General features: G+C 46.4%; 1 protein-coding gene across 13 annotated transcripts; it reads right to left on the reverse strand.

Annotated features, from left to right (window-relative positions):
• Nucleotides 1-10,890: 10,890 nt before the first annotated feature.
• Nucleotides 10,891-52,636, reverse strand: Tmem229b (transmembrane protein 229B). Of its 13 annotated transcripts, none has more exons than XM_047541534.1 (7): nucleotides 52,296-52,636; nucleotides 24,967-25,147; nucleotides 20,804-20,888; nucleotides 20,429-20,516; nucleotides 19,997-20,119; nucleotides 19,365-19,549; nucleotides 10,891-14,353 (listed from the first exon to the last, which is right to left on the reverse strand). In XM_047541534.1, exon 7 carries the CDS (start codon nucleotides 14,330-14,332, stop codon nucleotides 13,829-13,831), a length of 504 nt encoding a protein of 167 aa, XP_047397490.1. In that variant the 5' UTR covers nucleotides 14,333-14,353; nucleotides 19,365-19,549; nucleotides 19,997-20,119; nucleotides 20,429-20,516; nucleotides 20,804-20,888; nucleotides 24,967-25,147; nucleotides 52,296-52,636; the 3' UTR covers nucleotides 10,891-13,828. The 13 variants fall into 13 exon arrangements, with proteins under 13 accessions (XP_047397490.1, XP_047397491.1, XP_047397489.1 ...); XM_047541535.1 differs by having other exon boundaries at nucleotides 10,891-14,350; nucleotides 19,958-20,119; XM_047541533.1 differs by having other exon boundaries at nucleotides 19,958-20,119.
• Nucleotides 52,637-64,456: the final 11,820 nt, after the last annotated feature.

The raw sequence follows: 64,456 nt of genomic DNA on the forward strand, positions 1-64,456 counted from the left end.
GCACGGCATTAGGCCCTGGTGGTACATGAATGGTCAAGTTCTCTGCCTTCCGTGAGCTCACAAATGGAGAGGTAGAAAATGCAAAATGCCAGATCGTGAGGTAGAATTTAATGAGTTATATAAGGAAAGACTGGGGATGTAGCTCGGTGGTAGAGCACTTGCCTAGCATGCATGAGACCCTGGGTTCCACACACACGAAAAGAGTTACATGATGAGGGGAACCTTGGGTGCCATAGGATGACAAAGAAGAGGCCCTGATCTAGGCTGGGCACTAGGGCTAGTCTTCGTTCCAGAGGAGGCGACATTTCCCTGTTCAGGGTAGCCCTATTGAGCCCATTTGGATACTGCTGGCCCATCTGCGGCTGCTCTGGCCTAGACAAGGGGCCTGCCCAGGTCTGGCTGTGGCTTCTGACCATTCTCCTCCTCACTCTCCTCACTCCTCGGCTGCTCCTCAGCTTCTCCTGCCTCCAGTCTTTCCTATGTCAATCCTTCTGTCCATGGTATTCTCCACCCACACCCCTTTGGATTGTAGTTAATGACTCTCTTCTTTTAGATCTTGGTGCAATTGTGACTTCCTGGTAGCTTCACTGACCTCCGTGACTAGTTCACATCCCCCCATTACACTTGCTTCTGGAACTATGCATCCTTATTTCACAGTCATGATGAACACATTCCATGATTATCTAAATTTTGTTTCTCCTATAGACCAAAACAGGGTTGAATCAACAAATATTTAAGGCAGGATGATGTGTTCACTAATCCTGAGAGACTATGGAAATGACTGCTTCCTTTTAAAGTCATTTATAGTAATCACTTTTTATAATAATTATAATAACTGTCATGTATCATTCATCATAACATTGCACAAGGGTTCTTTTGTTTGTTCATTCACTCGTCCAACAAGTATTAGCTAAGCATTAGCTTTGGGTGAGGCATAATTCCCAGCTCTGAAGTGAGAAGGCAATGAAGTTAGACTCACTGCCCCCTGGAACTTATATTTGGGTGCGGAAGACAGAAAAAGAGGGACAAACACGTAAGGAGTCACACAAGGGTTGTCACAGACCCCAGGTGCTGCAGGGAACTTCAAAGCTTGTCACATCCTCTAGGAGCTCACAATGAGCAGGACCACACTGGCTCAAGAAAACAGGAAATCTGTTTGGAAAAGTCCCCCTAGTGGGCCAGGCTCTGGACACTTTGAAATGACTCCCCAGCACAGGGCGAGGAATCTCTTGTTGGTACCAAATGCCCAGAAGTGACAGACCGTCTGGGCTGAGAGACAACTGGACACCTGAGACCGTGGCTGGCAGTGGATAAGGGCATGGCTGCTGTCTGGAGCCCAAGTGTCCTTCTCAGCTGATCAGCACTGCCCTCGGCTGATGACCCCTGGGGTCTGACGTTCCTGCCTCAGCAGCAGGAGCGGGAAATGGAGGTGGAGCCAGTCCATCCGTTGTGGCAGTGATTCCTGTCGCCCTTGAAACCTGAGGAGATGAGCTGAGGACAGCTCTTGCCTCAGCTTCCCTGTCCTGGGGTGAACTTTTCGCTTCTGATCTTTGCTGCCCTGAATGAGGAACTTGTTACAGTGGATACAAGGTGACAGGGTCAGGGTGGGGACTGCCTGGAGAGGACAGGTTTGTTGGGGTGGAGCCAGACTGACTAAATGACGTGTGGTACCCTGTTTTTTATGAACTCATGATTACAATTGCCAACCCTGTGGTTCAGTCAATAAAGGTTTATGGAGCTCCTACTGTGTGCCAGACCCACCCCCTGTTGGGTACTCAGGATACATAATGAATGAGCTGTGGTCCCCAGCATCATATAGATCATTTGGGCACAGTGTGTTCTTTCTGAAGAAATTCTTAGGCTCTCCATTGGTACTCCTTACAACCCTGAGTCCCACAAAAGCGTTATTGTTTGCTAGAATTGGGAAATGGTTTGTCACCCAAAGATTCATGGGTTAGAAGCTAGGTCCTAGGGTGAAAATGTTGAGGTAGAGGATTCTTTATGAAAAGGTGCAACATAATTAGGTCAGGTGGGCTCCACCCACACAAATGGATTGATGCTAGTTTCGGGCATGGGTTGGGGGCTGGAGTGAACTATTTCTCAAAAAAAAAAAAAAAAGGTTATAAATCAAGGACCACAGCCAGTTCCCTTTTAACTTCTCCATCCTATTTTGACACAGCTGAAAACTCTGTCATTATGCTGTTTGGACCCTACAGTTACTAGAATTGTGAGGCAAATAAACCTCTATACTTTATAAATTACCCAGTGTTGGCTACTGTGTTATAATAACACCAAGTGAACTAAAGCACTGTTGTTCCCATTTGATGGATGGGCAAGCAAAGACAGAGAGGATGAATACTTTGCTTAAAGGGAAACTGGAAACTAGTAGGACTAACATCCTAGGTCCTGTTAGACCTTTCACTGACCTCCACCAAGGGGAGACAGGGTACTGGTGTTTTATATTCTTATTTATTTATTTGGGTAGTGGGGATTGAATATCACGATGGTTTTACCACTGAGCTACATCCCCACTACTTTTTATTTTTTATTTTGAAGCAGGTTCTTACTAAGTTGCTGTAGGCCTACCTAAGTTTCTGAGGCTGGTCTCCAACTTGTGATCCTCCTGCCTCAGCCTCCTGAGTTGCTGGGATTAGAGATATGTGGCGCTGCACCCAGTTTCAATTTTAATTTATTTTTTAAACTAATTCCCTTAGCTCTTGTGAGGATATTTCGTTGCATGAATAGCTTCTCAAATTGGTGCCTGTGAGGAGGTTACTAGAGGATCTTACTCAGTTGCCATCTTGCTCTGCCTCCCTGTGTTGATTGTGTATGTGTGGGGTGGGTCCTGGGGATTGAATCCCCTAGGCAAGTGCTTTACCTGTTTTGGGGTCGGGTCTTCCTGAGTTGCAGAATCTGGCTTTGAGCTTGTAATCCTCCTGCGTCAGCCTCCTGAGTAACTGGGATTATACCACTGCATCTGGCCTCCCTATATTGATTTTTAGTGGTTCACCTAACCATTAGAGTCTGATAGCAAGGCTTGATGTATTACAGAAAACTTCATAGAACCCGTAGGCTTATTTTCCCTATTTGCTCTTTCATTTTTAGTACCCTCTTGTTGAATGGAAACAGCACCCTTGACAGGCGAGGGAATAGATCAGAGGCCTATTTAAAGTTCCTGCTTTCACCACACATCACACCCTGAGGCCCATCCTGACAACCCTGCCTAGAAGGACTTACTGGCCAGATGCAAACACGGCTGGATGTGAGGTTGAAAGGCCTCCCTGGTTACATATAAGCTCCCTGGGGGTCAGATGCTGCCTATGCTTCTGTGTCTCCAAGCACCAAAGAGCATGCTGTTCTCCACTTAGACGCTCAATAAACCCTAATTGATTAGTTGATTGGGAACAACAACTATAAAGTCAAAGTGGCTGGGAAGACAATCTCCCAAAGGCTGCCAGCCAGTGGGGAGCTCAGGGGACAGGTGATTTCAAATCAATTTGCTTGCTCATCCCCTAGACGAAGTTTAAAGTGAAGGACTAAAGCATTATTTTAGAACAGTGCAGAATTGCAAACATGCAGACACCCAGCAATTGGGGAATAGCTAAGCTAATCAGGTTGTATTAAGATTCTGGGAGACTACAGTTAATTTAAAAGCAAGCATATTGTCTATTTCAATACAAAGAAATATATACCAGATAACAAAGTGGGAAAAGCAGAATCTGAAAAGAATGCTGAGATATAAATTTACCTAGAAAGACAAGAAGAAAACTTGACTGTGTAGTAAATTCTCCCCCCAACCTATCAAGTTCATTAGACAAAGGAAATGGTTATAACAGGTCCTGGTGTCATGGGAATTCCTGAGACAGACCACCAGAGGAACTAGGGATCCTAGTGCTGACAATTTTGGATCATGTGATCTTGAATAACCCACTCTCCTGACCCTAAGTTTGTTACCTACGAAATAGACATTAGACTACTTCCCCTGCCTGTGTCACCAGGTAAGAAGATAAGGCAATTCAATTTACCTTGATATTCACAGGTGCATGATATTCATAGGTGTATAAATAATGTTTTTGTGGCGTTCTGACTCACACCTAGTTCAGGAATTACAAAATATGCAGCCTATAAATGGTATTACTTTATTTGAATACAAAGAGTCTTGTAAAATCTGATGGCTGTTGTGTAAGGGATCACAGACCCGTATTAAGTGGATTAGACATATTATTTTTTTTTTCACTTAACCTTCACAATAATCCTATAGAGTAGGTTTCTCATTTCTATTTTACAGATAAAAAAACTTGTGTGTTAGAGGTTAAGCAATTTGCCTCCTGGTTAAAATAATAAGTGATCCAGGCCAGATCAGATGCATTCCAAAGCCCATGATCTTAGTCATCATGATCAAACCAGCCAGAAGCCAGAAATGCTCACTGGAGTGGCACCTGTTTGCATTTTACTTGTGAGACTAAGGAAGGAAAATATTTCTCCCAATATCTAACATTGATTGCATGCTGGGCACCTGACACTCTTTGTCTCAACTAATCTCCAACCTCTGGGAGTTCAAACTATTATTAGCCCTGTTTTCAGATGATGCTTGAGTTATGTAACATGCCCAAGTGAGTCAGGAACCTGGGATTCAAACTCAGGTCTAATCACTCCAAAACCTGGGTTATCAATTCTTTTGTTGGGCAACCAGGAAGTTCCCAGCAGTGTGTGGAGTTGCCACATTCCAGAATGGGGCTGTCTGCAAACAATCACGAATGTGAGGCAATCCAGCTCCTCCCGTTTCCTGATCCTTCCCTTCCCCTTCCCCTTCTCCCTATCTTACTGTCATCCTCTTCCCAGACAACAAAGTCACAAGGAGATGAAATATAAGCCAGGATTGGGTCAAGTGCCTTCAGCAGAGTCACAGGAAGGGAAAATACAGAAATAACTAGAAGGGATGCCCAGATATGTCAATCAGAAGAAGACAAGTTGTTTCTTAGGATGTTCAGGGCCCATGCAAAGGCAGAAACAATGAGCTATTCCTGAAAAAGGTGCCATCTGGTCCTGCTGGTCAGCAGGCCTGAGACCCTGGGGGACCAGATTGAGTGGAAGTCAGTAAAACAACACCTAATGTTATTTTGTTTTTATTTCTAAAGGGATCCAAAGAAAAGGCTTGGACCTTTGGTGTTGAAGAGGTCCAGACAGACTTTTACAGGTCAGACTGTTGCAGGAGCTGCCAATGGGAAGGTAGGAGGCCCTGGACATTAGCTGACCTTGGTCACCTGCCTCTGAAGTATTCCTGGGGACCCTACTGCAGAAAAGGACAACAATATTGGATCAATCCCAAATGCATCAGGTCTACATCCTGGGGTACCTATAGCATTTGAAAGATCTGGGCGCTTTACAATTTCTAAAGAAGGACCTAGTTTTGGCACTCCCACATTGAGGATTCCTCCAGCTTTTATCAGAGTCGACACAGGACTCAGGAATGGGTGAAGGAGTGCTGATCATAGACTGGAACAGGTGAGTTTCCTAGGGAAGCAGTTGGGATTAGAAAGGAGATACTTTAGCTTGAGGCATGAACAGCATCTCATGAAGCATAGAAAAGGAGAATTTGAGGACTGAAGACAACCAGAAAATAGGAGATGGTCAGATATTTTTTGAAAAGTGGAGTGTGTAGCAAGGATCTGAACTGTCAACATACAGAAGGTTTTCAGTGATGTACAGAGTGGAGAAGAGAGTTGATTACAAGCAGTAGAACCAACTAACATAAACCAAAAAGAAATTTATTGGAAAGCCATGAGGAGCACCTCACAGAGTCAAAGGAAAGACTGAAGAACAACCTGAGAAAACCACAGGAATGCAGACACCTCCAAGGATCCAAGTAGCAGAATTATTGGAAGCTGTTTTCTCTGGTTTGAGACATGAATCCATCCTTGACCTGCAGAGAGAACCCACCAAGACCATGTCCAATGAGAGGGGTTATTCTGCAAAGCAGGAACTAAGTTGCACTGTAAGGGTGTTTTAAGAGTCCCTAATTTATCCTGGTTGGCCTAGTTTGGGCACAAAAGTCCCATGTCCTAGAAAGCCTGTTATTCTTAGGCAAACTGAGAAGGTTGGTCACTCTCCAGCCAACAGGGAGGTAGACCAGAGTTGGCCATTGAAAAATCCCCCAAAGGCAATACCCACAATTTTTTTTTTTTTTTTTTTTTTTTTTTTTTTTTTTTGGTACTAGGAATTGAACTCAGGGGTGCTTACCACTGAGCCACATCCTAGCTCTTTTATATTTTTTATTTTCAGACAGGGTCTTGCTTATTTGCTTTGGGCCTTGCTAAATTGCTAAGGCTAGTCTCAAACTTGCAATCTTCCTGCCTCAGCCTCCCCAGCTGCTGGATTACTGATGTGCACCACTGGCCTGGCCCCCATAAGTCTTTTCACAACATAGATCTCTCTCCCTCTCTCTCTCTCTCTCTCTCTCTCTCTCTCTCTCTCTCTCTCTCTCTCTCTCTCTCTCTCTCTCTCTTTCTCTCTCTCTCTTTCAGTACCTGGGATTGAACCCAGGAGTGCTTAACTGCTGAGCGACATCTCTAGGTCTTTTTAATATTATTTAGAGACAGGGCCTTACTAAGTTGCTTAGGGTCTCTATAAGTTGTTAAGACTGGCTTTGAACTTGCAATCCTCCTGTCTAAGCCAATGTGTCTGGCCACAATATAGATATCTAATATTTCACTTTAAGATGTTTGCTGTGCAGTGCCAAACTGAGATCTAATGCCCCCTCTGGTTACTCTAAATCTTCTATGTAGTTACTTTTGCACTCAGCCTGGGGGAAGCTAGAATGTGTTCCGAAGGAATTAAACAAAACTGACTAAATTTGAACCAGATTTACTGAATGAAGTACCAGAGGGGCTCAGTGTCTTGTTAAATGTCAATCAGACACTAAGTGGCAGAGCCACACACTCCCACCATGATGTACTTTGTTGCCATGGGCCCAAAGCAACAGAGCCAATGTCATGAACTGAAACCTCCAACACTGTGGACTAAAATAGAACATTTCTCTTTCTAAGCTGATTATGTCAGGTATTTGTTATAGTGATGGAAAGCTGATGCCACTGGGCTCTCACATCCCCTCTCCCCACTCTCCTTGCCTCAAGCCTCCACAGCTCTACAGACTCTGACTTCTGCTGCTTCTCTCACCCGCACCCGTGCTCCTTCTCACCCCCTTTCTCACCAACTCCAGTCATACTGGCCTTTGATCTGTACCTCAGACCATCCAGGTTTATTGTACCAGCTGTTTGCTCTGCATGAAATCATCTTCCTCCCTCTCCCCTTACTGACCCTCATCATCATCCAGGTTTCAAACTAAACCTCATCAACGAAAGTTGCTGCCTTGACAGCACTGGAAATGCTGAGCTACTCTTGCTGGTGACTGTCCCATGAGAGTGTCCAGGGAGACAGCTTCCATCTTCAGGTTGCCTGAAGTAACCTCAGAGCTGGGCCTGGGAAGGCTCCCAGTCAGTAGGACCAATGTTTCTGGCTTTATGTGAGCTCATCAGTCTCCAGTTGGGCTAAGACAAAGAATGAGTGGCTCCAGGAAGAGGGAACACAGGGGCTGGAGGCCCAGAGCAGTGAGCTGGAGCGGGAGGGGCAACAAGTCAGTCTCCCTGATTTTGGAGGGCTGAGGGGAAGGGGAGAAATCAGAGCAGACCACAAAGTTTTGTAAGCCTTGCTAAGGTGGTGAGCTTGAGCCTAAGGGAACAGGAAATCATTAAAGAGTTTGAAGAAGGTAGTGATATGGTCAGACCTGCGTTGAAACAGAAAACCACAATAGGTATAAGATGCATCTTGGGATGCAGAGCTCTGTCCTAACCTAAATCCCACATCCTCTCCCAGATGATCTCACAGTGCACTTCTAGTTCTTGCTCTTAATGGAATTCCAAAGTGGGCGCAGGATAAAATCTCCTTGCTTACTCTTGCAGTGGGTTGACACCCCTACCACCAATAGATAGCCAGGCACAAATTCCCGAAACCTGTGAATGTTAACCTTATTTTGGAAAAGGTATGGATCTTGAAATGAGATCATCATGGATTGCCTGAATGGGTCCTAATCCAATGGTAGGTGCTATGGTTTGGATCTTGAATGTCCCCCAAAGGCCTGTATGTTGAAAGCTCGGTCCCCAGCCTGTGGCACTGTTGGGAGAGGGTAGAACCTTTAGGAGGCGGGGCCAGTGAAAGGAAGTTGGGTCATGGAGGGGTGTGTCCTTGCAGGAGATGTTGAGACCCTGGCCGCTCCTCTTCTGTTTTCTCTCTTTTCTTCCAAACTGCCAGGAGGTGAGCAGTTTCCCCCACCATGAGCTCCCACCATGCGGTACTGCCTCACCACAGGTCCAGGGTCTATGGCATGAAATCTACTGTTCTTTAGTTTTGTTTTTGTTTGTCTTGTAGTGGGAATTGAACTCAGTGCTTTGCACATGCCAGGTCAGGCAAATGCTCTACCCCTGAGCTACATCCCCAGCCCCCTCCCTTAAACAGATTATCCCAGGTTCTTGTTAGAGTAACAGAAAGCTAACTAATGCAGTGAGTGTCCTCATAAAAGACAGAAGAGGGAAAAAGAGAAGAGGAGACACAAAACAGAAAAGGAGGAGGCCGTGTGTGTGTGTGTGTGGAAGCAGAAATTGGAATGATGTAGCCCTAAGCCCAGGAGCCAGCCATCACCAACAGCCACCAGAAGCTGGAAGAGGCAAAGGACAATTCTCCCCTGGAGCCTCTGCAGGGACTGCAGCCCTGATGACACCTTGAGTACAGACTTCAGGCATCTGGAGGTGTGAGATATAAATTTCTGTTGTTTTAAGCCACTTGATTTGTGGTCATTTGTTACCACAGTCTTGGGAAACTAATGAAACCCCAATCTCTATCTAAGAAGCTTCAGCCTCAATGGGGACCTTTCACCATCTGGTGGATCCTTACAATTGAAATTTTTCAAATAGCATGTAAATTGGACTCTAAAGGCATCCAGAATTTCATCAAGTACAGAGGGGCATCTGACTGGTCACAAAGGCCCCCTGAAAGGTCTTCTGCTTATATTGAAACCAGAGAGATTTGCAAAACTGGGTGCAAGTGGCACATGCCAATGGTCCATACGTTTGGAAGCCTGAAGCAGGAGAATCCCAAGTTCAAGACCAGCCTGAGCAACATAGTGAGACCTCATCTCAAGGAAAGGAAAGGGTGATTTGCAGAGAAATGAGGTAAATTCAAGGTTTCAGACTGATTGCCAGCAGACCTCCTCTGTAAAACAGAGACATAATGGTTTTTATCTGAAATGGGAGAAAATGAGAGAATGCTTGTAGACCACTCAGCACAACACCTGGTCATAGTCACAGGACCTGTGGTCACAGTGCTAGCAGTGGAAAGGAGTCACAGTTAAAATAGGACCCAGCTACTCTAACCTTTGGTCAGTGACTTTTTTTTCCCTGTACCTGTTTCCCTGCCCACCAAACCAAAGCAGTCCACCAGTTCCATGGTTGCACCAGGATGCAGTATGGACAATGCACTCTTCTGAGATCACCACCCAGGAAGAAAAGCCAAGGTTCTGGTCATTTATTCACTGTTTGTTTTATTTTTGGAGATACTGGGGATTGAACCCAGGAGTGCTCCACCACTGAGCTATATCCCCAACCCCTTTTATTTTATCTTGAGATAATGTCTAAGTTGCTGAGGCTGGCCTCAAACTTATGATCCTCCTGCCTCCACTTCTGGGATCCCAAGTGTGCAATATCACACCTGGCTTATTCACAGTTATTAAGCATTTGGCTTTTGTGAAGACCAAGCAGATTGCAGAAGATTCAGATCCTTGACTGTCTTCCAGGGCATTTGGTCTGTGCAATGTCCTTAGAAGGTCCCTTTGGATTGGGTGAAGGAGGGACAGAGGGGGAAGAAAAAGCACTGAGAGATGAAGGCACCCGTTGAGCCAGCTAGTTAAGAAATTTGGGTCTGCTCAGTCAGTGCCCTGCCTCTTGCCTCTTCCAAAGCTCCGTAAAGTAAACTGCTTCATTGTTTGCCTTTCTTTCCATAAAATCCTACTCTAAGAAAAATAGATTTATGTATATTGACATGTAGATGACTTACGGGGGCTTTCTGTGATCTCATTTTTGTAACAGGAAAATCTTTCTAAGCAGCGAATACCTTCAAGTGAGTGGGTGCAAAACAAGGGCCTTCCCAGTAAATTATATCACATACTGTTGAGTATGGTAGGCGATAGTAGGGGGTCAGGCCATTTGGTTTAGCTGAGGGACTGAGCAGCTTCTGACCCCTCCATCCTCTTCCTGGATGTAGGAAAATGGGCAAGGGCACGGTGGGGGAGGAGCCAGAACTAAATATTGCAGAGGGGCATAAAGTGGGGGAGGATTTGCCACCCCTCATAAAGGCACTTCAGGGAAAGCAGAGTTGTCAGGGAGGAGTGCAGAACTGTTTCCGTCAAAGCGTGCCTTTCAATGTGATGCAAAGCAGCTACGGTCTTTTAGCTCTTTGGGACACCCTCGGCTTCCTCCTTCAGGCTCTCCCACACCATAGGACATTACAGGTCATGGCCAGTGTGTTCAAGAGAAGCTCGTCTCATGGGCAGGTGCAGCCAACCTGTAGACTTCCCAGTATTCTTCATCTGCCTCATGGTCTGGGACAAAAGACTGAACCAGAATTATGCTACACAGGAGGCAGGGTGCACCGGGGTGAAATCAGGTTACTAGACAGGGTCAGAGCAGAGCCAGTGAAAAGGACTGGCAGGGAGTGTCACCTACCTACCCTCATGGCAGCCCTCCTGGCTCAGGAGAGTGTGATGCCAGGGTTTGAAGGGCCAGGTCTTCCGTAACCCCTGGGAAAGGAGCTCCACTGTAGAAGAAAGGGATCAGAGCCAGCTTTGGAACACAAACACCAGTATATTTTATGTTTTTAGATATGAAAAGGAAAAGACAGAGACCAACAGAGACACAGCAGGCAATGGGCACACAAACCGGTCATGTTCTTTCTCAAAAGCTGCCCAATGGGAAGACAGTCCCAACACTTCAACAGCCCCTTTTTGCAGCTCCAAGGAGTCTGGGTGGCCTCGGGGTAGAAGGCATTCTCCCTGCCTTAGCCATAGCTAAAGAACTCAGCCTCTCTAGTCAGCCTGCCTCCCCTGGTGCAGAGCTGCCTAAGCACAGGCTCTCACATGAGCTGACCCACTCCGCAGCTGCCTCACCAGGAGACCCATGCAGAGCGAGGGACCAGGACAAAAGGGCTTCATGGGCACCCCCTAAATATTATTGCTGTGAATAAGCATAGGCCATTGTGACTCACTGGCACAGGAAACCTAGCAGACATTCAAAGCAGCTCAACTGTGCAAAGCAGAACATCTGCAATCTGTAACTCAAGAGATGCTGCCATGGTTTGGACTGGCCCAGGATACCAGAGGTTCCTAAAGAGCCAGCAGACTCTCCCCACCAGCACCCTCACTGCTTGGCAGGGCTAGGATAACCCCAAACTTTAAGGCCCTGAGCACTGAGGGATCGGACACCTGAAGATAACTGCCCCCAGCCCAAAGCAACAGTTCTTCAACTACTCCTGGTGAGATCTGAGCTTTGCAGATCCTGTGGTCAGGCCACGGATTGTAGCCTCCTCTTGTTGGGGGCTCTGTGCCCTATAAGAGGCCATAGGAGCAATGGGATACCTAGGCCCACAATGCAGAATGGTGCCAGGCAGGCATGCTCACTCCAGGAACTCCTGCATTTGATATTTATAGGACCAGGAGAGAAAGTGGGACCAGGGAATGCCCACAAGGCAACATCTGGAGAGGTGAGACCCGGCGGGCCATCTAAGGGCTTGCTCTAGCTGTCAAGTAGGGGGGTCTTGTGCTGGGAGACTTCAGCAAGCTGGCCACTGAATTCAGTTGTAGGAGGGGAATGTAAAGGTGGTGGCTGGAGGATTGTTAGGGTGCAAGAGAATGAGACACCACAGAATTGGGGGGACCGAAGAAACGATGCCCAGCAATAGGGAACCATCTGTTATGGACAGCAATACACCCCCCCTGGAGTCCGACTCCCTGTAACCCCCAAAATCCTAGAATTAGGGCCACAATAAAATCAAAGGCAGGGCTATCCCCCACAGGATGTAGTTCTCAATTTGAGAAGCTTGCACAGGAAATGGACAGGGAAACACCTTACATCCTGCTCTGGACAGGGCAAACTCAGAAAAATGCTGCCATAGGCCAAGTCTCCAAGACCTTCTCCCAGCCAAGGACATCCTTGCTGTCTGCAGGGTCCAAGGGGAGCAGCCACCAAGAGATTCTCTCCCAGGCGGTAGTCACTTTTTAATGATCTATAAGAAGGGGAAGACTAATTTCTACTTCAGTCCTAGTGGTCAAGATGAAACCATGTTCCATGGAATGGTTTGCTTTTTAATGGACCCCTCTCCTCAATATAGGCAGACAGAGCCAGAAGGCCTGGAGGGAGGATTTCACCTGTCCACTGCCGGCAATGGACCTGTCACAGGAGAAAAGAGAGATGATCAAGATGACATGCCCATGAGCATGGCAGGGTTAACACTGTTTGAGGAGCGAGTTCAAAGGGCAGCCTAGCTGGGGGTGGGGGGCAGCCCTGAGGTTCAGCTGCAGAGCTGGGGCCATGGTAGAACCAGAACTAGTCCTTCCACGCTCCTCTTTTCCTTCCTCATTCTCCATGGGTCTCCAATGCTGGATACCTGCTCCTCTGTCCCCTAGAAAGCTAGACACTGCCTGGAACATAAACCAGTCAGAGCCAATAGGATCTAGAGCTCTGCCTCCCCAACCCCCATCAGCTAATTTGCCTCTCGGTCCCAATGTGGATACACAAGGCCCCTCCTGGCCCAAGTGTGCACTGGGGGACACCATTCACTTTTAGTAGGGCCCCTGCAGGGAGGGGAACACTGTTCACCAGACTATGGCCAGAGAGGCAGAACTGGTGACTGGGCCTCCCCAGTCATCAGGCCAGTGACAGCCGTGGATGGAGGACCAGGAAAAGGCAGGTGGAGTCTATGTCAGGGTTCCACCTCTGGCTGCTGCTGTGTCGGCTAGGAAGTTGGGAGTGGGGCAGGTATGGTGGCTGACATGGATAAAAGGGGTCCTAGTGGTAAAGGCCTTGAAAAAAAGAGAAAAGGGGAAACGCCACCGAACACACAGGGATTGAAACCTCCCAAAGCCCAAGGTTGATGGGAATCCAGCACCACGGGGCCCCCAGAAGGCCAAGGGAGCAGCGCAGGGCCCTGGGGGAGGGGAGAGGAGCCAGGGGAAGGTTTCCCAGCCCTTGCAGACTAGCATGGCAGCCAAGCAGCCTCCTGGCTGCCCCATCTTTCTTAGGCTGCAGCTCAGCAGGCCCCCAGGGAGGTATTGGTTGCAAGCAAGCACCTGAATATTGCCTAATGGAACCAGCCAAAGCCCAGATAAATCCAGGCGAGTGGGAGGGAGGTGACCGCAGCAGCAGCCCAAAAGCCTCCTCAGAGCTTGCCTCCCACCTGCTGCCCCGTTCTCAACAACCCTTAGCCAGGATAGGTCCTGCTTCTTCCAACAGTCAACCGTTGCCCAGTCACAAGCCTTCTGCCACCAGTCCCTGGACTGGGGCCAAGATCCATGTACCCTTACCAATGTCCTTCTGTTGCCTAGACGCCCCACCCCTTAACACCATCCCACCTGGAGGGTATGGGGCTGCGTGTGCCATACTGGGTTAAGGCCCAGCTGGGGCAGGGCTTGTGCTGAACAGAAGGGGTAACCCTGCCAGCTTGGTCTCTTTGTCCATGGGTTCCATGAGAGACCTTCCCCAAGCCCTCCCGCGTGTTCCCCCCAGAATCAGTCAGTCTTGACGTGACCATTGGCCAGGGCCGGGGGTCCCCCCAGCTCCCCAGGCTCGGCGTCTTTGTCAAAGCGGAGGCGGAGGGTGTTTCGGATGATGAACTGCTCCATGATGAGGGCCCCACAGAACCAGGGCACGGCGTACTCCAGGGTGATGAGGCCCATGAAGTCAAAGTCGAACTGGGAGTAGTCCCAGGGGCAGGCGTTGAACTGGCGCAGGATGAAGCCCGTGGTGAACTCCCACAGGTAGGTCCAGAGCGTGTAGATGAGGCAGCGCACCAGCAGCGGGCAGCGGCCCCGCAGGCGCAGGTACATGCGCTCCACGATGAGGATGGAGGTGCCGTAGATGAAGAGGGCCCACACGCTCGTGACCCCCGGGAACTTCCAGTTAAAGTTCACCACGAACTCCCAGGCGGCTGTGAACATCACCTCGCAGAAGTAGCCGTGGATGGCGTACAGGTACCAGCGCGACAGCGCCGTCAGGGGCTCAGCAGAAGCCATGGTGCCGACTGGGGCCTGCTGCTGGGGACACAGAGAAGACGCATGAGGCAGGAAGCCCCAGGGGTGACCAGGGTGGAGGGGATTCATCATGCCTGCCTCTACCTTTCTCCCCTCCTCCTTGGCTACCTACTGTCTTCTCTCTCTCTCTCTTTTCCTTTCCCTTCCTTCCTTTCTTTCTTTCTTTTCTTTACATTTTTTGGTATCAGGGATTGAACCAAGGGCACTTAACCACCGAGCCATGTTCCCAACCCTCTTTATTTTTTAATTGGAAACAGAGTCTCACTAGGTTGCTTACAGCCTCACTAAGTGGCTAAGGCTGGCTTGGAACCTGGGACCTGCCTGCCTCAGCTTCCGGAGCCTGGGATTACAGGTGGACCCCGCGATGCCCCACACCTACTGTCTTCTTGACCTTACTCCATGTTCATTACTGTATTTTCTTTTCTTCCTTAGGCTGTGGGCATGAGCAATGACTGGAAAAGAACAACCCAACCCACTGGTTTCCTCTGAACAACTCTTTGCAACTATTTGGGGATGTCTGCTGCACTCAAACTTTTTATCATCATCATCATCATCATCATCATCATCATCATCTGTGGTCAGTTGAAGAGCTGTCCATCCCCTGGAATCCCATGTCTCTCCCCTCACTTCTCAAATAATTCCATATCACTCAAATTTCTGAAATCTAAGCACCCTATCACCTCTCTCTCTCTTTTTATGGTAACATGTACATAACACTCATCATTTTAACCAAGTGTACAGTTCAGTGGCATTAAGTCCATTCACACTGTTATGCAGCCATCCCCACGATCCATCTCCAGAACCTTTTCATCATCCCAAACAGAAACTCTGTTCCCATGGCACTTGCCATTCCTTCTTCCCTCAGCACTGTCTGTCTCTGTAAACTGGACTACTGAAGGGTACCTCCTGTAAGTGGAATCATACGTATTTGTTCTTTTGTGACTGGCTTATTTCATTTAGCATAATGTCCTCTACATAATGAAGCATGTATCTCAATCCCGTTCCTTTTAAGGCTGAATAAATTCCATCAGATAGATCAAACACATTTTATTTGTCCACTCATCTATTCACAGACACTTGGGCTGCTTCCATCTTTTGACTACTGTAAATAATGTTACGAATATGGGTGTATGAACATCCCTTAAGACCCTGCTTCCAACTTGGGGGGTCTGTATCCAAAACTAGAATGCCTACATTTTATGGTAATTCTGTGGTTGAGTTCTGAAGAACTTTCACACCGTTCTTCACATTCTACATTGGCAGCAGCAGCGTACAAGTGTTCCAGTTTCTCCACATCCTGACCATTTTTTGTTTGTTTGTTTTCTCGATAATGGCCATCCTAATGAGATACCTAAAGTAGTACTCATTGTGGTCACATTTTGCCATTAACTGCTACATTAAATGGGATTTTGGTGTTTAGTTTCAATGTTGAGGGGAAACCAGTGGATCGGGAGAGTGCTCCCCTTTCCTTCTCCATGCCCCTCCTGGTTTTCAAACCCCAGCAGTCTTCAGGGACTGGTTCTCATCCCATCCTGTTTCCCTGAAGCCTGCCCTGGCCACAGGCCTCTCAGCTTTTCCTTCCTCTTCTACCAGAGAGTGACAGGACCACTCCTTTAGCCCATTATCAGATGCCACCATGTTTACTTTTTGATGTGCATGCCCTTGTGATATTGTCTGTGAAATCCTTGAGATCAGTAGCTATTTTATAGTCCTATTTTGCAGTCATTGGTGCAGGCCTCTCCTGAGCAGGACTCTATAAATGATATGTCCTATTTAGGCAGAGGGTGACATGGGAGAGTTCAGGATTGTAACAAAAATGGGAAGCTCTAGTCATGCATGGCAGTGCACAAATGTAATCCCAGCAACTCAGGAGTTTGAAGCAGGAGGATCACAAGTTCAAGGTCAGCCTGGGAAATTTAGTGAGAGGCTGTCTCAAAATGAAATAAAAAGGGTGGGGATATAGCTCAGCGGTAGAGTGCTTGCCTAGCATGCATGAGGCTCCAGTATTTAAAAAAAAAAAAAAAGAATAGGAAAAGCTTTGCCAGCTTCCAAAGAACTCCTGGCTTGACATGTGTCAACCCTTTTCCAAGGTAGGCCAGGGGACTGAGAGGTTAACAAGATGAGATCTGCAGTTCACCCAACCTGCCTGGAAATGCCAGCCTCATCTTTTAGCTAACACAGGCCATGTTGCAACAATACCTGCTCACCCTTATGCATCATCACCCTGTAGTCTTCCTGGCACTTTTTTTGGGGGAAGGGGGGTAGGGGATTGAGCCCAGGAGCACTTTACCACTGAGCTTCATCCCCAGTCCCTTTTCTTTTTTACTTTGAGACAAGGTCTCACTAAGTTGCTGAGGCTGGTCTTGAACTTGTGATCCTCCTGGCTCAGCCTCCCAAGTCTCTGGGTTTACAGGTGTATACCAACACACCTGATTATATCATGCTTTTTCCTGGACACCTCCATCTAAATGTCCCACAACCTCCTGAAACTTCTTTCCTAAATCAAACTCATTCTTTTTTCCCCAAACCTATTTTCCTCCTCTAACCCCATCCTGATTAATGACATCACTATGCACTCAGTTAGAAGCCAGAGGCCCTGAATCACTCTGTCTTCCCCTTTCACACACACCCCCACCCCTAACCTGAGTTTCTGTCTGGTTCAGCCCTGCCATCCCGTCCCCGGCATGGTGCCCAGTACCCAGATGAACATTTGACACAAGAATAAGGACCTTTTCCAATCAGTTAGCAAATGCCACCTAACGAATCATTCCCAAACTAGGGGCCTAAATTGCCTATCATTTACTATTGCAGCTCACGCATCTGTGAATTGGCAGATCTTGGCTGGCCTTGATCACAAAGCTGTGCATCATCTGGGTCTCTGTTCTATGCTTGGCTGGGAGGTTTAGCTGGGGTGGCTCTCCTCCACTGGTCTTCCATCCTCCTCCCAGGCCCGCTGGACTAGCCTGGACATACCCTTCTAAGTAAGGACAGCAGTACAAGAGCAAGCAAGCCCAACTGCACATGCTCTTTTCAGGACTCTGGTCAAGGAGGGGAAAGGAATAGAGGGAGAGAGGGTGATTAATGGGCGTAAGGGTATAGTGGGATAGGAGGAATCATTTCTAGTGTTCTGTAGCACAGCAGGGTGACTGTGGTTGACCACGATTAATTATACATTTCAAAATAGCTATCAGAAAGGATTTTGAATGTTCTCAAAAAATGATAAATATTTGAGATGACGGATATACAAATCACCCTGACCTGATCATTACACATTGTATACATATATTAAAATGTCACATTGCAACCCATAAATATGTACAATGACTATGTGTCAACTCAGAAAAATTTAACATTAAATCTCAATAATAAAAAGACAATCCAGATTTTAAAGACTGGTTAAGGCACGCCCGCTATGAAAGCAAGACACATGGCAAAGCCACTAACTCCTGCCCTTTCGACTTCTTAAATCTCTTTGGAATCAGTTTCCTGATCATTCCTTTCTTCTTGCTGCTGCCAACTCTGGTTCAAGCCCTCATCATGCCACACCTGGATAACTCTGAAAGTCTCCCCACTTTGCCCCCTCCCAATTCAAATCACATGACTAAATTGTACAGAAAGAGTAATCTTTCTAAAATGCCAATCTGAGGTTGCTCTCCACTTGAAGTCGTTCAACATCTCCAACCCTAAGGATGGCTAGCAAAGCCCTTCACAACCCAGCATGGCCTCACAGCCTGTCCTCTGGATCTCCACCTTGCTGCTTTTGTTCCCTGGGATGCCTTTCCCATCTGCCATCATTGCTTTTTCCACACCCACGATGGCGCATGAGCCTACAATCCTCCCCAAGACCCCAGAGTTGTCTGCTGCCCTGTCTGCCACATCTGCACAGCTCACCTGTCTGTGGCTACAGAAGCACTGGGCTTTGCATGATTCTTCCGAAGTCCAAAACCAGTAGCCACTTGAGAAACATTTCTTACAATGTTAAGAGAAAAGGGGGGTTGGGGATATAGCTCAGTTGGTAGAGTGCTTTCCTTGCAAGCTACAAGGCCCTGGGTTCAAATCCCCAGCACCACAACAACAAAAAAAAAAAAAAAAAAAAAAAAAAGAGGAAAGCGCGCAGGATTCAAAACTGAGTATTTAACATGACTGATTTTGCAAAGGTGTACATGTAAATACACAGACACACACACACACAAAAATTAGCAACAATCATCTCTGGATGCTAATAACATATATGATTCTTCCTTGGATTTTTTTTCTGTATGTTTTAAAATATTTTCCTAAGGAGTAAGTATAACTTTTGTAAAAATAAAAATAAAATTTTATATTACAAATAGCTTGCTGGGGCTAGGGATGTAGCTCAGTGATAAAGCACTTACCTAGCATGTGCAAGCCCTGGGTTCAATCCTAGCACTGAAGGGGAAAAATTAAATAAAAGTTTGTTGAATGAATATGTATTAATACTCTTTGGATCTTGTGTTTTGAAGATGTTCAATAAATTTGCCAAACAAACAGATCTTAGGAAGTCTGAAGTCATGTAAAATTAATTCAGGTTCTTCCCTCTTGAGTCATTCCCAATAACAAACCATGACCCAGGCCTGAATGTGGTATGGGGTTAAGCTCAGGGGCCCTGAATCCTAACTGGCCTGGGTCAGAGTCCTGATTGATACTCAGCACCTGAGGGATCTAAGGCAAGTTAGCTGATTATTCCATGTCTCAGTTTCCTTCTAGATAAAGTGAGGACAATATAGTAACTATCACTGGTTACTGTGAAGATGAATGAGCTACCAAATATATAGTACTTGGCAGAGCATGGTGGTACATGCCTGTAATCCCTGGGGAAGCTAAGGCAGGACTGCCAAATTCAAGACCAGCCTTGGCAATTTAGCAAGACACCGTCTCAAAATACAATATAAAAGGGGCTGGAAATATTGCTCAGGGGTAGAGCACCTCTGGGTTCAATTCCTAGCACTACAAAAACTAAATAAATAAATAAAAATAAACAGGGTATACATACATACTACTTGAATACAGCACATACTCCAGAAAGTGTAGCTGTCCCTTCTGGCACAGAAACAGGCTTCTGGACAGGCCCTCCTGCTTCAAAAGCTATCTTCTACTTGAGGCAGGATCACGGTGCCCCAGCTCTCACCACACTTAGGGTAGACTTCTCTGCCAAGCAGGTTAGAACTTTTCCCGTAACTAGAGCACCAAACCAGTGAATCAAGAAGCCATGTGAAAACAATAATCCCACATATAGCCCTCCCTCAGGGGCACAAAGACTCCCACATACAGCCTCAGACAGTCAAGGGGAGCCTCCAGGGTCCCTGTGGTTGTGGAGTGCTGAATTAAAGGCGAAGAGCATCAGAACCAGCCCTCTGAGGATTAGGTTTGAAAAGAGGGTAGAATAAAAGGGACAGCATCCCCGGCACAGTCTCTTAAACCCTCATTTTATCCTGAACTCCCATTCCCCAGGTGAGCAGAGAACAGACTCAGGCTCTAGGGAAACACAGGAAGGGCTGACAGGAACCATGATTCAGAGACCCCTGTTCCTCCTGAAGCAGGAGGAAAGGGCCGCCTGGGATCCTGGGTAGGGAAAGGAGTTCTCACTTCTGACGTGACTGCGTGGATCTCCTCTCCAGCCCCCACCTTCATGCTGACTTTAACCTTGCTCTCCTTGTCTCTGATCTCATCTTCCTGGGGTGAACATGAATGGTTTCCCAGCCAGTAACAAACCAGAGGCTCCAACCTTTCCCAGGTAACCTGGAAGAACTGAACCCCAAAACCCTGTCGGTAGAAGCAAGATGAAAGGAGTAGCCATCAAAGGGAGAGAGGAACCTAGGGTGAAAGAGGGCAAGCTCTGGGCTGGGGATATAGCTCAATTGGTAGGGCAAGCACAAGGCCCTGGGTTCAACCCCCAGCACCGCAAAAAAAAAAAAAAAAAAAAAAAAAAAAAAAAAAAAGAGGGCAATCTCTGAACAGAAGAGAGGATGGGAGGAAAGAACAGGGGGAGCCCAGGACTGGATTCTATTTCTGGGCAGCAGGAAGCACTTGGTAGGTGGGGGCAGGGAGGAAGCATACCTAGGCAAGGTCAGACCTTGTCCGAAGGTTGTGTCAGGAGAACACAGCTGGTCCACGCAAGACGAATGGGGGCAACTGAAAGACCTGCCTGGGGACAGAAGACAGAGGTGAAGACAAAGGAATATGAGACAGTGTTATCTGGAGGATGCAGTTCCGTGTGGTGGGAGATGCTAAGATAAGAGGTAGAACACAGGCTCAGTTCATGCTCTTAGCTCCACTCCCAAGCCCATTTTTCATTATCACAGGAGCTGAGCTTAATCTTTGAGCTAGGACAAGCTCACCCACCCTCTGTTGGACCCAACAGGCCCCCACTTCTTGCCCTGACCCCCAACCTCCCACCCTCTACCCCCTTTACCCCTGGACCCATTCCAATACCTCCTTGCTCAACCCTGGAGCCAGAGCCCTGGGAAAGCCTGCAGCAGTTAGAACCAGCAGCTCCACAGATGTTGGCCTCTTTTTCCTGGTGACAAACACAACCATCCTGAGAACTGTGACATGAAGACAGGACAGCCCAGGAAAGGAAATTCAGGGTGGAGTAAAGAGGACAAGCATGGGCAGGACTGCAAGCATGAAAAAAACATATGGAGAGGAGCGGATGGTTTCGCAAGTAGGGTTTTGGGAAATAACACTTGATTCCAAGAGCCCTCATGCTTGCTGATGAAGGGCCTAGAACGCAGTGTTCCTGCAAAGGGCTCAGGGTGATTTGCCAGGGCCGCCAACTACCATCTAAGGGAACAGGTGATGGGAGGGGAGAGGTAGCTTTCAGTGTCCTGCAAGGAGATGCTCTGAAAGGGTGAAAGAGGGCCTGTCCACCTGTGCATGGACACTTGCTTCCAGGGGAGATGAGAGTATCTCACCTGCTGCTCTCAGAGCCCGCTGAGCTCTTCCACAGGGTGGCTGAGGGCAGAGGACAGGTGAGAGGGGTAGAGTCTGCCGTGAGTCTACGATGGGCAGGAGGCAAAGCCAGACAGAATGACTGCCCTGGGTTTTGCCAAAAACTCTCATCTTGTTCCAGGAAGCTAAGGTGCCACAGCATAATGACTCTGGGAATTTTTGTCCAGAGAAGCAGTTTGCTAGAAAAATCAAGGCTCCCCTCCCAGGCAGTCAGGTTGGACAGTTCTTCTTCCACCCCTTTCGCTTCTCAAGCTTCACTCCCCATCCCCAGGCACCTAAATCACTACGTTCCATCCTCTGGGGAGACACACAGCCCTTCTAGAGGACCCTCGGGCAAAGCTTCTGAGACTCTGGATCCAGTGCCCAGATGGTCTCCACACTGGGGGCCAGTGGAGTCAGTGAGACAGGGCACCTGTTCTCCATATGGAGAAAGTTGTAAGGCCTGAAATCATCCTGAGATTTCCCTGCAGTCCTCAGGGTAGGAGGAGGAAAAACTAGGCTTGCTGCTCTCGTAGCCACTGATGCCAGTGACCACCGTTCTTACTGTGGACATCCCCCAGGACAGCCCACTGAAGTCAGTGACACTGCCTGCCTTGATGGGGTCCTCTCCTCACTTCCCAAGTCACGATGATAACTAAATGTTCTTCTCAGGACTTTTCATGCATTAACTTAGATAATCCTCAAACCTGTTTTACAGATGTGGAAAGTGAAGCAGCAAGAGGCTAAATATTTAGCCAACGTTCTTGTGGTATAAAAAGCAACTCTAGGTTTCAAAATCCACAAGACTGGCTCCAGAGTCTTCACCCCTAATCAGCACACTTCCTCCTCAGAAGCCGACTACACGTGCCTTTAGGGGCATTACCATTTTCCAAACTTCTGCTTCTGGAGGGTTGGGATGGCATCTGGAGAATCAACAGGAAGCAAGACTGATGCACACTGGCAGGTGGATCATCAGCGAAGCTCAGAACTGGTTGTCAGAGCTACTGAAGGCTCCAAGTCCCTTCCTCAGGTCAAGTTCTGGCAGGATCCACATAAAGGTTCTCCAAGGTCAAAGCCGACCCCCACAGGACCATGGTAGCAGCCATCCCTTGGGGGCTTCAAGAACCAAAGATCCCTCACCAGGCACACATTACCAAGAGTCTTCCTTACTTCCAGCCCACCCTGGTGCAACTAGCATCTCAGATGGCCTAACCCTGTTATAGAAATGCCAGCCAAGAGCAGGGGCCTGTGAACAGGCTGCCCAGAGGAGCCATCTGCCCAGAGCAGCAGCAGCAAGTATCAGAAAGAACCATTCCACACAGAGGATTTTTCAAGAGGCTCAAATACTAAGCAAATCCTAGCTGGGAAGCACCAGGGAGGGGGGTGGCAAGAAGGCTGAGGGAATGGAGTCCACAGCTCAGGAAGCAAAGGGCAGGTTAGGCCTGCAGGCTGGGCATCCTGTGTGTTGCCCAGAATGCTCTTCTCAGACTGCACATGGCTACCTCCCTGTTATCACTCAGGCCTCAGCTCAGCTGTCACCCCTCAGAGACTTTCTCTGGTCCCTGTCCAAAATAGCTTCCCTGCCATTCACATCATCCCATTTTATTTTCTTCATAGAACTTTCACTACTTAACATTCTGCTATTTATTTATGGTCTTTTTCTCCCCAATTATAATGAAGGCTCCATGAGGCCCTGGGCTTTGCTGGGCGATCACTGCCTAGAATGGGGTCCTGCTATAAGATCTGTGAGTGGATGGAGGCAGGCACGAGCACAGACAGGCCTGCATCCTGGAACACTGAGAGCAGCTGGCTCAGCCTTTCTCCTCTTGGGGAGTAGAGCCTTTTGAAAATTTTAATTCTAAAATATATTATTTTTAAAATAATGTAAAATAATGTGCTCAGAATGTAGCACAGTGGCGAAACACTTGCCTAAAAGGCATGAGGTCCTGGGTTCAATTCCCAGTACAGAAAAAAATAATAATAATAAAAATAAAACTCTCCTAATCCCACATTTTAAAGAAGGTCACTATTCATGGTATATTCTTCAGTCACCCAAATTGAATCATTTTAAAAAGCTAATCCATGCATCATAGTAAGGGAAAGCATTCATAATGAAACCAGTCAACACCACGTGCCACCACAATTATGCCCCCTGTGTGTATTCTACAAGTTACAATAATGTACTCATTCTATAACCAGACATTTTCACTTAATGTATCAATATTTTTTCCCAAGTGGTTTTATAGCCATATGTGCTTATAATTATATGGCTATGTAATATTCCACCAAGTGGAAAGAAAAACAATGTACTTAACCAAGATGTTCAGCAAAGGAAACAATTATGGTCCATTTCTGCTATCGTAGATGACAGTCCAGAAATATCTTTTATGCCTGTTAACAAAAGAATTTAGCCATTTTCTTCTTTGAGACCATTTGCTAATGTACGATTCCATAGTGAATAATTCCAGAAATGGAATCATTGGATCAAAGGATACAAAAGCCTTAAGACTCATAGTGTAGATCGCTCAGGGAACCTGTCTTGTGGAGAATAGGTCTTACCATCTGGGTCATTACATTTCTAGTGGCCTCCATGGCCATCTCCCCACACCATTTCCCCTCCTCCAGTCCAGGTTCATTCACATTAACCCAGCTACAAATCAACTCAAGAACACCTTCCTGAAAGACCCCTGAGTCACAAACTGATTTTGCAAGCCCAAAATGCAGGGGAAACAAATTGTGGCTCCAAGCTGTGAATTTTCAACTGGAAGAGACCAGACCTGCCGACAGCTAAGAAATAACCTAGTTATTCTTTTACCACTCTCTGCAAACACCTGCATGGAGTTTGCATGACCCCACGAACCATCTCACAAGCTCCTAAATGCCTATCCAATGAAGACTGCCAAAGCTCCAGCTCTGCCTGCCTGCTTTGCAAGGGGCTGCCTTCCTGCTGGTCCCCGATCCCACCGTTGGATTGTCTGCTCTGTACAGACATAACAGCCTTCAGATCAGACAGGCCTCTGGAAGGCAGCCAATTGTCATTTTTAAAAGGACCATCAAGGAAAACTAGAGGTAAGGCCAGCTGAGGCTACACAGTCAAGGACCTTTCACCATCTATGTGGCTTCTCTGGACTTAGGAAGAGATGCTGCTAAAAGCAAGAGGACTTGCCCCTCCTGACTCCTGGGAGTCACTTTTATGATAGCTTCAGCTCCACAAATTCCCTCACCTGCCAGGGCACTGGGTGTTCTACCCAAGGCCTTCTGGGTTGGCAGCACCACTTGAATTCATGGCTTGTAGGTAGAATCCAAATTCCAGGTAAGGTACACCTCCCGCAGCAGGGAGGTAAAACCTGATGCCCCAAGTCTCTGGGAGCCTACTGATAAGAGAGAACGCAGGGAGGTGCCCTCTTCCAGGTGCTGGATTTCTTGCTTCACTCATGTCAGCCAATGGGGTCTGGCCCAGTTTTGGTGGCCATGGGGCTCTAAAATGGTTCCAACAGTGACAGCCTGAAATTGCTCAACACTCCCCTCCCAATCCAGAACTGTAGCCCTGTGACAGGCCCCTGAATGGGAAGCAGGCTTAGAACTAGAACCCTCAGACCCATGCTGATGGGGAGCCAGGCAGGCAGACAGGGTCAGGGACCCCTGGGTACCTAAAACATACTCACTTATCACACCCTTGAGTGTGTGGTTCAGAGCAGACATCAGGATCACTGTGCAGGAGTGTCCCGGCTTAACCTTCGTCTTGGTGCCAGACTGGGCCTTGGTGCCATCTCAGCAATGTGGGCAGACTTCAGCCCCAGGGCTCAGCTGATCCTTGGCTGGTGGGAGGACAGCTTCCCTGTATCCCTGGGAATAAAAGAGGAGGCCTTTATTAGGTTAATCCACCCCAGCTCTGAGCCACCAGGCCAGTCCAAGAGTCAAATCCAAGGCTCAGGGCTCAATACCAGGTCACCAGGGACCTTCTCCTGGAACCTGCCATCTCAACTCAGCTGCCCTGTGTGCTCAGGTCTGGTTAATCCAGCCATGACAGCCTGGGACCTTTCCTGTGTAATTCACATGTGGGGTTAGAACTTAGGGCTTCGTAAGCCATGAGTGAATGAATGTGTGCACACTTGTAAATCTCAGAGGGGGTATAATTTTAGAATCCAGCTCCATTCTCAGCTTCAAATTACACTGTCACCTTCACCCTGCAGTGGGGACATCTGTTACCAAGGGCAGTTGAGAACCTCATGGAAGGGAGACAAGTATGACATTTGTTTTAGTGTTTTAGGAATCAAGTACAATCACACACAGAAAAACAGGCAAACAAAATGTGTGCTAAAACCTTCTATTAAAACCCACCTCTCTAATATTTATCTTATTTAATTATTCATCATTATTATTGTTGAGGCCCTTCCTATTAACACTGGCAACTGGCTATGCGCTAATATAAATCTTACTTGGTGAGGTTTCTTGCTGCATATATGTTTTTATTAATATCTCTAAGGCAGACAGATATCCAGATTTTTTGTTCTCATATGAAGATGCTGAGCTTCCTGGGAAACCCCCTTGACACAGCACCATCTACACAGGCCCGAGGACAGGGCTTTGGCCCAGCAGGGTGGTGGCCAAGAGAAGCGAGAACAGGGTGTGGCCCTTCTCATATGTCCCCATGTTTTGACCACCCAAGCAGGGTGGACCACAGAGGTGCCCAGGTTCCCTCCTCCTCCCCCAGGTTCTGAGAAGCAGCAAATCCTCTCCCTTTGTCCCTTAAGCTGACAATATATGAGGCAGCAAGGGATCTGAAAAGTGAAAGGGCAAGGGCAGGTTGGGAACCTGAAACGCCCTGTGTAAATGTGCTTCTTTGAGGGACATGCTCTGGGTCTCTGCACAGAGAAAAGTGAAAGGCAGAAGGCGTGACTTGTGACACGCTTTGGGCTGCCAAGTTCAGCCTTGCCTGACCCTCCCCAGCTCCCCCACAAACAGGAACCTCCAACCCTCCCCCACCTGTTCAGCCCCCTCCCCCTCCCAGGCTGCCTGATGGAGGGCAGAGGTTGCCAAGGCACATACCTATCACCTCCAGGAAATGGCCTTAATGAGGCATGTCCGATACTCGCTACCACCAGCAACATCATGACCCACAGCTTTGGGCGTTCAATCCCACCCAGAGGCAACTTCCCTTTCCCTGAGCCTAAGCAGCCCACAGTAATAGCACAAGTCAAAAGAGAAACAGAAACCAAAGACCACATCCTGCCAGCAGAGCCTGGCTGGGGCCGCAGTCACCCTGGAAGCCGGTTGCTGGCTGAGGTACTGCCTGGCAGATACAGCCCCAGCGGTCAGAGCAGGTCCCTCCAGGAACCAGCCTCTGCAGGGCACCTTCTGCTTCCAGGTCTGAAGTACCCCCAACCCCCAGCTCCCCGGTGGGTGTGCACAAGATGCTAGCATAGCAGGGGTCCCTGCAAGAGCACAAGCTGTCCCAACTTCCTCTGACACTCCCTGGCCCTCAAGAGCAGGTCACAGGGGACAGAGCCGGAAGTCTTTGGAGCATAGGAATATGTGAAGAGCCCTTCAGCAACTCACATAAGCAGAACTTAGGCTTTTTCAAGTACATCACCTTTCATGATTCTCTCAGGACTCCTGTGAGGCAGGAAGGGCAGAAGTGACCATCTATTCTAGGGATTAAAACACCGAGACATCCCAACACTTACATTTGATTCAAACCCCAATCCCCACGCTGTAGTCATCCCTCTCCCTATACTGCACACCTCTAAACTGCTTCCCACCCAAGCCTCCTCCTTAAGGCACCCATCTGCACAGGCCTTTCTTTTCTTTTTAAATTCATTCTACTTAGTTATATGTGACAGAAGACTTCATTTCGACACATCATACATAAATGGAGTATAACTTCTCATTCTTCTGGTTGCACATGATGTAGAATCACAACAGTCATGAAATCATATATATGTATAGGGTAATAATATCCAATTCATCTATTATCATTCCTACCCCCAAACTCCCTCCCCTCCCTTCTATTTAATCCAAAGTACTTCTATTCTTCCCTAGCCACCCCCAACTTATTGTAAATTAGCATCTGTATATTGGAGAAAACATTTGGCCTTTGGTTTTTTGGGCTTGGCTTTATTTTGCTTAGCATGATATTCTCCAGCTCCATCCATTTACCTGCAAATGCCATAATTCTATTCTTCTTTAAGGCCAAGTAATTATTCCATTGTGTATATATACCACTTTTTTTTTTTATCCATTCATCTGTTGAAGGGCACCTAGGTTGGTTCCATAGTTGAGCTGTTATAAACATTGATGCGACTGTGTCACTGTAGTATAATGATTTTAAGTTCTTTGGATATAAACTGAGGAGTGGGATAGCTGGGTCAAATAGTGGTTTCATTTCAAGTTTTCTGAGGAATCTCCATACGGCTTTCCAGAGTGGTTGCACCAATTTGCAGTCCCACCAACAGAGTATGAGTATACCTTTTCCCCACATCCTCATCATCCTTTTTTGTTGCTTGTGTTCTTGATAATTGTCATTCTGACTGGAGTGAGATGAAATCTTTGTGTAGTTTTGATTTCCATTTCTCTAATTGCTAGAGATGTTGAACATTTTTTCATATATTTGTTGATCAATTATATATCATCTGTGAAGTGTCTGTTCAGTGCCTTAGCCCATTTATTGATTGGGTTATTTGTTGTTGTTGTTTTCTCGATGTTATGTTTTTTGAGTTCTTTATATAATCTGGAGATTAATGCTCTATCTGAGGTACTTGTGGTAAAGATTTTCTCCCATTCCATAGGCTCTCTTCACATTATTGTTTCCTTTGCTGAAAAAAAAGCATTTTAGTATGATCCAATCCCATTTATTAGTTCTTAATTGTACTTCTTGCGCTTTAGGAGTCTTGTTAGGGAAGTCAGTTCCTAAGCTGACATGGTGGAGATTTGGTCCTACTTTTTCTTCTAGTAGGCTCAGGGTCTCTGTTCTAGGGCCTAAGTCTTTGATCCACTTTGAATTGAGTTCTGTGCAGGGTGAGAGATAGGGGTTTAGGTTCATTCTGCTGCATATGGATTTCCAGTTTTCCCAGCACCGTTTGTTAAGGAGGCTATCTTTTCTCCAACGTGCATACATTGCACAGGCCTTTCATTCAGTGGGATCACTCAGTCCATCCTGAGAGGCTCTTACTTTGCAAACACTCAGTTGACTTTTTCTATCCAGCTTCTCCTTCAACACACCTGAGGTGCTCCTGGGAACTTGAAGGGGCAGGAACCACACGTGGTGTCAAGCCCTGTTATCTTCTGCCTCTTCGGCAGCCCACATGTTCCTGCTCCTTCCAGACCCTGTTTGCACCTCACTCCCTCATGAAGCCATCCCACAGCCTCAGCTCATCCCATCATGATGGCCCCCCACGACTTTAACCTTGCTTCCCTTGGCGTGTGTTCCATCTGAAAATTATTTCATATGTGTCTGTGTGCCCTGCCAGATGATGAATTCCTAGAGACCACAGAATCTCTGCTGGATAGATAGACAAAATGCAGGAGAGTTCAGCTAAATTGTTGGGTGGTGGAATCATCCAGCATTATTAACCAAGCCTAGCAAGTCTGGTGTTTGTCTCTAATTCCTAGGGTGCCATCATAGAAGGATCACTCCCACTAAGCACCATTAGCTTGGGTCTAGGAAGGAGACATCCTGAGAGACATTGCAGACTCCCACATGGGCAGGGGGCCAGGCCGGTGCAGGTCAGAGAATAACAATGCCTACTCTGTTATTTCTACAACTCTCAAAAGGCACAGCCAGTTTTCACGCAGGAGGATTCATTTCCCAAAGAGGTTTAACCAGCAGCTGCTGGCAGGAAATTCCCTCTGCATCATTTTCTCTCCTCTATAACTATTTAGGGTAAGCTGGGCTTGCAGGATTGAGTCTCTGCTTCTTTGACCGGAACTCAAATCCTTTGGCCCCTCCCACCTCCGTGGCCTGGAACCTAGGTCTAAAGCAGGAAAGCGTGTGGCAAATGCCTTCCCTTTTTCTTTCCCATTCTCTTCTTCCTTAACCCTTCCCAAAATCTCCCAGTAAAGGGAAAAATAAAGTATGCTCACACTAAACACAGAATACCCAGGACTGGATGTCTGCCCCGTCCCCTCCCCCACCACCACCCAGTTCTCCAGTGGACACCACTACTTATCCTACAATTCATTTTAACTCTGACACTATCTAACCCAAGATAATACCAGATCCCACATTTTGAGGGCTCATCCCACAAGACAGTCCCCATTTCAGATGCAAATCAAGCTGTAGATTGTCATTTATACTAATTTTTTGTTGTTGTTGTTTTTGGTACTAGGGATGGAACCCAAGGGTGCTTTACCACTGAGCCACATCTCCAGCCCTTTTTATTTCTTTTTAGCTCAAGACAGGGTCTCACTAGGTGCTTGAGGTTCGGCTTCGATCTTGTGATCCTCTTGCCTCAGCCTCCCAAGTTGGTGAGGTTACAGGCGTGAGCTACCACACCTAGCTTGTCATCTATACCTCTGACCAACTGGCTACAAACTAGGGTTCCTATGATCCTTGCTTGGGTCTGAATAATTTGCCAGCATAGCTCAAAGAACTCACAGGAGCACATACCTTAACCAGGACAGCCAGCTGAAGAAGCAAGACATGGGTCCCCCCACCCAGTAACTCCATGTGTTGTGCAACTGGGGAGCTCATTAAACTTTGTTCAAGAGCTTCCTCTCTAGCCCTCCCTACCCCCACCTTTCCTGGAAGTGGTGGATGAACTAAAAGTTCCAATCCTCTAATCCTCTGATCTCTTGCTTTTTGGCGATTGCCAACCCCCATCCAGAGGTCACCTAGGAACCCCACCGCAAGTACCTCATTGGCATATGCTTTTTTTTTTTTTCCCTCGGTACTGGGATAGAACCCAGTAGCACTTTACCCTTGAGCTACATCCCTAACCCTTCTTTAAATTTTTCATTTGGAGACAGGGTCTCACTAAGTTGCTGAGGCTGGCCTCCAATCTGCTATCCTCCTGCACCACTAGGCCTTGCTAAAGGAACTCTATAAATAACAAAAGACATTTCTATCACTCAGCAAATCCCAAATGTTTTAGTATTCTGTAACAGGGATCAGAAAAAGAACAAATATATTTCATATTATATACATTTCCCTGTACCCATGTGCCCACAAAATAAAAAGAGCCCCAAAGACTCATTAGGGAGTCCCCCGGTTCTTCCCACAGGACCTAGAGCAATTGCTTTTACTTATCCTGTAGTAAGACCAACCCTGAGCACTAGTGAATTTGGCAACTTCCCAAACCAAGGAGTGACCACGCATAGCTTCGCATAGCTTGGCCCCAGGGGAAGCCCTTGTTTAGCCAGATCTCCCTGGGAAGTAAGGAGGAGGCATTGGAAAGTGGGTGGAAATGGCAGCAGGGCCCCCACTGCGCTTGACCTTGTCCTTCCACTCAGTACCCTCCCTCTGGGCTTGGATTTTATTTACCTGTCTGTCTGACATCTTGCCTCATCTTCTGTTTCACTCGGAGGCCAACCTGTCCTGCCACCCTCCTCTCTTTTTCCGTCCCATCCAGCTCATCTACCTTATATGCCCCTTCCCACGTCCCTCTGAGTATAGCCTGATTGCTCAGTTCCTGCCCCTGGGAGGGTGGTCTCTGGCCCTCTGCCTCTCTCCCTTCCTTCCCAGCCTACTCCCTGGCACTGGGTAGCTGCTGCGTGCTGCCTGAAAGGCTGGACAGCTGCTGGGCTCTCTAATTAGCTGCCTGGCCGCTGTCCCAGAGTGAGGCATGTGTTACTGTAAGGAGCTGCCTCACCTCCCCTTCATCAATAATCCTTTCTGCAGATCCCATCAGACAGCAGTCGGGGGCCCTGGAATCCCTATCACATGAGACCACAAGCCTCCGACAGCCAGAAGATGGTGGCTTCACCCCAAAGTGACCAGGAATTTATCTGGGTCTCCCCCATTACTGCTCACATTCTTAGGGTGACCCCCAGGTTACCCACCACACTATGCCTTCAGCCACAACATGAAGGTGTATTTGTGCCTGCCCTTTGTTGACTTCAGTGCAGGCAGAGAGAAGTCCAGAGGGCCTTTTGGAGGACCAGGCTGGAGGGAGTGTTACACGTTCTGCTTCTCATGGACTTCCATAGCCAAGCCACCCCAGGGGTTTCCAAACAACCAGGGAGTCTAGTCCAAGAAGTCCTGTTTATTCAAGCTGTTGTGTTCTGGCAGTATTCACTAAAGGCCAGACACTGTACGAGGTGTGAAAAACAAAGCTTTTGACCCCTGGAGCTCACAGGCCAGTGGGAAACAGATAACAAATAAGCAATCTCACACATATTAGAATATCTGATATCATACCATGAAGAAGAAGGGCCTGGCAGGGGAGAGGAGAAAATTGGACTCTGGAGGGCAAGTCATACTCCGTAAGGAGGTAGCATTCAGGCCCCGATCAGAAAGATGAGGACGTAACAGGGGTTCCCTTGAAATTGTCCTTCGCTCCCCACCTCCTTCTGCCTTCCATCCCTCTCTGATCCTCTGGCTGAAGAGAAGCTCTACCCGGATGTTATCTGCCATGTCACTTTTTAGATTCATAGAACCCAGATGGCCTTTTGTTCTGTTTTTGCATTACTGGGGATTGAACTCAGGGATGCACTACCACTGAGCTATATCCCCAGTCATGTTTATTTTTTATTTTGCCCATGCTGGACTTGAACTTGCAATCCTCCTGCCTTAGCCTCCTGAGTACATGGGATTACAGGTGTGTGCCACCATGCTCAACCCCAGATGACCTTTGGGGTTTTTTGGGGGGTGGGGGGCATCAGGGATTGAACTCAGGGGCACTCGACCACTGAGCCCCAGTTCCAGCCCTATCTTGTATTTTATTTAGAGACAGGATCTCACTGAGTTTCTTAGTCGCCTCACTTTTGCTGAGGCTGGCTTTGAACTCGCGATCCTCTGTCTCAGCCTAACAAGATGCTGGGATTACAGGCTTGCACCACTGCGCCCAGCTCCCAGATGACCTTTGTGACACCCTTCCTTAGTAACCAGCGCAGAAGGTAGAAGTCACTGCACGAAGATACACAACTTAGCTGATGAAGACCCTGTTCGGATGGCAGCCTCACTGCCCTCTTTCCCTCCCCACAAAAACTTTTGGCACTCTGAGGAGCTAGAGCCTCTATCTTCCTCAGGGCTGGTTTTGAATAAACCTAATTCCTATCCACCAACAACTTCTGCCTGAATTTTGGTCACTTCTCTGGATGAGCACTCTGGACGTTTGATCCAGTAATAAGAAGCCATGCAAGGAGTTCTGGGGAAAGTGGGTAAAGGGACCAGTAAGTGAAAAGACCCCAAAGTAGGTGAAAGATAGTATGAACCATAGTAAGGTCACATAGCTCAGTAGCATAGTGTTTGCTTATTGAGGGCTTCATAATCAAGAACATCCTAAAACAGGTGATTTTCTCATCTGGGACACATCTGGTTGGCACAAGGATCAGATATCCGAACACCACTTGTCTACCTCTGCTGCTATAAAAACCTGTGGCTCTTCCCCATGGATGCAGGAAAGGAAGAACTTAGAATAAGAAAGGTGAGATTCTGGGGCTGGGGTTGTGGCTCAGTGGTAGAGCACTTGCCCAGCATGTGTGAGGCACTGGGTTTGATTCTCAGCATCACCTATAAATAAATAAAAATAAAGGTCCATCAACTAAAAAGAGAAAGAAAAGTGACATTTCAAGCAAGGTGGATCAATTTGAGCAGGATGGCTGTTGCATTGGGGACTCTGAATCTCCCTTCTGGTTGCTGTCCAGACTGGGTCATTTCTCCTTTGGTAGACAGGATGACTCACCTGACCTTTACCAGCGAACTAGCACACCTTGACTATCTCCTGAAAACAGGACTTGTAAAGACCAAAGACAAGGCACAAGCCAAGAACAGGTAGTGCTCAAATAGACATTTTTTTTTACAAACTCCAGAACTGGATTATTCAATTGGATAGCTACTAGTCTCTTTTGGCTACCTAAATTTAAGTGTTAATTAAGTAAAAATGGATAAAACAAAAAATTCAGTTCCTCACTTGCACTAGCCACCTTTCAAATAGTCAGCAACTTCATGTGGCCAGTGTTGGCCACATTGGACATTTCCATCATCACAGAAAACTCTACTGGAACTACTGCTCTAGAATTTGCTAAGGGTGACCAGAAGATCACCAAAGACATCACTAAAAATCAAAAGACCAAAGATCACCAAACCTAAAGTTGAGTTCGATCCCCTTGTTCTTGAGAATCCTCTCTTGAAGAGGCACCTGCCTTCTCTCCCTCCCTCAGGCACAGGTCTAGTTAACCAAGGCTGCCCTTGGGAGCTGCAGAGGAGGGTTCATCTCTGTTCGTGAGAATCACTGCTGCTGTCTAAAGAGTGCCTTATCTCCAAAAGGCCAGGAGAAGGCGTTGGCTCCCGGTGAATGAGGCCAGCTCCGGGTCTCTGGTTATAGGTCAGACTCTGGGGTGCTGCTTGGAGGGTTTGAAAACTCCCCCACACTTACGGGTCACCTTCCATGTGCCAGGTAGCTTCCAACAGGCCATCTCCTCAGTCTCTTCTCAAGCCCAAGACAGGGATGAGCACAAGCTGGCTCAGGAAGCAAGAAAACTCAAAGAAATGAAAGGACTTGCCTAAGTCCACAGCTAGAAAACGGAAGGGCCTAGGCCTTACCAGGGCTTTTTCCCCATTCCTCCCACTCATGAGAGAAGGGGAGATGGGGATAGGAACTAGGAGGACTTGATTTGCCTATAGCAATGGGCCATCGACAGTTGACAACAGTTTCTCATGGAAGACAATCTCTTGTGAGCTGCCCCTTGTAGTCAATTCAAGTCCATCCATGGCTCAAGAGAGCCTCCTCCCCAGGGTCTGCCCACAAGGTGCCACAGGAAGCCCACGGCACCGCTCAGGGTGGGGACATGGTAGGGATCACAACATAGACATGTGGCATTTCTCCCAGGCAAAGAGGGGAGGGGTATGATCCAAATTTATTTTAGAAAGTTATCTGAACCATGGCTCCTTACCGTTGCACCTTCAAGGCCTGGATAGCACTCGACAGAGTATCCATTTGCCAGACTGGTTGTGGGGAGGGGCAGGGTGCAGGTTCTCAAGAGAGAGGGGGCCTGGGCAAAAGGGACCTGCTGGGCAGGTGTGTGGTGGCAGGGGCAGTGGGGAAGACTGAGGAATGACAGCTGACATGGGGGAGTTGTGACGGTCGCACTTTGCTCTCTACCTGACCAGACTGGGGCTGCCCCTTTCCTTGAACTGATGGCCCACGCTTGGCTGAGCGCCGACGCCAGCCACACCAGGCACTTCCAGCAACCCTGGCTCCACTCAGCCTCTTGCTGGACAGCTCCTTCCACTGACAGAGCACCCAGCCTTGCAACAGGCTCAAAGGATGGCTCCAAACAGCAGTTAGGCAAGAGTAATTAAAGGGGATGTTATCTCAGTCAGTCTCTCATTAGGCACGTAATTAGACTGTTGAAAATAATTAACATTCCTTTTGACAAAGGAAACGAGACCCATTACATTCATTAGGCCAGCCTAGAACCAGCCTGAGGCAGGCCTAGGCCGTGGGTGAGTGTTTGCATGTGACAATGATACATCGGTGTGTCTACTGCAGATACTAATGGCACATGTGTAGACACAGAGAAAGAAAACCTGAGAGAAATGCAAGACCACCAGGAGGGCCAGCCGAGAGTACGCACCTGCCTCCCCTCAAGACCCTGGAAATGGCAGAAAAGACATTTTCTAGGAAGAATATATCCCTTACAACAACTGAAGACAAGAAGGAATTACTTGTGCTCCCTGAAAAGAGAAGGCGGGTAGGAATAAATTGGTGGAGAAACCACCCCGCAAAAAGTAAAACCATGAAATAATAATAATGGTTGACACTCATGTAGTACATATATGTGACGGACATTGTTCTAAGAACTTGCCATACGAGGATGTGGGGAAAAAGGTACACTCATACATTGCTGGTGGGGCTGCAAATTAGTGCAGCTACTCTGGAAAGCAGTATGGAGATTCCTCAGAAAGCTTGGAATGGAACCACCATTTGACCCAGCTATCCCACTCCTTGGCCTATACCCAAAGGACTTAAAATCAGCATACTACAGAGATACAGCCACATCAATGTTCATAGCTGCTCAATTCACAATAGCCCGATTGTGGAACCAACCTAGATGCCCCTCAATTGATGAATGGATAAAGAAACTGTGGCATATATATACAATGGAATATTACTCTGCCATGAAGAATGATAAAATTATGGCATTTGCAGGCAAATGGAGGAAATTGGAGAATATCATGCTAAGTGAGATAAGCCAATCTCAAAAAACTAAAGGATGAATGATCTTGCTGATAAGTCGAAGAGGACATATAATGGGGGGTGGGAGGGGTTAGCGTTAGGGTTAGGTTTAGGGTTAGGGTTAAGGAGGGTGGTAAGAATGGAGGAAGGAAGGACTGTATAGAGGGAAAAGAGGGGTGGGGGGGAGGGGGGGAAGGAAAAAAAAAACAGAATGAATCAAACAACATTACCCTATGTAAATTTATGATTACACAAATGGTATGCCTTGACTCCACGAACAAATAGAGAAACAACATGTATCCCATTTGTTTACAATAAAAAAAAGAACTTGCCATATATTATATCATTTAAATCCCACAAGAATTCTTTGAGATATAGACTATTATCCCTACTGTATAAGGGAGACCCAAGCAATTACCCAGCTACCTCAAGGTTGCAGTGCTAGTTAAGGGCCAAGGCGAGGATTTGAACCCAAGCACCATGGTTGTTGATTCTACACTTGCCAGAGGAGCAGCTCCCACGACTCCATGTTTGGAGGCAACAGAACCAAGGCACACGAGGGGCCCTGAGATGGTGTTACTGGATTAGGACAAAAACTGAGACTGTGAAAGAAGCACCGAATTTAAAAACAGAAAAAGTTGTAGACTAAAAAACAAAATCAGTAGGGCCCACAGAATGGAATGCTTTAAAAAGTATTATTACTATCCTTTGAGGTACAAGAGAGGCTACTGAATCTATGAAACCAAAAACAGAAAAGTTAAATATCTGAGGAATGAAGGAAGTAAACTTCCTATATAGAATATGTATTACTTTCAGAATTAGGAAAGTTTTTATTTATTTTCCTTTTAACTGGAGGCCAAGCACACAAGAAAGGTATTTTTTTAAATGCCTAGCACAAGATAGATGCCCAATAAAATTTTGTTAAATGAACTACTTTGCAAAGAAAAAGACAGTGGATATCATCCCTGGCACAAAAGATTGGTCTGTAACTCACTGGTCCCTGAGCAAATGCTCTTGCTTCTGGATCTCAGCTCACAGAATTCCCTCCATCGGGAATGTCCTGGTCTCTCCTGTCTGTTTGTCCACATTTGCCTGTCCTCCAATGCTCAAAGATTTCCCAAGCAGGGGAAAAAAAAAAAAAAGATTGTCCTTCTTAGCAAAAGGCCCCGGCAAGACAACTACTTAACCCACCATAATCCCTCTTTCTCCAAGCTCCTAAAGGTACCTAATTCTCCAGGATCGTGGGACAGCTCAGGTCAAGCTGTGCTGCAGGGTCACAATATTGACAATTTATATACCCTTTACCTTTCAATGAGTGGAAGACTTGTCTTGCAGCTTTATCCTAGGCAGCCTAAGGACACAGAGAGGGCACTAGATAGACTTCTTATACCCCACTGTGCCCAATAAAGCTGAGTGCTTTTGCAATAACATTCTTACATGTCAGCTGAATGACAAATGAGCTGTTTCTGTTGGGAGTAGGAAGAGGAAAACAATCATGAAGATGAGGTGACTTAACGGGGCGGAGTAACACACCCAGGCTCTTCCACTTGGACAATGTCCCCCAGATGGACCTCCTGATCCCAGAGAGCTTTGAATTTCCACTCCTTGGGCTGACCAGAAATACCTGTAAATCCAAAGTGGGTGGCAGGGATGGAATGGAACAGACATAAAGAGCAAATCCAAGGAGAACGATGGTGGTCATCAGATGTCTTCTTGGGCACAAAAATTCCAGCTCTGGGCTTTCTACCTTCCAAACGAACATATTTTCTCTCCCAATTTGCCCTTCCCTTTTCTTGCTTCTCCATTGTTTTATTCCTTCCCTTTCCCAAGATCAGCAATCTTCTAGGGGGCCACCATCTTAATGCCATAAGACGGTTAACTTTGGGATCTACTGCTACTTGTACATAAAGCTGTTCTGACACCTGTTTTGTCTGCAAGCCCATAATAATGAGTCAGGCTACACTTGTTAAACCACAGCTTCTGGGTTTTATATGGTATTTCATTTCAAAAAAGTTTTATTGCCAGTCCTGTTTACACTGCCTCTTACCTTCAGGTCATGCTCCTCTCTTCTGAGATCTCACACAGGCTTTCTGGGGCAAATGCCCCATTTCCAACTCCCCACCACCATCCCTACCACCTAATTCCAAATAACCCCCCACCCCAGACACACGCACTGACCCCCTCCCTCCTCAGGCTCAATGTCCCAGCTGTGCGCACATTTGAAAAATGTGCAGCCAGACAGCTGAAAAAGTCTTAGAGACACACTGAGTGCTAAAGGGATTTGTGCAAACCGTCTATTGCACAGGTTCATTTATTTATTAGTTCAAAATCCTGTATACACATCTATTATGTACAGACCACCGGATGCTAAGTAGTTTGGCATATGAGTGTTGGTGCACAGAAGTGGGTCCAACTGCTTTTACATTTTTATTTTATTTATTTGTTTGGTTTGGCCACTGGGGCACTCTGCCACTGATCTACAATCCCAAGTCCCTTTTGAAATTTTTTTATTTTGAGACAGGGTCTCCCTAAATTCCTAGGTTGACCTTGAACTTGCGATCCTCCCACCTCAGATTCCCAAATCACTGGGATTACAGTGTCTGCCATCAAGCCCAGTGGGCTGATTATTTTTAAAACACTGGAAATATAAAATCTTGAGGAGCTGGGGTTGTAGCTCACTGGTAGAGCACTTACCTAACATTCAAGCCAGACTTGGGGGTGCTCTCCTGTACTGTAGTCCCAGCTACTCGAGAGGCTGAAACAGGAGGATCACTTGGGTCTAGGAGTTCTAGGCCAGCCTGGGCAACAAAGCAAGACCCTGTCTCAAAAGAAAGGAAGGGACTGGATGTGTGGCTCAGTGATAAAGTGCTTGCCTAGCACACCAGAGGCCCTGGGTTTGATACACAGCACCATGCAGGGAGAAAGAGAAAGAGAGAGAGGGAGAGAGAGAGAGAGAGAGAGAATAAAAAGAAGGTACTGTGGCTTCAGCACACACATAATTTTGTTGTTTCTAAAAGCAGGTTTTATATCATAATTTATAATTACTTTAATTTCTTTTTAATAACCTATGGGATCCTAATGTCATCAGCACTCAGGTCTCTAAAGGACTTAATCTAACCTGAATAGTAAATTAGGGATTATAATCTTAAATGCTGACAAGGGTCAAGCAGCCAAGGCAAATTAGTGATGCCTATTAAGAAACAACACAATTAGTGCAGTGCTATTAAGAAAGCCAGACTGAAAGGACTTGGTGAGTGATTCATGGGAAGGAGGAGCTAAGGGAGGAGTTGGTATCATCCCCAGACTTCTGACTTGGCAATGGTGGTGTCACTCCCTAAGAGAAGAGGATGCAGGAAGAGGCACCAGGCTGGGAATCTGGGACGAGCTGCGTTTCAGACGCTTTATGTTTGAGATGCCAACAGGACACACAGAATGGCCAGCTGGAGGCTGGAGATGGGTGGGGGGCCCAGGTGGAGCACTGCGGAGGAGCAGTAGGCTGGGGAGAAGGCATGTGAGGTGACAACCAGGGCTGGTGGAGGACAAGGTGCCGGGAAGAAGGCTGAGGAAGGACACCCACGAAAGGGCCCTGGGACACCAGGGAAATGGAGGCAGGAGAGGACCAGGCTGCAAAGGCAAGGGGCACAGGGACTGGAAAGGCAGCGGCACAAGGTCACTAGAAACGTTGAAGGAGAGGCTGCAAAGAGAGGTAACTGAGGCAGTGACCTCGAGAGGTGGCTCGAGAGATCAGCTGGCGAAGGAGAGGACGGAGAGAAGCTGCCGGCGGAGTACCAGACTCGAGCGAGATGCCCTCTCTCCTCTTCTCTTCCCTTTTTTTCTTTCTCTTCCCTATCCCCTTTCCCTTCTCTCCCTTCCTCTCCTCTCCCCTCCTCTTCCTCTTTCCCTTTCAAGATATGAGAGATCTAAGGATGCTTAAGTGCTAAGAGGAAATACTGAGGGAGAGGCCAGGGCTGGGGTGTACACTACGGGGCACACACAGGCCCTGGGCTGTCTTGAGGTTGTGAGAGGAGAGCACTGTCAGCTATAATCCCAGGGCGGGCAGGACACATGTGCAACTTAATTTTTAATTTAATTTAATTTTATTTTATTTTATTTTTGCAGCACTGTAGGCCAAACCTGCAAGGCCAGTGTTCTACCACTAGGTTACATCCCCAATCCACATGTGTCGTTTTAATCCCCTTTACATAGAAGGGCCTAGTTCTATGCCCTTCTGCCCTTCATTCACACCAGCAGGGGGAAAGGTGTTCAGCACAGACAGTACCACAGTCTGTGGGGAGTGCTACAGGTACTCAGCGGAGGGGCTCTGGAATGTCTGACATTCTGCAAATCCTACACAGCCCACCAAAAACTCCCAAGTGGCTTTAAAATGTTCCACTGAACAACACGGAAGTGAAAAGTTTATAAAAGTATCCATTCCTAAAATCTAATTCTCTTTTTGAAATAAAGATGAGGTATTTGTGCATGGTTTTTGATTTTCTGCAGTACTGGGGATTGAACCCAGAGCCTCCTGCATGCTAGGCAAGTGCTCTACCTGCTCAGAGGCTGAGCTATACCCTCAGCCCCTTTTGCATGGTTTTAATGTATGCTGAACTGTCCAGGAATGCCACTAACATGTCAATTGAATGGACACCATGCTCTATGTTCTCTGGAACTTTACTAAGAAAGGTTCATTGTTTTGGAAAATCAAATCAACTCCCAGAACCACTTTTCTACCACTTTGAAGCTCAGCGGTAGAACATTTACTTAGCAGACTCAAGGCCCTGAGTTTGATCTCTAACACCACACACACAAAAATAAATGAACAAAGTAAAAAGATTAAAAGGTATTTATATAGGTAGATCATATTATCTGTGTTTTGTTTTTTTTTTTATGGTACTAGGCTTGAACCTAGGGGTGCTCTCCCACTTAGCTACACCTCCAGTTCCCCAGTCTTTTAAACTTCTTTTCTTTAATTTTGAGTTAGGGTCTCACCGAGTTGCCCAGGCTGGCCTCAAACTTGTGATTCTCCTGCCTTAACCTCTCAAGTCACTGGGAATACAGATATGTACCACTGAGTCCAGCACTATCTATGAATTTTATTCAGAGTAATTAGGAGGCATGATAAATACTTGCTAAATTAAAGGGAATACCACTGTAGATCATGTGCCCTGAAAGCAAGGGAAACTTCAGTGCCAAGGGGGAAAAGAAATCAATCAGAACTAGGTGAATTCAAATAATCAATTCCACAGGATAAAGTCAAGGGTCTTTTTTTTTTTTTTTTTTTTTAACCCAAGGTTCCTTAACCACTGAGCCACATTCCCAGCCCTTTTTGTATTTTATTTAGAGACAGGGTCTCACTGAGTTGCTTAGGGCCTCACTAAGTTGCTGAGGCCAGCTTTGAACTCACAATCCTCCTGCTTCAGCCTCTTGAGCCACTGGGGATTACAGGTGTGCGACACTGTGACCAGCTAAGACAAGGGTCTTTTATCATTTATTTATATATTTTGTGGTGCTGGGCACTAAACTCACGCCCTCACCGGGTTAGGCAAGTGCTCTACCATTGAGAGACACTCTGCCCAACAATGGTCTTTTACTGACATTGATGTGAAGCTCCCGGATGATGAGTACACAGACAATGTGGTCAATATATGGGGCCTAAGAACACCTATTCAATCGGGTACCTTTGGGACATTTTATTTCCCTGATTAATTCAAATTATACTCTATTTCAGCACTTCCAGCATAATGACAATAGGAAGAAAATCTCAAGTCATCTGGAGGGGTCAAGGAAATGATAAATGGTTCAATGTCTGGAGGCAGGGATGTGTTTAAAGGAAGCCAAAGAAACAGGTGCCAGGCTTGATCTGTGGAATATCTTCCTTAATGGACAAGAAGATGAGTATACAGTATGTAAAAGGATGCTTAAGGATATTTATGGAAAATGCTATATCGTGAGGAATCATGGACAGGAATAAGGATAGGGAAGTGAGCATCCAAGAGGACCTCCAATAGGTTAAAGTGGCAGAGCCAGAAATATTTACCACCTGGGCTGAGAGGGGCTAGTTATTTAATGGTGGAGGAAAGGTGAAGGTGGCCCCAACGCCCACGTGTCTTGCCAAAAGGGTAAAAAATTTAGAAAGAGGTGCCCTTCGACCAAGAGGCGATAGCTGATTTATGTGTCCTCCACAATATGAGGACACCCGGGAGCCTGGGGAGATGGGGAGGGAGTGGCCTCCTACATCATGGAAGGTCCAGAAGCAGGGCTCTGCTAGCCTGGCCTGTCCTCGGACATACACAGCTTTGATCACTGCTCTTCTCAGTTGCCTCATCAACATAAAATAAAATAAAACACAACAGACCAACTTATATCCCATCATTATGAATTTCTCTATTGTTTTCATGTTTTTCCATGAGCATTTGTATATATTTTTTTAATTTAAAATGTCTGATGAAGCAGTTATAGGAATTAACAAGCCAATTGACGCTCATGTGAGTAGCCGCATCCCTTCCCAGTTGGGAGTGGGGGAACAAGGCTTTCTTGTCCAAAGCAATACCCAGTTACAGGAAATGCCTCCAGGAGCATCAAGCTTCTTGGCATGAGCTAACTCTGCCACGGGGCAACAGGGCCCCACCATATTAAACCAAAACAGGGCCCCACCATATTAAGCCAAAATGCCACCCTTCAGCAGGTATGTCTCCCTACCACCTTGAGGAGGCACAGGTTCATCCCAGAGTCATGGGAAAATGAAGTCTTGGTTCTGGAGTTGTATGGGATTGAGCAACAGGCCAAGGCTGAAGTAAGGCAAGAAAGACTCTCACCGTAAGCCCAAAACTTAAGAGGGCACTAAAAAACAGGAATCAAGCCAGGCGGGGAGGTGCATGCCCGTAACCCCAGTGACCTGGGAGGCTAAGACAGGAGGATCACAACAAATTCAAGGCCAGGCTCAGCAACTTAGCCAGACCCTCAGCAACTTGGTGAAATCCAGTCTCAAAATAAAAAGGACAAAGGATGTAGTTCAGTGGTTTAAGTCCCAGTACAAAAACAAAAATCCTTAGGAATCAAGATAAATTCTATTTTAATGCAATTTTTTTAAAAAAAAATCAAATCAATGAACCATTGTCAAAAGCTATGTAAGATTTTATGATGTGTGAAGAATCCAAAGACTGGTCCCACCTTTAGTGCCAACATCAGCTTTGTTGAGAAATGTCATTCAGCACTACAAGACCTTATAACAACTCTAGGAATTCAGAATTTCTTGGATTTTTAAAAAAGGCAGTAATAGAGCCCATATTATAAATTACATAATCCTCACAGCAAGGTCTGGGGCAGAGTCCTGCAGTCAAACCCATTAACATTTTTTGCAGTAACATGTATGAATACTCTGCCATGCGAAAAGACCATCGAAGGCCTTGTTAGTTCAGGTCAGCTCTTGCTATCATGGAGTTAAAGCTTTCTGACAGTGCAGTGGCTCATGCATTCAATTTCAACCTTTCCAAAAACTGAGGCAGGAGGATTGCACAAGTTTGAAGCCAACCTGGGCAATTCAGCGTGACCATGTCTCAAAATAAAAACAGCTGGGGGTGTGGCTCAGTGGTAGAGTTCTTGCCTAGCATGTGGGAGACTCTGGGTTCAATCCCCTGCACTGCCTGAGAGGATAAGGAGAAGAGATTTCAGATTTTGACATTGCCAAGAAAGGACTGTGGGTCTTATTAGCATTACATAAAGAAAAAAAGGAGCAGATTGGACCCAAAATGTTTGTTTTAAACTAATGCTGAAAGAGAACTGCTAAGTCTTTGCTGGTGATTAACCAGAGGAAGGCAATTTCTAAGTCAGTTAGCAGACTTATTGCAGTATTTTTCTCCAGTCAACAACTAATATTATTAAATACCTTCTGTGTGTAAAACCTTGCGTGAAGAGTGCTGAACGCTCAGGAACTTAAAAATCAGTGGGAAAAAAAGAAAACAAAATCACACGTTGTTGAAAATTGAAGGGATCTAATCCACATTCACTTTTTTTTTAGTACTAGGATTGAATCCACAGGTGCTCTACTATTAAAAGTATCCCCAGCCCCTTCTTTCTTTTTTTTTTTTCTTTTGACACAGGGTCTTGCTAAACTGCTAAGACTGGCCTCCAACTTGCAATCCTCTTGTCTCAGCCTCTGGCAAGAAGAATAAAGACTCTGTGTTTTCTAACTGTATGTTTACTGTCTTTTTGCATAAGAGAGTGTAATAATTGCAGCTTAGTGATGACATGACAAGACATCAAGTACAGTGGTTTTAGTCAAATATACCTTTGTGCCCAGAGGGCTCTGACTTTAAAAAAAGAGTAGATGTGGGAGGGCAATGGAGCAGAAAGAGCCCTCCGGGCAGGGCAATATTGTGAGGCAGGATGAGCATGTGCAAAGCAGGTCACTGTGCAGGTGGACTAGGCTTTGGTAAAGGGCATAATAGAAGTTGTTGGAGCAAGAGGAGATAGGTTTGGAAAAGTAAATAAAGGCCGTACATGGAGAGCTTGAATCAGAGGGAAGAATCTGCAAAAACCTCCCAACGCAGCATTTCCCAATCATCTGCATGCCACTTTCATGACTTGCTATGGCTTCCAGCTACCCTTATGGGAAGTGACAGAGCACAGTGGTTTAAAAGTGCACACAGGTTGGGCGCGGAGGTACATGCCTGTAATCCCAGTGACTTGGGAGGCTGAGACAGCAGATTGCAAGTTGGAGGCCAGCCTTGGGAACTCAGCAAAACCCTGTCTCAAAATTAAAAAATAAAAAATAAAAAAGGATGGGGTTACCTCAATGGTGGAGTGCCCAGGGTTCAATCCCCAGTACTGCAGAAACAAACAAACAAAATAAAACATAAAGTCTATGTGAGTTCAGTTGGAGACACTATTTTTTCTGAATCTTTTTGACCTGTGGTTGGTTGAATTCACAGATGCAGAACCCATGGATATGGAGGGCTAACTATATAAGAACTCAATAAATTTTAGTTGTTCTCATCAACTTCTTTATTTCAGTCAATTTTTCAGTAAAAGATGTACACTCATATATTGCTGGTAGGACTGCAGATTGGTGCAACCACTATGGAAAGCAGTATGGAGATTCCTCAGAAAACCACTATTTAACCCAGATAGACCACTCCTTGGTCTACACCCAAAAGACTTAAAATCTGCATGCTACAGTGATACAGCCACATCAATGTTTATGGCAGCTCAATTCACAAGAGCTAAGCTATGGAACCAACCTAGAAGCCCTTCAATAAATGAATGAATCAAGAAATTGTGGTATATATACACAATAGAATATTACTCAGCCTTAAAGAAGAAAACACATTTGCAGGAACATGGATGGAGCTGGAGAAGCAAAGTAAGCCAATCCCAAAAAACCAAAGCCCAGATGTTTTCTCTGATATGTGGATGCTGATCCATAATGGGGGGCAGTGGATGGAGGAACTTTGGATTGGGTAGAAGGGAATGGGGGAAGGGAAAGGGGCAGAGGAGTGGGAAAGATGGTGGAATGAGATTGACATCATTACCCTAGGTACTTGTATGATCGCATGAATGGTGTGACGCTGCATCATGTACCACCAGAGAAATGAATAGTCGTGCTCTGTTTGTGTACAATGAATCAAAATGCATTCTGCTCTCATGTATAACTAATTAGAACAAATAAAAATAAAAATTTAAATTTAAAAAATAAATAAACTACTTTGCCATTAACGAAAAAAAAAAAAAAGATGTACAGTAGCCTCACCTTAAGCAATAATATCCATGACATCGTGGACTCATTGTGACAGTTTTAGTTTTGGTGATATGCATATAAGATGTTAAATCAAAATTCTTACATAAGGCACCAAGATACAGTGGGCATAACGCTGCCCAGTGTGACCCCAGTTATCAAGAAAGATATGCAAGCTTCCTTCTCAGTCTGAGGGTGCCTCCCAATGGGCAGGCTGGAGGAGCACCTCTGCAGAGAAATTTGGGGAGTGCTGTTGCTGTGCTGTGATCTCACCCTACCCCCAAGCTGCTGAGAGGGGCCACAAGAGGACTGCACAGGAAACTTGATGTCTGCTTCCTGCAAATAGCACAGGGTGGACTGGCCTCTGACCACCAACTGAGACATTCAAAGGGTAAGACACAGACCAGCCATCCGCTGTCAAAGGTCAAGGGAGAATACTGAGCTAGGGGTCAGTCTGCATACTCAGGTTCACTGCACCAAAGGATGTATGATTGGTTCCTGGGACTAATATGGGCCACATGCAAGAGAGGGCGGGCAGGTCAGGGGAGGGAATCCTGGGCTGAACCAGGTCAAATTCAAGTACAGAATGTGAAACATACACCAAAAGCACTTTACCGTGGCCTTGCTTGGGAGTTTCTCCCCTAGGGACAGGCAGAGGACCAAGCAGGAGGTGAAGTTTTAAGATAAGATGCAAGAGGTGCTGCCCAAGCCGGGTGCAGTGGCCAACACCTGTAATCCCAGAGGCTCGGAGGTGGAGGCAGGAGGATTCCAAGTTCAAAGCCAGACTCAGCAAAAGCGAGGTGCTGAGCAACTCAGTGAGATCCTGTCTCTAACTAAAATACAAAATAGGGCCAGGGAAGTGGTTCAGTGGTTGAGCACCCCTGAGTTCAATCCCCAATACCGCCCCCCCAAAAAAGAGGTGCCGCCCATGGTGTAGGAAATTATGAGCAAAAGATATACAAAGGCCACCTCTCATCAGTTGTCCCACTGAAACAATCAGAGAAGGAATGAATGGCTTGACCCAGCCCTGCCTCACAAGAAGGGACTCACTCCAGCTAAGTCTTTTAACTTCCAATATGGCTTCTTTCTCCTCAATTCTATCTACTCTTCCAACTCTGACTTCCTCCAGTTTCAGACCAGCTAAGTTTTTACCTGAGAAAGGCCAAATAATCCAGATTCTGAACCACCCAGCATAATCGCCAAAAGAGAGGTTACAGAATACCTTGTCCAACATTCTTAATTATTAATTCTTAATAGATAGGGAAACTAAAAGCCAAAGAACTCCTATCATGCCCAGGGTGACTGAGCAGAGATAAGAGCCCAAGTCTCCCGGCCTCAAGCACACTGTAGCATCATGCTAACTCTAAGAGGGGTCAGCTCACCTCCCCTCGGCCACTACCTCAACCGTTATTCTTCTTCTTCAAACACCTCAAAATGGTAGAGGAGATTTATAGCTAACCTGCCTGGAGTAAACAAGTGTGGAACTCAATAAACTAGCTAGTCATTATTTTTAATTTCATTTAATTTTGGGGGGTACTGGGGATTGAACCCAGGGTGCTTAACCACTGAGCAACATCCCCAGTCCTTTTTATATTTTTATTTGGAAACAGGGGTTCACAAAGTTGCTTAGGATCTCACTAAATGGCTAAAGCTGGCTTTGAACTTAGATTCCTCCTGCCTCAGCCTCCGGACCCACTGGGATTACAGGCACCAGGTTAGCTAGTCATCTTTGAATGGAGTAATCAGTGGCCATAAATACTTCCTCAGAAGGATTGGCAGTCTAAAGCTTTCTGTATGTTGCAGAGTGTACCTGGGATACAAGTCAAAATCAGGTCTCCCAGCTGCATTATAATTACGGACAGGGGAAGGCCCAGAAACTAGGCTGGTGAATGAAGACTGGAGTCAAGTATCTGCAAAGAGAAGCTGCTATGCCTAGTGCAGTAGAGTAGCAGAGGAAAATGCTGCCCTGGAGCCTGTTAATCAAGAGGAAATTTTTGTCATCAAAATAAAATGGGGTTTATAAAACACATGCCTATGCCAAGCAAGAACCTGTTCCCCTTATAGTAACTCCCAGGCCATCTGGTCTGCTTCCCCACTGCAGGGTACAGATCTCTCCCTCCTTCCCGAACATTTACTGGGATGCTCATTTTCAAATAAGAATCTGTACTTTCATCTCCTTTTACTAAATGTGCTTGATTCACATTAACTCTCCTTCTTATATGTTAACTACCTCCCCAATACGTGTTCTATTACCAATCCAAATAGAGACAGACCTCAATTCAAATCTCAGTTGGGATGCTTATTAGCTGTATGAAAACTGCAGTCACTTTATCTTACAGAGACTCAGTTTCTCCAACTCTAAAATAAGAATAATTAATAATAGCTATTACTCACTACTGTGAGAGAAGGAGAACACAGGCAAAGTGCTTAGCCCAATGCCTAGTACATAGTTCTCATCCAATAAATGGTGGCTGTCAACTGTTATTGCTATGAACACTGAAGCCAGCTGAAACTCCATATGTGAAATTATATCTCAGAGGTTGTACTGGGCTATCCAAGGTCACTCAAGTGAGTGAATCAGGGAGGGACCCCAAATTTCCTGATTCCTGAAACTTTTGCCAATCATTTGCTCCCATACAAACAGCATCATTGCCCAATGACCTAGAAATCTGGGTAAGTGATCACATTTGAGGATCATAGCTGGTGATTTAATAAGCATGTGCCTGTTCTAGAAACTGTGTGGCCATATGAAAGCCTTAAGGCATCTACAGGTCAGTTTAAGAAGGTCACCTCATTACTGACAGCAAGGAAAAAAACAAGACAAGACATAAGCCTGGAACCACTGCTTGAGTTGCCCAGTGGTAACACTATTTCTTGCCCATATCTGTTTTAAGATGGTAGATAAAAGACCAATGTCCTGACTTTGGAAAGGTTTTTTTGATTGGGAACAAGAGGGGAAAAGATCCTAAGGACTAGGAACTAAGATGGGGTCTAACCACAGACAGTCATGAGAAAGGTCATGGGGGTTGCCAGTAGGCTAAAAACAGGTCCCTGTCAATGTTCCAAAAAACGGCAGTTATTGACAAGATGGACTTCTTGCTGACAAGGGCCTGTCCCTCCACTGACTGTGCCAGCAATGAAACCATGGAGCCCCAAGGAAGCACATTTTATCTCCAAGCATGAAGCACTCCTCAAACTCCTCTCTTTGTAGCCCTTCAATCTCCTTCTTGGCTGGATTCCCTAGTTCCTTGAGGCTGGTGTCAAGGCCTTACTAAAACTCAGGATAAGTGAACTTTCTGATGAACACAAACCATTCCAGAAGCTCATGACAGAAGTGCCTCTCAAAACTGAGCCAATGAATGAATGAACCAGCTAGAAGGCATTCCTCACCCACGTCCCACAGCAAAAGCAGTCAGAAGTGGCTGATCTAGTATGTTCTGAATGTAAGGCTTCTGGAGAGCAGAGCAGTGTCAGAAAGTGCTCTCTCCAATTACATCCCCTTACTTTTCTTTTTTTTTTTAATTGTACTGGGGATTAGACACCAGAGCACCTACCACTGAGCTATATTTCCAGGCCTTTAAATTATTTTTTAAATTTTGAGACAGGGTCTTGTTAAGTTGCCCAGGCTGGCACTGAACTTGCAGTTCTCCTATCTGTCCCTGGAGTGGCTGGGATTACAGGTGTGCCTGATCATACACAGTTTATATCTCCTTATCTACTAGAACTTCCTATAGTAATTGGCAGGTGAAGTCTTGTATGCTGCCATGCTTCCAGAGGAAGGTGCAATCTGAAGACCCAAGTCCTGCCCATGTAGACTGCTCTAATTTCAAGGATGCTGTTTATCCTACAATACCAGCCACAATAGGAGCCAGGAGGGATATCAAAGTCCCTCAAAGCCAGGAGTCTACCCTGCAGCCTGAGGCATGTGAGCAAAGGGACAGGGGCAGGTTCTCCCTTTTTATTCTGGGAATGTGTTGGGTTACTTATTCCACCTCAGTTCTCTATGGATACTCATTCCAGGAGAGAAACCACTTTCTTTCCTAGAATTACGGCAGCATGGACCATCCTGCAGCATAAAGTCTGAGGCAAACATACAGCTCGAACCAAACACACAGGTACCTAAAGTCTTCATGCTTCACTGTCTTATAATGGAAAAGTAGAACCTATAAATCTGATAGAATACTTAATTCTAAACAGTCTCAAAATCCCAAGAAAGGCAAACTCCCCCAGCATATGCACAGCCAGCATGCCAACTCAGAGAAACTCAGTTTCCCTTGAGGGAAACCAAAACTGAAAATTCCCCCATGCACCCTTTCACCCCAGTTCATCTTATACTTTACTTTTCAAATCAAACCCTTACAATTTTAGAGCGAGGAGAATTGGGAGTGGGAAGAAGCAGAAAATCTGGCCAGTAAGGCTGCATTTCATTCTGAAAGAATATTGGAATCCCTTTCTCCGTTCTCTCCTTGGCCAGGTGTTGCCACAAAAAGGGGCTGAGAGTTTGCCAGACAGAAATTATACACATCTTAAAAGGGATGTACCTGAAAAAAAAAAAAAAAAAAAAAAAAAAAAAAAAAACCAAACCACCTATAATTTGGGGGTGGAGAAAATTGGGAGGAGAGAGTAAAGGGATACAAATTTGAGAGGGGTCCAACTGGGGGAGGGTTAGCTATCCCTTTCCTCCCTCAAGGACAGCCAGATCTGATATAGGGTTGCTGATAAGGTCAGGCTGCCTCCCTTTACTGCTTGTACCCAGGTCCCTCTCTATGATATCAGAGCCCCCAAAATCATCAGAGACCCTTCTTAGAGCTTAGAGGGTGACTGTCACTAATGTCCTGGTTGGATCTCTCCCAGGAAAAATTCCCCTAGGGAGGAGTTCCAAGATGTCCCAGGAACAGAGGCAGATAGAAAAGACATGCTGCCTGTGTACAGCAGCAACAGTTTTTCTGATAAAAACTATACTTTTAAACCTAACACTAAGCTTTCCCTATCACAAAAGCTGTAATTTAGCCCTTTCCTGTAAAGTGACACCTTTCCCTTTAGAAACAATATGCAAATCCGATACAACTGAAATAAACACAGTATGAGGCTCACTAACTCAGTTAATCTCTTTCATTCAAGGACCCAAGACTCTTAAATCACTTTATAAATGTAAAAATTCATGCCTCATCATTTTCAAAGAGGGAGTCAGGGGAGTATCACGTTCCATCTTATACTCTGTACATAGGAGGAACAGTTAGTCCACAGCAGAGCCCACTCTCTCATCCCTTGGGGTGGGAGGTAGGACCTCCATAACATCCTCTTCATCTATGAATAAACAGCTTGGGATAAACCTAATGAGGCAATGAGCAATCCTCAACCCTGTCCAGTTAGAGGGGATAGGTCGACAGAAGCAACCAGCTGGGCTCTCTGGTCCAGCGTCTGTACCTGACTTTAGCTTCATCCATGTCTCTAGAGTCAGGTGTCCTAAGTAGGCACACTCCTGGCCCAAACACTTGTATCATTAGTTCACTCACGGGTTAGGTGAAGAGTCACTCAGAAGCTCAGAGCCCTCCAGTGTGTGCTGTCTCCACAGGCAAGCAGGTCTGCCTTCCAACCACGGAAAGACCTGAACTCCCTAAAGGCTGTCCTGCCACAGGATGAAAGCCAGTGGTCACATGCAAGCCAGCTGGGAGCTCAAGACACCTCGTTCCTGGGGACACAAGGTCAGGGCCTGGGGACCTGGAACCTGGCCCATTTGTTTTCTAGAGAGAAAGACACTGTACCACCCCCAAGGCAGGCTGCTCAACCCTTCTCTTGACCCTTTTCCTGGCACAGCAGAGAGAAACCTAGGCTTCCTGATGATCCAAGCCTGAAGGCCAGAGTCGCAGTTCATTTGTTACTAGGGTGCTGAGACCACATGAGAATGGATGAGCAGAACCCCCAAGGTTACGCTGGCAGACAGCTCCCCAGGGTCCTGCTCTTTACTTCCCGGAAGAGTATTGAAGCAGCATCAAAACCTGCCACCCCCAGCTCTGTACCTGAAGCAACAACATAATCCCCCAGGAAACCCTGGAAAAAAAGAGGAGACAGGAAAAGAAGCAAAGAGGGTCAGTTTCTGACTGGGCAGAGAAAGAGGGAAGGAAGACACCTGGGAAAGATGCCAATGCCTCCCTGTCCTTGCCAGGAACAGGGTTGTATGGCTCTCCATCCCAGTCCTGCATCTCCCACCAAGGACCAGAGATCAGGGAGGGCAGATGAAGAGCTGGCAGCCTAAGGCTGGGTCGGGCCGGTTCCGAATCCGGGCTGGGCACGGGCCTGGGGAATGGAGAACGCCCAGTTGTGCAGCCCACCATCACCCAGATTTTTTATGCATTCCCCCATTGGGGAGGCAACAGGATCATTTTGACAGGGTTCCCTCTCCTTCAGCAAAGTCCAGTCTCAAACTCAGGAGGGTCCGGGGTTCCCACTCCCAAGCCGTGGCTCCCCGGCGTCTACCTAGACTGGCGCCCCCCTCTGTTCTCTCGAAGCGGCCTCCGGGGTGCTCTCCGCCTAGGGGAAGAGGTGTCAACCTTCCGCTGCCCGAGATCTCCAGCTGGATCCTTTACCCTCGCCTTTCCCCGGTTCCCCTTTGTTTCAGGCGGGGAAAGTTGCCAATGGGCACCCCTTTCCCCAACACGCCCCCCTGTGCGCCCATCCCCCGCAGGGAATCCAAGCCCCGGCGCACCATCTAATCTGCGGCTCGCTCTCCAGCTGGGGCAGCCGCTTCGAAACCGAAAGCAAAGAGGAAGCGGGATCCGGCAATGCCCCCAAGCACGGTCGCCCGGTCTTCCCCATCACAGCCCCCCATCGCCCGCGCCCCCAGCGCTCGGCGCTGCCCGCCCCGCTCGGCCACCTCTCCCGGTGGCGGAAAGGCCTCTCTGCGGGCATCGGGGGCACCTACCCGTGCGGGGCCGGGGCCGCGGGCAGGGGCAGGGCAGGGCCGGCCGCCCGCGGGGCGCAGGTGCCGCCAGAAGCGCCGTCTCCCCAGCTGGCTCCCGCTCCTCCTCCCGCGCCAGGACTCGGGGCGCTCTCCTGCGCCGCCTGCTCCCCGCCCCCACGCCCGGCGCTCGGGCTCCCCCCGCGCGGAGTTGCCGGCCGTGCCTCCCCCACGCCGCCTGGTTCGCCCGCGCCGCTCCTAGTCCCGCATCGTGTGTCGGCGCCCGCCGCGGCGGCGCGGGGGCTGGAGGGCTGCAACCGCCGCTGCCCGGGCAGAACGGATCCCCAGGCGGCGGCGGCGGCGGCACTCACCCATAGTACGGATGCGGTGCAAACTGCACATGCTCGCGTCTGACAAGCGCTCAGCCGGCGGCCCTGCTTAACTCCTTGCGCGCCCGCTCGCCCGCCGGGCGGGCTGCCCACTCCGATCCTGCCGCCTCCCGCCGCTTCCCAGCGCCAGGAGTTGGCTCAGCCCCGGGCGCCTAGAAACACGCCCCTGACCCTGGCAGCACAGGTGGCTACTGCGCAGGGCTCCGCGACCCTCCCTTCCTAGGTCACCCCTCCTGCATTGGAGGTGTCTGCAGGGGGCCCTCGCCTCTTTGCTTGTAGGAGTTGTGGGGACCCGTGTACAACATCCACTATGGACATCGTGCAGACCCAGGCTACCTGAGGGCCACGGTTCACATGGAGTGGCAGACACTATGTACCTGCCAGCCAGCATTGTGCTCCATGCAGTCCATTCATTGAAACAGTCCTACAAGTTTATTTTTTTGTGATTTCCATTTCCAAGATGAAGAAACTGAGGCCTGTCGGAACTCAAGAATTTGCCTAAGGCAAGGCCTGTACCGCCAAAGTCCACAATTTGCTTTACACCAAACGAAACGATATGTTCTTTCTGAAGAGAATCTAGATTCTTCTATTGGGAGGTGGGGAAAAAAATGGATTCATCTGGAAGTCCCCAACATGGAACTCGGATAGCCCAGAAGCGGAGGAAGTGGAGGAGGAGAGAGGACCATGACAGTTACCCACACTGATCCTGGGTCTTACTGAGCAGGGAATGGGAACGAAAACCCCCATTCCTACTCCAGTCCAGTGCTAGGTACCTCAGCAAGAGGAAGGGATATTTTTGAAAATGGCATTTATGTCACCCAGAGTTGTCCTTTTTAAAAAGAACCCATCCAGAGAGGTTGCCTTTTCTAATTTTCACACATGCCCTATGTGTGTCTACCCCATGTGTGCCTGGGCCTGATCTAGGGGTGTGATGGCTGCTTCTCTGAGCCTGGCAGTGTAGCTCAGTGGTAAAGCAAGTGCTTAACATGCAGGAAGCTTTGGGTTCAATCCCCAATACACACACACACACACACACACACACACCCCAACCTGGAAGGAGTAAATGGGGAGAGGGATGACCAGAGAGACTGCAGTCCTTATCCTTTTTTATAAATGCCACAGGGACAGAGCATTTCAGAGGTCCAAGGTCACATGGAGTATTCGAGGATGAACCTGACTTTGATCCAGCAAGTCTACCCCATTCTGGACAAGAAACTGGGCAGCTTTCCTACTTTTGGAAACTAATTTGATCCTATGTTTTCCCAAAATTGCCTGATGGGTAACATGGGTTTTCCATTCTCCTCCTATCCCTGGCCAGGATGTTCACAGATCAACAAAGTTGCATCCCAAAACTAGGCGTGGGCAATGTGAACTAGGAGCTCTAAGCCCATTCCCGAACACACCCTGTTTTGGGGGTAGCCAACCCATTTTTCTCTAAGAAAAGCACTGGATTTCTAATAGGGACACAGGGCATTATCATGGGTTCCTCAAATCTGTATAGGAAAGACAGCCACGAGGTGCCACTGCTCTTGACCTTCTTGTTCTCCTCTGTATAAGGAGATAATATTACCTGCTTCATAAGCATACTATGATGACTCAATATCATAATTCATGTAAAGTTCTCAGCACGCCATAGGCTTTCAATAATAGGAAACTTTTATTTCCTATAGGAAACTGGGGGTAAGGCCGGGAGAAGGGAGAAGGGTTACAGGCAGGCACGTGGGCTGTGCCTAGGACATTGTCAGAGAGACAGAAGAGAGACCCCCCTCAGGATTACCTTGGCAAGAAACAGCTTCATTAATCTAGCAGCAAGGTCCAGCTGGAAGAGGGACACCCCTTGCCGGAGGTGTAGTACTCCCACTCTAGTTCTCTGCATATTTGGCAGGTTCAGCTCTCTTCTGGGCTCTGGGAGGCAGCGTTGAGCAGAGGAAGGCATAATGGGCTGCAAGGTAGCAAGAACTGAATACCTGAAACTTGTCCATTAAGCACAGTAGAGTAGGTTAATGTCTAGTGCCAACAATATTTTTATGGGCCCACAGTCACAAATTTCTTTTAAAATCAGTAGAAAAAATAAGGTTTAAAGTCAAAATGTTTTCTATATGATAATATTTTCATCCTCAGAATGGTAGCCACAATGCCAGTTACAGGATCAGAAAGATAGAAGAATTAGGAACAAAGATACAAGGCTTGGCATCATCCAGTCTCTATCAGCTCTCTTCAAGAGTTAACAACATGATCAGGATTTTACTCATTCCTACATTAGGGACCTTTCTAACAACAATTTATATAGCGCCCCCTCTCTTTGGGCAGGGCATTATGTAAATGAGAGAAATCAAGGATCAGAAAGGTTGTATAGTTTGGCTAAGGTTAGATTTCTAGTAAAAGCAAAATGCAGTTCAAACTCAGGTCTATTGGCACCCCATCCAAGGTTCTTTCCATCTCTACCAAGATTTCAAATTACAACAGGCATGTACCGGGCAGAGCAGCAGTAGACCTAAAACTAGCATCTGTACCCATGAGTGGTCCCCTAGCTTTTCCCCCAAAGAATACTGAGACCCACACACAGTGTTGTGAAAGTAGGCACAGTCAACATGGTTATAGTGATTCAAGTACAAATTGAAGGTGGGACAAACCAAGCTCCCTACACTAATACACACCAAAGAATGCCAGCCCCTTTTTTCTTCTAGTCTTGCCAAAGCAAGTAGAGCAGTGGGGACCAAACAGAGATAGATTTAACTCTGAAAGACCTGGATTTCTTTTTTAAGTTCTTGATTTTATTTGCAATTCTAGATTCAGGTGACACCTCATTCTATAAAATAGAACGAGTGCTCCTCAGACCTGGATTGAAGTTTAGACTCCATATCCTAGTTGGACATCCTTAAGGCAGTTCGTTTAGCCTTTCTCAGCCTGTTTCCTCATCTGCAAAATGAACATGGTAATAACACCCATCCCTGGGGCTGCTGTAAGAATAAGATGGTGCGTATAAGGAGCTTTCTTTGATTCCAGGCACACAGTGTGTAGGTCATGAATGGCAGTAACTCTGCATGACATAGAAAGTCCCGCCACAATAGGCAGGTGATGGTAGTTCTCTTCAGCCCTCCCTTTTGCCACCAGTCAGAGAAAAGAAGAGTCTTCCAGGTATCTTTTTAGTCTCTAAAGAGCCTTGAACATGTTCAGTTCTTAGGTGTCTTTTCCTGAGGACAAGAACTTCTCTGTCTTTTCTCTAAAGCACACCATCCATAAAGGGCTTGCTCTTGTCTCCACCATAAGCAATGTTCTTGATGACCTTCAAAGGGAATCAGAAAGATTTCTTTATGCTTGTTAGAGAGGATCGGTTCCCTGGGGGTTGCCCTCTGACCGCAATTCAGGAGAGATGGGACTCGAAAGTAATTTCTTGGAGGGACTAGCCTGCAGCCAGATGGGAAAGGGTCTGGGAGGGAGCTGAGCTCAGAAGTTAGAGATCAAGAAGGACCACATACACTCTGTCACAGACGCTATGATAAGTCAGAGAAGTGGCATGGAGGCAGAGGAAGCATCAGTGTTGAAGGCAATGTCGTGTTTGGAATTATTTGAATTAGCTTTATAGAAAACAAGCTGAGTGAAAGAGAAGTGGGGAGAGGGCATATGGTCTAGATAAGCAGCAACATGCTGTATTTGAAATCCGGGGAGTCTCTGCAATAACCCCTTCTTTAAATAGGAAGGAAAGGGAGCATAGAGGCCAAGGAAAGCCCCAGGTATGGTGCACAGGCCTGCAATCCCAGTAACTCAGGAGGCTGAGGCAGGAGGATCACAGGTTCAAGCCCAGTCTAGGCAACTTAGCAAGACACTGTTTCAAAATAAAAAATGAAAAGGGCTGGGGATGTGGTTCATTGGTAAAGTACCACTGGGTTCAATCCCCAATGTTGTTTAAAAAAGAGAGAGAGGAAGAAAGGAAGAAAAGAAGCTAAGGAATGCAAATCTGTGCCATTTGGGATTCTTTGACCACAAACAACAGAAACCGACTTTAGCTATCTAAAGTCTAAAAGGAATTTACTAGAAGGATATGAGCAGGTAGCTCCCAGACTCAAGGAAATGCTGATAAAAACAAGTTTGAAAAGACTAGGAGCAGACCAATTTTGAGGGCCTAGCACATGGCAAGTGAGAGACTCCTCAAGTGTTCCTGCTGCCAGAAAAACTAGACTGCAATCATTTTATCAAGAGTATCAAAGTTTCCCAAGATGAGTCCTGAGTCATGCATTCACCTTTCTTCTTGGCCAAGGAAGGACCCAGCTGGTCCCCATGGTGTGAGCCTGAGCAGCACCACACATCGTAACTGAGAGGTAAGCAGTAAAACAGAAGCCAAGGGAGTGAGCATGGTGGCTCATGCCTGTAATACCAGCAGCTCAGGAAGCTGAGGCAGGAGGATCACAAGTTCAAAGCAACTTAGCGAGGCCCTAAGTAACTTAGCAAGACCGTGTCTCAGAACTTAAAATAAAAGGGACTGGGAATGTGGTTCAGTGGCTGAGTGTCTCTGGGTTCCTCCCTGATACCAAAGGTTGGGGGAGCCAAGCAGTTGTACCAAAAGGAAGGGAAAGACTACTAGGTAGCCCCCAAACAGATGGGAAATTCATATCTGACTCAGTGCCCTTGGGAGGTGTGTGGGAGGCAATATTAGATACAGAGTCTTGCTAAATTGCTGAGGCTGGCCTCCAACTTGGAATTCTCCTGCATCAGCCTCCTGAGTAGCCAGGACCACATAGAACTATAGATGTATGTCACCACATCCAGTCTAGACTCTAATTTTTAGTTTTATGTTCACAACAAAATTGAGCAGAAGGTACTGAGATTTCCCATGTGCTCCCAGACACTGTAGGCACACAGCATTCCCTCTTATCAAAATCCTGCATGAACCCATGTTGACGTGTCATTACCATCCAAAGTCCATAGTATATATTAGGGTTCACTCATAAAATATTGCATATTTTATGGGCTTAGATAAATGTATAATGACTTATATTCACAATTACAGTATCATACAGGATATTTTCACAGTCATAAAAATCTGGGCTCTGCTGATTCATCTCTCCCTTCCCACTAACTCTGCAACCACTAATATTTTAACTGTCTCCATAGATATACCCTTTCCAGAATGTTACATAGATAGAATCATACAATTTATAGCCTTTTCATCAGAATGATTTTATTCATTTATAATATACATTTATGTATCCTCCATGTTGTTTCATGCCTTGATAGCTCATTTCTTTTTAGCACTGAATAATATTCCATTGTTTAGATGTACCACAGTACATGTGTAAGGACCCGGGTTCAAATTCCAGCACCACTAAATAAATAAATAAATAAATAAATAAATAAATAAATAAATAAATAAAGCTGCTATAAACTGTGTACAGATTTTGGTGTGGGCATAAGGTGTCAACTTGGTGAAATACTAAGGAGCATGACTTCTAGATCTTATGATGAAAATACGTTTAGTCTTATGAGACATCTCCAAGCTGTCCTCTAAAGTGGCCCTACCATTTTTGCATTTCCATCAGCAATGATTGAGAGTTCCTGTGCTCCCCGTCCTTACCAGCATTTGGTGGTAATAGTGCTCTGGATCTGGGTCATTATAGTAGGTGTGGAGTGGTATCTCATTGTTCCTTATAAGGTTCCCAGGTATGAGAGAAAGCAAAGGGAGAAACAGATAAAATCTCAAGAAAGCAATAGGAGGCTCTGAAGACACAGATGCTGAACAACATCATTACTTTTGCAGAAGTTGGTAGAGCTGGGTAACATGTTATCATCCAAGCTTCATGATTTACCTTAAGGTATGTCCATAGATTACATTACAAAGGCAGACTTTTTGTGGACTTTGCACAGATATGGAACGACTGAATTGTGATAGGAGAAGTAAATGAAAAAGGTTATTAAGGATACCTTGAATGTTTATGTGACAGAGAGATGGCAAGAGGTACCAAAGGAGACCCAGCATTAATGATCAGGTTGACTGTAGGTTTATTAGAAGATTTGCCATCTATGTTCATTGGGAAAGGGATATATACTTTAGCATAACTTTCAAAATAATGTCTCCCTACTTTGGGGATACATATTTTATAAATTTATTATTATTATTATTTTGGCTTTAAGGATCAAAATCTGGGTCCCGCACATGCCAAGCTCATGCTCCATTTTACTGAACTACATCCATAGCCCTACTTTGCAGATATTTAAAAATCATATTCCCTCTCTTTTTTCCATCATCACTTTTAAAAATACAGAGGATGAGGACTATGCCGTACTCATGAACACCTTGAGCCTGAAAATAAAGAGCTCACAGTTCTGTGATAATGTGAATTCATCCATAAAGATTGAGACATTAATGGGCATGCAGTAAGTCAGTCCTGAAAATTAGTCCAGGTTCATAAGACTAACAGAGGAAAAGGCCAAAGCTAAAGAAATCAAAGGGAGAATATGAACGTACATTGAAAGCACACGACTTCATACTTTTAAATGTGGGTTTAACTGTGAAGGTCATAAATCTGTTGGGGATAGAGTTGACTAGGAAACTTGGGGACCCCCATTCCACATACACACCTCTTCCCCGACCCCCATTCCACTGCTCTCATTTCCGACTCAGCAGTCAGCCCAGGTGCTGGACAGATTTAAAAGAATTTCTGCTTTGGAGATTAAAAGCCAAACTCCAATCTGGTCACCTCCCCTCTGTGCCTCCCTTTGCCAGGATACAAGGAGCTTAGTGGTCTGAGGAGGGACAAAGGAGTATTGTTAAGGGGAGACTGGGTATGAGAAGGCTTTGCAGTTAAAAGCTTTTATGCTGCTATCTAAACCATTCTCCCCCTGGGGGACACCACGTGCCTGTCCCAACTTCACCATATCAGTTCAAAGAGAAATTTCAGCCAGATGCAGCGATTGCAGGAGGATATCTTGGGACTTGGCAACATTAATAGCTTAAGAATTTCTATCACAACATCTCATCCACTAGGTCCTGGGATGGAGTAGAGTGGAAAAATCTTTCTTTTTGTAGACCTGAGTCAAAAGATTTCTCCCAAAGGAGCTGGCCGAGAGGCAGCCTAATCCTGGGCGCCAGGGTGTGTGGATTGCATCGCAGAAGGTAGGGTACGACCTGTCTCTACTTTTTATACCCTCCTTGTTCTGACCCTTCTAGAACTCGGCCACCTTCAGAAAAGGCTACATAAAGCCTGAGGGGTTGATGATCCCAGGGACTCTGTCTTGTCTGGGGGAATTAGTTCGGTTGAGGTGTTCGTTAGTCTCAGATACCAATTAGTATCCAAGTGTCTTCTCTTGCCTACCACTGTGCTGTTTTGAGGAACTTTTTCTCACTTAACAACCACTAATGTATCAAGCAATGTGCTAAGGATTAGGGTTCGACAGGAAACAAAGATGGAGACCTACGAATATGAAAGATGAGAATAATACAAGATGGTCTGTAACAGAGCGTTACTTAATGCTTCACAAGTTAAGCAAGCATGTATTAGGTAAGTGTTAGACCACTGAGCAAGCTCCAGAGCACTGAGCAAACTCCCAGCCTTCCCAGTGACTGCTTTTAATTCTGTATCTCTCTTACGGTAGAAAATCTGTGATTATTCGTGTTCTACAAGGGGGCTGACTCTGTGGCCAGGTTTTACCACACTTAAATTTGTAGACGCTCTGACTGGCTCAGAATTAACCAGGATGTGTAAATTTATCCACTTCTTTCTATCAAAAGCCGCCTGCCCCTCTTTCTTGCCCACAGCTTAGGTCAGGGTCTACTTTCTCTCTTTGTGTCCTTATCAGGAAGGAACAGTGACATCTTTAATGGCCCTTTTTCATATCCATGAGCAGTAATTTCAGGTAAATATTCCCAGGGAATACAGTAGCAGGTTCTGGGGTCAGGGAGAAGAATGGGGGGAGAAGTTTCCAGCAGCACAAAGGAAGACCGTTGAGGAAATGGGCCTTTTGCTCTGAATCTGTGTCTGTATTGGAAGTGGGTAGGCTAAGAAGGGAACTGGTTGCTCAGGGGTCCACCTTGACCCTGTAAGTGCCCTGTAGTTGAGTAATGGGAGATTAATACACTACCTCATTCTTGAGATTTTATTGTTTAAATCCCAATTTCTAGAAAGCAATTGTTACAAATGTAAAAAGGATACAACTTAAAGGCACATCAATTGGGACCTAGTAAGTCATGCATTATATAATGATTTACATAGAAAATAAAAATATTATGCAGTCATTAAAATTTAAGATGAAGAATTGTATTTATTGACATGGACATGGACAGCGTTCTAGAAAGCCACTGGGCTCAGGGAGCCCCAATCCCGTCCTAATGCTAATTTTCCACCAAGTTGAATTGAGCTGGAAGGTGCCCCAGAACTCTAGGAGTATTGAAGGAAGGATTGCGAGGGTCTCTGGTGCTGCAGTTCGGAGTGTGGACAAATGTGGGTTGGTGACTAGAGAGGGGTGGGAAGGGGCAGATGGAAGTAAGAGAAACTCAGGACTTCCTCCTGGAGACCACTGGCCATGCTGTTCCCACCCAGAACCTTATGCATTCAGGCCTCTGGACTGCACCCAGCCAGCTTCACATTCCTTCCTCCTTCAAGGGGAGAACATGATTGAAAACGTCATTTCCCTGGCAGAATGTGAAATAGGCTTGGATTAGAAGAAAGGGGTTCAACTTAACTCTGTCCCCAGACTTGTGTCTGCTCCTTCAAGACCTGGACAACTGCCAGCCCACAAGAACATGCTGTATAATAGGGATCCGGTAATGTTGTGGTCATAGCTTAATTGCTTTGAAGAGATAATAGGGATGCAGACAACATCAGAAGCATGTGAGTCCCCTCTGATCTGAATGTTGATCTCCAGCTCCCTCCGGTCCCCATTGCCATATCCTTCCCCAGTATCTTAACCAGCTGGAGGCAGGACTCAAGGGTGGGCATTAAACTTGAGGGATGCATGGTATGGGGGTATGTTCTGCTTCCTGGACTGGCAGTTGTGGCTTTATTGAGTTATCAACTTCCCTGAATCTCAGCTTTCTCCCTGACTCATGAGATCAATACTTTAAAAACATTTTAATAGCTTTATTAGAAAAAAATGATTCATACTCCTTGTAAAATGTTTACATAATATAGAAAAGAACAAAGCAGAAACTAAAAATATTTATATCAAATTTCTATACCCAAGGTAATCAGTGTTAATATTTGGGAGACAAAATCTTCTACCCATATTTCTATATATAGATATACATAAAGTTTTATCTATATACAGTTTTCATATGTATAGTTTTATATAAAATAAATAATAGTCTACATACTTTTCTAGAAATTATTTCACTTGATATTAAGTAATGAATACCTGTCCATGTCAATAAATATAATTCTTCATCTTAAATTTTAATGGCTGCATAATATTTTTATTTTCTATGTAAATCATCATAATAATGCATGACTTACTAGGTCCCAATTGATGTGCCTTTAGGTTGTATCCTTTTTACATTTGTAACAATTGCTGCTATAAATATTTGAGGATACCCTCAACCTCTTAACATGACTTATAAGAAATATTCAATGATGTATCTCAAGAAAGGACAAGAATCATAAAATGCTATGTCAGTGAAAGCAGGGATTTGGAGTGGAAAAGACCCTAGAAAAATTTCAATGATCCTTACCTCTGTAAAGGACTTCCAGTCTCATGCACATTACTACATATGTACATTACTATTCCACCAGCTTGAGTGGCAAATATATTTGGGGAAACTTATGATGAGTATTGCAGTGGCTTTATTTCAACACTAAAAATTTTGCTCCTTCCCCCCAAAAACCCCCACTTTTCCCCAGAGTGCATTTTGTTACAGAGGTTCTAAGTCCACACAAGTATAAAACCCCTGTGGCCAGGAAATTTGTACATTCAAAATCAGGCCATTCCAGCAATCATCTGAGAGCTTCCCCACTGACCAATGGGGTAACATGTTTGGAAGGAGCAGCTGTCTTGTGTCACCCCCAGAACAATGCCTCCTGAAATTCATTCCTAGGAATCTGCCTGTTCTGCTCCACCCTCTGGCCTCCTTACTTGTGTAAGAGACCTGTCTGTCACCTCTACCTGATTCCTTTGGGCTAATCCACTCTATAAAGAAAACAGACTAGTTAGTGTTCTCTTCTGGATGGGGCCAGGAAATTCAGAACCTGGAAATGCAGAAATTCCTTTTCTAAACGGTGCCCTGTTCAGACCAGCTCTCTGAAAACTCCAACGCTCACTTCTGCCTGAGCGAAGCTCCTGATACAGTGCTGGAGTAACGCAGTCTGGCTCCGGCTCAGTGTCCCATCACTTTACCTGGCAGAGAAATAATCCTTAGTGTGCAGCTTGGACTTTGTGCAGAGAAGTCTCTTCCTGTCCCCTGCCTGGGTGACATGGCTAGGTGACACATCTGCCTGGATCAGTTCCCAGCTGATGGTTGGGACATGCTGTTTTAGGTCCTGTGCTTTTCAAATAGAAGGAGGTACACATCGCTTGGAGCCAGGTGCCTGGAGCTAGGAAGGGGGTGGATATTCTTTTCATCTTTCCCTACTTCACCCTAGTCTTTTGCAGGGAGTACTAGGGATCGAACCCAGGGCCTCTCACATGCTCTACCACTGAGCTACCCTCCACATACCCTAGTCTTTTGATACCACTTTTTCCTGTCTCCTTGCCTGAAACTATACAAAACTGAACAGGAAGGAGATATATATATATATATATATATATATATATATATATATAGCTAAAGTCTCTAATTTAAGCAGGGCTTGAAGCCCCCCAATCACCATATTTTGAGGTGACCAACGCATGCCATGGTCAAATCAGAAGGGAACGGATCCGGCCCTAGGTAGGACTGGGAGTCAAGGCTGAGGATCAGGGTCCTTCAAGAAATCAAACTAGTTGTCCTGCCACTAGATGGTGCTGAGAGATAGCCTCCCATGTGGTGGATCATGCCCAGAATTTTGAGAGGGAAGACAGATTAACTCATCTGAGCTAACCCCGCTTCGCAAAGAGGAGTGGGCAAGAGCCTGACACCAGGCTTCAGGCTAAGACACGGTGGGCTGCGATGGCCAGAGCTTCTCATTCTGTCCATGCATTTGGCTTTTTCCCTTTTCTGTGAATCCTGGGGCACCTGGCTCACGATGACTGTGACCCCTCCACCTGCAAGGCGCCTGCAGGGCATGCAGGCATGCGTGAAGCCAACCTGAAACTCGGCTGCTAAAAGCATGGTCTGTAGAGTCAGGCAGCGCAGGGTCTGAGTCTCAGCTTGGCTTACTTGCTGCCTGAGCATTGCTATATCACTAAACCCTGAGAGCCTTGGTCTATTCATTTATATCATTTAAAAGCATAAAAACAGCTTCAGGTTCAGAGATTGTTAAAATAAATATCAGTCCTTCTACCATGTTTTTCTTCTTTCTCTGTCTCTTTCATGTTTTTATTCTATTTCCTTCTACGATGTTTAACAGGTACCTAGAACTTAGTCAGCCCTCAGTAAATATTGGCTTTAAATGTTTTCCTTTTCAACGAGGAGATGAAGGAGATTTTACCTGTTCCCAGAGTCCTGGAACTGCTGTGTCCTAGGTATGTTTGCTGAAGTGTCTCTGTTCCCATCTGGCAATTCTCACACAGTCCGAGATGCGCTGTGCACCAGGTCGCACTCCTTTTTCCAGGTAGGGCACTAGTGAAGTGTCGGTCGGCTCTTTACCCACAGACTGAGAAAGCAGCCTTGAAGGGCCTGCTCTTGTTTTCCAGTTGAACATACAGAGGCACAAGGACCTGCTGAGACCA

This window comes from Sciurus carolinensis, chromosome 2 (assembly GCF_902686445.1).
Source record: "Sciurus carolinensis chromosome 2, mSciCar1.2, whole genome shotgun sequence".
Lineage (NCBI taxonomy): Eukaryota > Metazoa > Chordata > Mammalia > Rodentia > Sciuridae > Sciurus > Sciurus carolinensis.

Bases quoted from the DNA above. Each gene is read 5' to 3' on its own strand.
- Tmem229b (XM_047541526.1), bottom strand. From the start codon at position 20,002: ATGAAGGTGGGGGCTGGAGAGGAGATCCACGCAGTCACGTCAGAA. The intron at 14,354-19,957 runs GTGAGAACTCCT...CTGTGTCCCCAG, and splicing joins TCCACGCAGTCACGTCAGAA to CAGCAGGCCCCAGTCGGCAC.